This window comes from Homo sapiens, chromosome 4, assembly GCF_000001405.40.
Source record: "Homo sapiens chromosome 4, GRCh38.p14 Primary Assembly".
Classification (NCBI taxonomy): Eukaryota; Metazoa; Chordata; class Mammalia; order Primates; family Hominidae; genus Homo; species Homo sapiens.
In genome coordinates, this window is record NC_000004.12 from 49,520,367 (window position 1) to 49,592,455 (window position 72,089).

General features: G+C 43.4%; 4 pseudogenes, besides 2 other annotated features; 3 read left to right on the forward strand and 1 right to left on the reverse strand.

The window, feature by feature from the left end:
* LOC107986214 (translation initiation factor IF-2-like) overlaps positions 1–4,387 on the forward strand; it is an 8,708-nt pseudogene extending 4,321 nt beyond the window's left edge.
* Positions 3,482–3,998: an enhancer, noted in NCBI's record as "H3K27ac-H3K4me1 hESC enhancer chr4:49525865-49526381 (GRCh37/hg19 assembly coordinates)". NCBI's record gives its function as "activates a minimal SCP1, AML or CMV promoter by ChIP-STARR-seq in naive H9 embryonic stem cells {active_cell/tissue: H9 hESC(naive)}" and the evidence as "EXISTENCE:reporter gene assay evidence [ECO:0000049][PMID:30033119]".
* Positions 28,552–29,069, reverse strand: MTCO3P42 (MT-CO3 pseudogene 42; annotated as a pseudogene).
* Positions 40,284–41,783, forward strand: SNX18P24 (sorting nexin 18 pseudogene 24; annotated as a pseudogene).
* Positions 58,136–58,635: an enhancer, noted in NCBI's record as "H3K4me1 hESC enhancer chr4:49580519-49581018 (GRCh37/hg19 assembly coordinates)". NCBI's record gives its function as "activates a minimal SCP1, AML or CMV promoter by ChIP-STARR-seq in naive H9 embryonic stem cells {active_cell/tissue: H9 hESC(naive)}" and the evidence as "EXISTENCE:reporter gene assay evidence [ECO:0000049][PMID:30033119]".
* On the forward strand, positions 68,408–69,362 carry SNX18P25 (sorting nexin 18 pseudogene 25; annotated as a pseudogene).

The window sequence follows — 72,089 nt, forward strand, 5'->3', positions numbered from 1 at the left end:
TAATGCTAATGCACTGCCTCAATACAAAAATATTAATATAAGATCCGCAATCCCCTTGCTGCCATGCAGTCCTAAGACAGAGATCATAATAATCAACATTGACATAGTACAAACGTAGTAACGAACCTAGGGTTAAGGTTGGTGTTAGGGTTAGGGGTTAGGGGTTAAGTTTAGGGTTGGGGTTGGAGATAGGGGTTGGGGTCAGAGTTAAGAGTTAAGAGTCAACGTTTAGAGTTAGAGGTTAAGAGAGGTTAGGGGTTAGGGATAAGGGGTTAGGGTTGGATTAGTGTGAGGGTGAGGGTTGTGGCTAGGGGTTAGGCTTAGGGGTTACGGTTAAGGGTTAGGGTTAGGGTCAGGGGTTAGGGGTCAGGGTCAGGGGTTAGGGATCAGGGTCATGGGTCAGGGTCAGTTTCAGGGGTCCCACTCTTTGAGTTGTCCATTTACTCTGCTGACTGTTCCCTTTGCCATGCAAAAGCTGTTTAGTTTAATTAAGTCCCAGCTATTTATCTTTGTTTTTATTTCATTTGAATTTGGGTACTTGGTCATGAAATCCTTGCGTACGTCAATGTCTAGAAGGGTTTATCCAGTGTTATCTTCTAGAATTTTTATAGTTCAGGAATTAAAGTTCTTAATCCATCTTGAGTAGATTTTTGTATAAGATGAGAGATGAGAATCCAGTTTTATTCCCCTACATGTGCCTCGCCAATTATCCCGACATCATGTGTTGAAAAGGGGGTCCTTTCCCCACTTTATGTTTTTGTTTACTTTGTCGAAGATCAGTTGGCTGTAAGTATTTGGGTTAATTTCTGGGTTCTCTCTTCTGTTCCATTGGTCTATGTTCCTATTTTTAAACCAGTACGTTGGTGTTTTGGTAACTATGGCCTTACTGTACAGTTTGAAATCAAGTAGTGTGATACCTCCAGGTTCTTTTTGCTTAGGCTTGGTTTGGTTACATGGCTCTCTTTTGGTTCCATATTAATTTTAGAATTGTTTTTGTAATTCTGTGAATAATGATGGTGGCATTCAGATGGGGATTGCATTGAATTTGTAGATTGCCTTTAACAGAATGGTAATTTTCACAATATTGGTTCTACCCATCCATGAGCATGGGGATGCATTTCCATTTGTTTGTGTCATCTATGACTTCTTTTCTTTCTTTTTTTTTTTTTTTTTTCAGAGGGAGTTTCGCTCTTGTCACTGAGGTGGGAGTGCAATGGTGTGATCTCGGCTCACTACAACTTCTGCCTCCCGGGTTCAAGCGATTCTCCTGCCTCAGCTTCCCGAGTAGCTCGGATTATAGGCATGTGCCACCGTGCTTGGCTCCATCTATGATTTCTTTCAGTAGCGTTTTGTAATTTTCATTGTAGCGGTCCTTTGATTCCTTTGCTAGGTATATTCCTAAGTTTTGTTTTTTTGTTGTTGTTGTTTGTCGCAGCTATTGTAAAAGGGGTTGAGTTCTTGATGTGATTCTCTGCTTGGTAGCTGTTGATGTATGGAAGAGCTACTGATTTGTGTCCATTAATCTTGTATCTGGAAACTTTGCTGAATTCTTTTATCAGTTCTAGGAGGTTTCTAGAGGAGTCCGTAGGGTTTTCTAGGCAAAAGATTATATCATCAGCAACAAGTGACAGTTTGACTTCCTCTTTACCGATTTGGATTTCCTCTATTTCCTTCTTTTGTCTGATTGCTCTGGCTAGGATTTCCAGTACTATGTTGAAGAGGAGTGGTGAGAGTAGGCTCCTCGTCTTGTTCCAGTTCTCAAAGGGAATGCTTTCACCGTTTCCCCATTCAGTATTATGTTGGCTGTGGGTTTCTCATAGATGGCTTTTATTACATTAAGGTATGTCCCTTGTATGCTTATTTTGCTGAGAGCTTTAATCATAAAGCAATGCTAGATTTTGTCAAATGTTTTTTCTGCACCTGTTGATATAATCATATTAGATTTTTTTAATTCTGTTTATTTGGTGTATCACACTTATTGACTTGCATATGTGAAACCACTCCTATATCATTGGTATAAAACCCACTTGATCATGGTGGATTATTTTTTGATATGTTGTCGGATTCAGTTAGATAGTATTTTGTTAAGGATTTTGGCATCTGCGTTCATCAAAGATATTGGTCTGTAGTTTTCTTTTTTGGTTATGTCCTTCCATGGTTTTGGTATTAGGGTGATGCTGGCTTCATAGAATGAATAAGGGAGGGTTTCTTCTTTCTCTGTCTTGTGGAATAGTATGAAAAGATTGGTATCATTTCTTCCTTGAATGAAAGAAGACATTCTTTGAATGTCTGGTAGATTTCTGCTGTGAATCTGTCTGGCCCTCAGCTTTTTTTGCTGGTAATTTTAAAATTACCATTTCAATCTTGCTGCTTGCTTTATTGGTCTGCTTAGGGTATCTAATTCTTCCTGATTTAAGCTAGGAGAGTTGTATTTTTCCAGGAATTTATCCAACTCTTCTAGGTTTTGTAGTTTATGTGCCAAAAGGTGTTCACAGTACCCTTGAATAATCTTTAATATTTCAGTGGTGTCAGTTGTAATATCCCCTGTTTCATTTCTTAGTGAGGTTATTTGGATTTTCTCTCTTCTTTTCTTGGTTAATCTTGCTAATGGTCTATCAATTTTATTTATCTTTTCAAATAACCAACTTTTTCTTTTATTTATGTTTTGTATTTGTTGTTGTTGTTGTTGTGTCAATTTCATTTAGTTCTGCTCTGATCTTTGTTATTTCCTGTGTTTGCTGGGATTGGGTTTGGCTTATTCCTGCTTCTCTAGTTCCCTGAGATGTGAACTTAGATTGTCTGTTTGTGCTCTTTCAGACTTTTTGATGTAGGTTTTTAGGACTACAAACTTTGCTCTTAGCAGTGCCTTTGCTGTATCCCAGAGGTCTTGATAGGTTGTGTCATCCAGTTCGAAGAAATTTTTTACATTTCCATCTTGATTTCATTTTTCACCCAATGCTCATTCTGTGAGGAACAACCAAATTGTTTTCCGCAGCAAGGGCATCATTTTCTATTCCTAACAGCCAGATCATGAGGGCTCCAACTTCTCCACCTCCTTAGCAACATTTATTTTCTGTGTCATTGTTATGAAAGCCTTACTTGTGGGTGCAGAGTGGCATGAATGTAGTCAATTAACACGTTTATTACCTCACAGAATCGTCACCTTTTTGTGTGCATGGGTGGGATAAGAAAACTTAACTCTATCCCCTGTGACGGAATAGTGGCCATTCCAACTGCTCCAGGCTCCAGCAGAGGAAGACCGGGGTATGTGGCCCCACCAGGGTGACCCTCAGGCCTGGCGCGCACGCATTCCAGAGGCCACCCAAACCATGCTCCGCCATCTGGGCGCCCAAGCTGCCGTCGCCCTCTGTGTGCAGGCAGCAGCTGCCTGGCAACCCCTGAGCCCGCTCGCACTCCTAGCATCACAGAAGCAGGGCCACGTGTCCCAGTGGCTGCAGCCAAGCCAGGCATTCTGCCCTGCGGCAGCAGCTGCACAGGAGCGAGAACTGAGAACCCACCGCTCAACCCCACACGAGGTGACTGCCGAGTGCCCATACAAACGGCTCCGATCTCCCTCAGGTGGAGGAGTGGTCGGGAGGCACGGCCTGGGGGCCCTCAGGCTGGGCGCGCTGGCAATCCCAAGGCCGACCAGGCCATGCACTTCCAGCCCGCCTGGGCACCCGAGCTTCAGCCGCCTTCTGCGTGCAGGCAGCAGCCTCCAGGCAACTCCCGAGCTCGCCCACACTAACCACATCTCGGAAGCAGGGCCAAATGTCCCTGTGGCTGTGGCCAAGCCAGGCGGTCTGTCCTGCAGCAGCTGCACAGGGGCGGGAACCGGCCCTCAGCCCCATCCCCGGTGGCTGCAGAGGGCCCCTGGATAGAGATCTGGAGCTCTGACAGAGGAGGAGCCAGGCCGGGGCAGGGTCTGGCAGTCTCTCAGGCCAGGGGCACCCGCGATCCAGAGGCGGCCCAGGGCATGCTCCACCACCTGGGCACACAGCTTCAGGCGCCGGGCGACTCCCAAGCTGGCTGGCGCGCCCAGCCTCGCAGAACTGGGGCTAGATGTCGCCGTGGCTGCGACCAAACCAGGCGGTCTGCCCAGGGGCGGCTGCACCGGGACAGGAACCGACCCTCAGCCCCATCCCCGGTGGCTGCAGACGGCCCCTGGGGCGGCCCCGATCTCTCTTCGGAGGAGGAGAGGGGCAGGAGTCACGGCCAGGCGGGCCCTCAGGCGGGAAGGAATGTGCGCCTGCGATTCCGGGACGTCCTGCACCAGCCCAGGAGAACCCGCAAGCCAGCGGCGCCTGTTTCTCTGTGTGATTCTTTGAGGAACCACCAAACTGTTTTCCACAGCAAGTGCATCATTTTCTATTCCTAGCAGCCAGTTCATGAGGGCTCCAGTTTCTCCACCTCCTTAGCAGCATTGATTTTCTGTGTCGTTGTTATGAAAGCCTTACTAGTGGATGCAAAGTGGCATCTCATTTGGGTTTTGCCTTGCATTTTATTAATGAATAATGGTGTTTAGCATCTTTTCTTTTCCTTCTTAGACATTTGTGTATCTTCTTTGGAGAAATGTCTGTTCAAGTCCTTTGTCTATTTTTTTAATTGGGATCTTAGAAATTCTGTTGTTGAGTTGTGGGATATTAAGCTTTTATCAGATACACATTTTGATTTTATCAGATACATATTTTCTCACATATTATGGGTTGTCTTTTCACTCCCTTGATAGTGTCCTTTGATGCATAAAGGGTTTTTTATTTTGATTAAATCTAATTTTCGTGTATTTTCTTTTGTTATCTGTGATTTTCTGTCATATTTCAAAATACACTTAAAACTCAAAGGTCATAAAGGTTTACCGTGTGTTTTCTTCTAAGAGTTACATATTTTTAGTCCTTACATTTAAGTCTTTTATTAATTTAGAATTAATTTTTGTATATACTGCAAGGTAGGGGTCTAACTTCTCTCTTGTGCACTGACATCCAACTGTTGAAGAGACTGTTCTTTCCTCCCTTGACTAGACTTGGCCACCTTGTTGAACAGTCATTGACCATATATGTGAGGACTAACTTGTAGGATCTCAAATCTGTTCTATTGTATTTGTCTGAAAGTCTATTGGTCTTATTCCAGTACCACACTCTCTTGATTACTGTAGATTTGTAGTAGGCTGTGAAACTGAAAAATGTAAGTTTTCCAATGTTCTTTTTCAAGACTCTTTTGTCTGTCAGATCCTTTGAATTTTTGTATGATTTTAGAATGAGTTTCTTTGTTTCTGCAAAAATGCCTTTGGGATTTTGATGGTATTGCATTGAATCTGTAGATTACTTTAGATGGTATTGTCATCTTAACAATATTGTCTTACAACCCGTGAACACAGAATGTCTTTCCACTTATTTCCACTCTCTTTAGTTTTTTGCAGCAATGTTTTGTGTATACCACCATGGTTAGATTTATGCCTGAATAACGTATTCTTTGATGTCATTATAAATAGAATTTTTAAAATGTTTTCATAGTTCTTTACAACTATATAGAAATATAGCTCATTTGCCTATGTTTGTTTGCATCCTGCCTCTTTTATTAGTTATAATCGGTTTTGTGTTTTGTTTGGAGCTTTATACCTATAAGATCATGTGTAGATATAATTTTACACCTATTTTTTATTTCTAATTTAGATGCCTTTTATTTCTTTGTCTTGCCTAATTGCTCTGGCTAGAACTGCCAGTGCTACGTTGAATACAAGTGGCAAATGCACCATCCTTTTCTTCTACATGTTAGGAAAACAGCTTTCAGTGTTTCATCATTCATCATGATATTAACTGTTGGGTTTTTGTACATCCCATTGTCATGTTGCAGAAGATCCCTTCTATGCCTAGTTTATTGAGTATTTTTATTATAGAAGGGTGTTGTATTTCATCAATGTTTTCTCTGCATCAATTGAAATAATCACGTGCTTATTCATTTTACTGTTACAGCATATTACACTGATTGATTTTTTATATGTTGAACCACCCTTGCATTTTGGGGATAAATCTCAAAGGGTGATAGTTTACAATCCTTTGATTATATCCTTTGATATAAGGATAATGCTGTTATCAAAAAATGAATTAGCAAGTATTCCTTCTTCATATATTTTGTCAGAAGAGTTTGAGAAGAAATGGTATTAATTCTTCTTTAAATGTTAGGTTGACTCACCAGTTAATGCAGCTATTTGGTCATAAATGTTTCTTTGTTAATCGCTTTCGATTACTAATTCAATCTCCTAGGTTATAGGTCTATTCAGATGTTCTCTTTCTTCTTGAGCCACTTTGGTAGTTTGTGTCTTTCTAGCGATTCATCCATTTCATCCAGGGCACCTAATTTGTTGCTAGACAGTTGTTCACAGTATACTCCTATAATCCTTTTGTATTTCTGTAAAGTTGGTAGTAATGGCTCTGTTTTCATTTATTATTTTAATAATTAGTCTTCCATCTTTTGCTCAGTCAATATAGTGAAAGGTTTGAGCTTTCAAAGAATCTAAATTTTTTCATTCTACTGCTCTCCAACCTTCTATTTGATTGATTTATGCTCTAATTATGCTCTTTATTATTTCTTTCCTTCTGCTAGCTTTGGATTTAGTCTTCCACCTGGATTGATTTTGGGAGTGATATTGATGTAACTTCATGGAAATAATACTAGATAGAAAGTTAGCGGATAGATTCTCTATCTGATGAGAGTTTGGGGCAAGTCGAGTACCAGGTTACCAAGTTTTATTTTTTTCTCTGACCCAAAAAACAATTTGGCAGCCGGTGAGAAACCCTCACAGCTCTGGATGTGAGTTTAGGACACTGCATTTCTACCATTCAATTTCTTACTACTTTTTTGCACAGGGATCATGGCACAAGTTGCAGTTTCCACCCTGCCCATGGAAGATGAGGAGTCTGTTGAAGATGATTCCGTGGAGAGCAGGATGGTGGTGACATTTCTCATATCAGCTCTCGAGTCCACGGTGAGACCTTCTGTTCTAACATGATATAATTGGGTAGAACTGGGTGGTAGATAAGGTTGATTTGTTTTTGTAGAACTTATAATTTTATGATTTGTAGTTCTAATGAGTAGATCTTTTTCTGGAATAGTAGTTATGGTCAAACACTTCTAACCAAAAGTGCCATGTTGTCCAGTCTGGTCTCAAAATATGGGGCTCAAGAGACCTGCCCACCTTGGCCTCCCAAAATACTGGGATTACAGGTGTAAGCCCCTGAATCTGGCCAGATATTTTTCTTTTTATGGCTGAATAATACTCTGTGTATGTATATATTACATTTTCTTTATCTATTCACCTACTGATGGGCATTAGGTTTGGGCTACCTTTTGGCCACTGTGAATAATGCTGCTGTTAATCGGGTGTACAAATACCTGTTTGAGTCCCTGCTCTCAGTTCTTTTGGGTATATACTCTTAAAGGGTGTTGATGGATCATATAATTCTATGCTTCATATTTTTAAGGAGCTGCTAAACCATTTTCCACAGTGGGCTGTACCATTTTACATTCCAAAAAGCAATGCATACAGCTTCCAATTTCTCTATAGCCTTGCTGACAGTTAATATTTTCTGTTTATGTATTGTATTTTTATAGTGTTTGAAATTAATCTGAGGCTTTTTGCTGATACCAAAATATTAGGAAAGGTTTTCCAAAAATAATACTGCTTATTATAAAGGATTTTACGTGTTACTTGATGCCCTGTGATCTGTTTTCTAAGTAAGAAGAGGAACTTCTTGGCTGGGCACAGCGGCTCATGCCTGTAATCCTAGCACTTTTGGAGGCCGAGGTGGGTAGATTACCTAAAGTCAGGAGTTCAAGACCAGCCTGGCCAACATAGCGAAACCCAGTCTCCACTAAAAAAAAAAAAAAAAAAAAAAAAATTAGCTGGGTGTGGTGGGGGGTGCCTCTAATCCCAGGTATTCGGAAGGCTGAGGCAGAGAATTGATTAAACCCATAAGGCAGAGGTTACAGTGACCGAGATTGCACCACTGCACCCCAGGCTGTGTGACAGAGCGAGAGTCCATCTCAAAAAAAAAAAGGAAAGAAAGAAGAGGAACTTCTCTCCATCCAGCCTCATTCCACTGCACCAACTCTTCTGTGTCAGGTTGTGCACGGGAGAAAGGGAGCTTGGCAACTCTTTGCTGTGTTGAGTTGTGGTAGCCCATCACTGGGTTGTAAAGTGCCTTGCCTCCTTTCCTCCCCTCCTTTTTTTTTGAGACAGAGTCTCACTCTGTCATCCAGGCTGAGGTGCAGTGGTGTGATCTCTGCTCACTGCAACCTCAGCCTCCTGGGTTCAAGTGATTCTCCTGCCTCAGCCTCCCAAGAAGCTGGGACTACAGGCACATGCCACCACACCTGGCTAAATTTTTTTATTTTTAGTAGAGACAGGGTATCACCATGTTGGCCAGGCTGCTCTTGAACTCCTGACTTCAGGTGATCCACCCACCTTGGCCTCCCAAAGTGCTGGGGTTAAAGGCATGAGACACTGCGCCCGTCCACCTCCTCTTTTACTTGGGAGAAATGCACAGATTCTGGGTGCCATGTGCATTTTTTTGGGGAGTGATAATTGATCTAACTTATGGAAATAATACTAGATAGTTAGCGGATGGATTCTGTATCTGATGAGAGTTTTGGGCAAAACGAATTCCTACTTTCTGAGTCGTATTTTTCCCCTGATTCAAGAAAACTGTGAATTATCCAGCCAGTAAAAAACTCTCACAGCTCCGTATGTGAGTTTAGGACACTGGATTTCTACCACTCATTTTCTTACTACTTTTCTTGTGCAAGGATCATGGCACAAGTTGCAGTTTCCACCCTGCCCATTGAAGATGAGGAGTCTGTTGAAGATGAGGAGTCCTTGGAGAGCAGGATGGTGGTGACATTCCTGTCAGCTCTCGACTCCATGGTCAGACCTTCTGTTCTCACATTCTGTAGTTCAGTAGGACTGGGCGGTAGATAAGGTTGATTTGTTTTTGTAGAACTTACAATTTTGTGATTTTTAGTTCTAATGAGTAGACCTTTTTCGTGAATAGTAGTTACGGTCAAACACCTCTGACCAAATGTGCATGTGGAGTTTCTACACTGATTTTCAGACAATCTGGATCCCAACTGGATATCCCACAATTCCATCCTGACACTCCCTGGAGTTAGTGCAGACCCCGCAGGATGGGAGCTCAGTCCCAGGAGTCTACCCTCACTCCACATGCCAATTGCAAGTCTTGGGTTGTTACATGTAGTTTTGACCAACCAGTTAGAAAACAGAGTTTCATGACCCCCATTGGTGGGTGGAATCATTTGCTCGGACAGCTTGCAGAACTCAGAAAAACAGATTGTTTTCCTTTTTTTCTGAGATACAGGGTCTCAGTCTGTTGCCAGGCTGGAATGCAGTGGTGTGATCAAAGCTCACTGTAGCATGGGACTCCTGGGCTCAAGTGATCCTCCCACCTCAGCCTCCCAAATAGCTGAGATTATAGGCCTGTACCAGCATATCTGGCTATGTTCTCTTACTTTTTGTAGAGATGGGGTCTTGTTATGTTGCCCAGGCTGGTCTCAAATTTCTGGGCTCACATGATCCTCCCACCTCAACTTCACAAAATGCTGGGATTATGGGCATGAACCACTGCATCTCACCAATTTATTTTCTTTTACTTCTTCATTTTAAAGGCTAAATCTCAGAAACAGCCAGTGAAAGAGATGTACATGCTGGGCACAGTGGCTCATGCCTGTAATTTCAGCACTTTGGGAGACTGAGGCGGGAGCATCGCTTAAGTGCTCAGGAGATTAAGACCAGCCTGGGTAACAAGGTGAAAATGCATCTCTACAAAAAGATTTTTCTAAAAATTAGCCAGGCACAGTTATCTATAGTTCTAGCTACTCAGTGCCTATAATTCTAGCTACTCAGGAGGCTGAGGTGAGAGGATGAGAGGATGGGGCTTGAGATAGGGAGGCATAGTTCGCAGTGAGCCACGATTGTGCCACAGCACTCTAGGCTGGGAGACAGAGCCAGACTCTGTCTCAAAAAAAAAAAAAAAAACACACAGGGCAAGGTATGTCAAGAGGGTTACAGAACTTCCATGTCCTCTATTGTGAATGTTACCTTCCTGGTATCACCCTTGTGTTCAGCAACCCAGACATTCTCCAACTCCAGTTGTTGAGGGCGCTTATGAACGCTTCATTATGCAGGCATGATTGATGAAGTCATTGACCATTGGTAATTAAGTCAGTCTTCGGCCACTATTTCTTCCTGGAGCCCAGGGGGTGAGGCTGACAGTTCCAAGCCTCTAATCACATGGTTTGTTCTTCTGACAACAACCACCCCTTTTTCTGAAGCTGTCTAGGAGCTTTCAGTCACCCAGTCATCTCAGTAACATCACCAAATGCATTCTTACTATGGTGATCCCAAAGGTCTTAGAGGCTCTTGTGTTAGAAACCTGGGACTAAGACCAAATATTGAAACAGAAGATGCCCCATCACTTTCATCACCAAGGCCTTTATAAGAGCTTGAGAAGCTCTGTGCCAGGATGAGGGGCAGAAACCAAATGTGTATTTCTTCTTTTTCTTTTGAACACAGAGTCTCTGTTTCACCCGATCTGGAGTGCAGTGATGGTGTTGTAGCTAACTGCAGCCTCAACCACCTGTGCTCAAGCAATTCTCCCACCTCAGCCTTCCAGGCCTCTGGGACTACAGGTGCACACCATCCATGCCCAGCTAATTTTTGTATTTTTTTTTTGTAGAGATGGGATCTTGTTATATTGCCGAGGCTGGTCTTGAACTCTGAGGCTAAAGCGATCCTTTCACCACAACCTCTCAAGTAGCTGAAACTACAGATGCATACTACCATGCCCAGCTAATTTTTTCTTATTTCTTTTTGTTGTTTAATTGAGGGGGTCTCGCCGTGTTTCCCAGGCTGGTCCTGAAGTTTTGGCCTCAAGCGTTTCTCCTGCTTTGACCTCCTAAACTGTTGGGATTATGGTTGTGAGCCACGGCCTCTGTGTCCAGCAATCACAAGAGGTCTTTATAAGTGAAAGAGGGAGGTAAGAGAGTCCGAATTGAAGGAGATTTGATGATGGAAGCACAGGTCACAGAGGGAGATTCGAATATGCTTTGCTTCTGGCTTTGAAGATGCAGTTAGGAGCCATGAGCCAAAGAATAGCAGTGGCTTTAGCAACTGGGAAAGACAAGGGAACATATTCTCTCCAGAACCTCCAGAAGGGATGCAGTCCTGCTGGCACCTTGACTTTAGCCTTAATAGACCTATTTTGGACTTCTGGCCCCCAGACCTCTTAGTTAGTAGATTTGTGGTGTATTAAGCCACTCAATGTAGGGTAGTTTGTAACAGCAGCAAGAAGAAATGAACATGAAGCCAGAATTGGTGGCCCACACCTATAATTCCAGCTATTTAGGAGGCTGAGGCAGGATGGTTGCTTTGGCCCAGGAGTTCACGATAAGTCTGGGCAACAAAATGGTACCCTGTCTACATGGAAAAAAAAATTAGCGGGTGTGGTGGCATGCACTTGTAGTCTTAGCTACTAGAGGCCCTGAGGCAGGACAATTTCTTGACCTAGGAGCTCCAGGTCTCAGTGCGTTGTGATCGTGCCATGGCACCCCAGTCTGACTGACACAGCGAGATTATATCTTAGAAAAAAAAAGAAAAAAGAAATGAGTGAGCATGGCAGGAATAGGGACAGATAGCAATATTAAATAGAGTGGTCAGGGTTGGCCTCCTAAGTGAAAATTGAGCAAAGACTTGAAGGAGGGGAAGGAGCTGGCCAAGGTACTGAGGGAAGAGCATTGTAGGCAGAAACAACAGAATAAAGATGCTAAGAGGGAACTCCGTGGTGTGTCTGAAGCTCAGGAAAGAGGTCTGTGGAGTAGAGAGAGGGAGAGAAGTAGGGAAGGAGGCCAGGGAGTTGTTGGACTCAGATCAGTACAGATTGTGTAAGCCCTAGGAGGCTATTGCTGGGGCTTTGGTTTTTATTCTGTCTGAGATGGGAGATGCAGAAGGGTTCTGAGCAGAGAGGTGACGCGAACTGTCTACTGATTTAAAAGCATCCCATGGCAGCTGAGTTGAGAAAGATTGTGGGAAGATTTGGGTAGAAGCAGGGAGGCCATGCTGTGGCAACCTCCAGGTGGGAGATGATAGTGGTTCTGACCAGGGCCCTGGCAATGGTGAGAGATGGTTGATTCTTGTTGAAATACTAAGTAATTAAAAAAAAAACACTACTGCTTTTCCCAATTATATGAAGTATGGGATGCTAGATTACAGAAATCTTAAGTCGGGCCAGGTGCAGTGGCTTATGCCCGTAGCTTCAGCACTTTGGGAAGCAGAGATGGGAGAATGGTTTGAGTCCAGGAGTTTGAGACCACCCTGGGCAACACAGCAAGACCTCCTGTCTATGCAAATAAAAATTAATAAAATATAATTATCCCGGCATAGTGGTATTTTCCTGTAGAACCTGTTACTTAGGTTGTTGAGGTGGGCAGATCTCTTGAGGGCGGGAGTTTGAGGCCAGCTTGGGCAACGTAGCAAGGCTCCTCTTTCTACAAAAAAAAAAAAAAATTAGCTGGGTGTTTTGGTGCTCATCTGTAGCCGTAGCTATGGTGAGGGTGAGGCAGGAGGATCCCCGGAGCCCAGGAGGTCACGGCTGCAGTTAGCTATGAGTGCACCCCTTCATTGCAGCCAGAGTGACAGAGTGAGACCCGGTCTCAGAATACAGATACAAGTAAAGAAATCTCAGCTCAGAGCAGTCTGTTTGTCACTATGCAGCCTTTTCAACCCCATAGCTGCGCGATTGGGTTTGTGTTGCTGGAGGTGAGGAGACCCGTGCCCAGGTGTTGTTGCCTGTCTAATCAGTTTATTTTAAAATATATTAATGAAATTTATTTCATCATACTTTATGGCCTCATACCTGAGTGGTTTTTTGAATTCTCCTTTGAATAGCTTGTAACTATTCAAATCTCTTATTGGTTCTATAATTAATTCTTTTTCTAATTAGCTTTTTAAAAATCAGAATTGATATTAGACTAATCAGTTATTAATGAGGAGATGAAATTGAGTTGTTTGTACACTTTATCTAAGATAGTGTTATATTGGCTAACTCAAATCATAGTTCAGCAAATGCAGAATCAGAGCTTCTTCAGTGCGGAACTCTCTTGTGGTTCTTGAAGATGCCATTTCTTTTTCTTTTCTTTTTTTTTTTTTTTGAGACAGCATCTTCCTCTGTCACCAGGCTCGAGTGCAGTGGCACAATCTCAATTCACAGCAACTTCTGCCTCCCGGGTTCAAGCATTTCTTTTGCCTCAGCCTCTGATGTAGCTGGGACTACAGGCACGTGTCACTATGCCCGGCTAAGCTTTGTATTTTCTGTAGATACGGGGTTTCAGCATGTTGGACAGGCTGGTCTTGAACTCCTGACCTTGTGATCCACTGGCCTTGGACTCCTAAAGTGCTGGGATTACAGGTGTGAGCCACCGTGCCTGGCCTCTTTTTTCAGTCTTTAATAAACTGCTGCCATCATTTCAGACCACTTGCTATTTTAGGCACTTAGAAATTTTTCACTGGAATTCATGTAAAGAAAGACCATGGGTGTTTGTACTGGATTTAGTATTCATCCTTCGACTGCATGACTCACCCCTAGTGCCATAATTTTACTAATGAATTTTTCAGATACTACTCAGCTGGCCACTGAACCTAACCAGCAACCCACCCTCAACCATTCAGTGGTCTTTTGTTCTTCTCTGTTCCTCCTGAATGTTTATTACTCTCAGAAGGTGATAAAAACTTGGATTTCTTTTTTTTTTCTTTCTAGAGACAGGGTTTTGTTCTGTCACCCAGGCTGCAGTGCGGTGGCATGATCATGGTTCACTGCAGCCTGAAACCCCGGACTCAAACAGTCCTCCCACCTCAGCCTCCCAAGTAGCTGGGACTACATACATTTGCCCCTATGCCCAGCTAACTTCTTTATTTTTTATTGTACAGATGGGATCTTGCTGTGTTGCTCAGGATGTGGTCAGACTCCTGGCCTCAAGTGATCATTCTGCCTCAGCTTCCCAAAGTGCTTGGATTATATGTAGGTGGGAGCCACCTGTGTTCAATACCCATTTTCTTTTTCTTTCTTTCTTTTGGAGACAGACTCTCACTCTGTCATCCAGGCTGGAATGCAGTGGTGTGATCTCAGCTGACTGCAACCTCCACCTCCCTGGTTCAAGCAACTCCCCTGCCTCAGCCTCCCGACTAGCTGGAATTACAGGCACATGTCACCACTCTCAGCTAATATTTTTGTATTTTTAGTAGAGACAGGGTTTCAGTATGTTGGCCAGAATGGTCTCGAACTCCTGAAATCAGGCAATCCACCCACCTTGGCCTCCCAGTGTGCTGAGATCAGAGGCGTGAGTCACCACGCCATGCCCAGCCATTTTTAAAATAATAACGTTATTGAAATATGATTAACGTATCATGCAATTCATTTATCAAAGTACGCAATTCAGGCCAGGTGCAGTGGCTAATTCCTATAACGCTAAGACTTTGGGCAGCTGAGGCAGGTGGATCGCTTGTGTTCAGGAGTTTGCGACTAGCCTGGGCAACATGGCAAAACAGCATCTCTAGCAAAATTACAAAAATTAGCTGGGTGTGGTGGCTCATGCCTGTAGTCCCAACTACTTGGGGACATGAGACTGGAAGATCACTTGAGCCAGAAGCCATAGGTTGCAGTGAGACCAGATGGCACCACTGCACTACAGCATGGGTGACAAAAGGAGACCCTGTCTTTAAATAACTAAAGAAAAAAGAAAGTATACAATTGAGTGGTTTTTAGAATATTCAAGGAGCTGTGCATCCATCACCACAGTCTTTCTTAGAAGTGATTACCCACTGGTGAGTTACCCACTTATGAGTGAGAAACCCTCACCTCTTAGCCGCTACCTCCTACGTACCCCATGTTCATAGGCAACCACTGATTTATTTTCTGTCATTGTAGTTTTGCCTAATCTGGACCTTTTATAGAAATAGAATTGTACAATGTGTGATCTTTTGTAATTTGCTTTTTTTTTTCTCTTAGCAGAATGTTTTCAAATTTCTTTCATGTTATAGTGTGTATCAGGATTTCTTTCCTTTTGTAGCTGAGTAATAGTTTATGTTTATCCATTCATTAGTTGATGGACATTTGTGTTGTTTTTGCGTATTCACCATCATGAGTCAGGCTGCTATGAACACTCGTACGTAAGTTTTAGTGTGAACATATATTTTTATTTCTCTTGGATTTACACTCAGGAGTGAAATTGTTGCATTATGTGATTACTATACATTTAGTCTTTGAGGAACGGCCACGTTGTTTTTCAAAGTGATTACACTGGTCAGGCACAGTGGCTCACACCTTTAATCTCAGGTATTTGAGACGCTGAGTTTGGAGGATTTTCTTAGCTCGGGAGTTCAGGACAACCCTGGGCAACATAGGGAAACAATGTCTTGATTTTTTAAAAAAATCAAATGCCAAGAAAACACCCAAATTGATTACACCATTTTATGTTCCCACCAGTAATGTATGTGAGTTCCAATTATTCCAATTGTCACCAACTTTTTTTTTTTTTGAGACAAAATCTTGCTCTGTTGCCCAGGCTGGAGTGCAGTGACATGAACATGGCCAGTGCAGCTGTGACCTTCCAGGCACAAGTGATCCTCTCACCTCAGCCTCCTAAGTAGCTGGGACTTACAGGTGCATGCTATCATGTGCAGCTGATTTTTACAGTTTTTGGTAGAAATGGGGTGTTGTCATGTACCCCAGGTTTGTGTCAAACTCCTGAGCTCAAGTGATCTGCCTGCTTCAGCTTCCGGAAGTGCTGAGATTACAGGTGTGTGCCACCACGCCCGACTGGTGTAACCACTTTGGAAAGCAGCCACTGAGCCCGGCCTTCACCAGTATACCAATATTTGTTAATATCGTTTTATTTTTTACAATTTTTCCATTTTTAAAAACTTATTCTTTTACCTGTATTATTGATTATAATAAACAACGAATAATTTTGCAGTAGAGTTGAGTCCCCCCAGAAAGTATTTATTGTTCAACTGAAGTAGTTTTTTTTTTTAACCTGGATATATATTTTTTCATTTTCACTTTATTTTTAGTGTTTATTTTTAAAAATTATTTATATGTATTTTTATTTTAATAGGTGTTTGAAAAACAGTTGGTGTTTGGTTCCATGAATAAGTTCTTCAGTGTTTATTTCTGAAATGTAGTACCCCTCATTACTTAAATTATATATTAAGTCATTATAAAATAATTAATAAACCAAGGACTTTAGTAAAATGGGAATTTTATTTTAACTTGCAACCTGGGACGTAACTGTCAAAAAAATTAGAGAAATTACCACATTAAGGTTTTAAAATCTTGAACTGAAAAATGAAAACCTTGGTGCACCTAAGAACCACCAGCCCACTGGTCAAAGTGAACAAAACTAAATGAAAAAATAAAACCAAGAAAACCAAACTCAGGATTATTAGGTATTTTGTAATGCTATTTTATCTTTGGACTCACAGAAAAGAGTTATTATTATTATTACTCATTATTATTATTATTATTTTGATATGGAGCCTCACTCTGTCACCCAGGCTGGAGTGCAGTGGCGCAATCTTGGCTCACTGCATCCTCTGCCTCCTGGGTTCAAGTGATTCTCCTGCCTCAGCCTTCAGAGTAGTTGGGATTACAGGCAGGTTCCACCATGCCTGGCTAACTTGTATTTTTGGTAGAGACAGGGTTTCACCATGTTGGCCAGGCTGGTCTGAAACTCCTGATCTCAAGCAATCTGCCTACCTCAGCCTCCCAAAGTGCTGGAATTACAGGCATGAGCCACTCTGCTCAGCTGAAAATAGTTAATTTTATGTATATTCCAAGTCAGAATACATCCTATTTTTGAATATTTGATGACTTTAGGATACTATATTAACTCTTAATTGAATTAATACAAGTTTAGGTGTAAAGATGATGTTTATGTTGACAAAAATGATTAATGTTTTACATATATGAAAGTAACAATATCATATATTTTTCATACTTGTACAATACTTTGAAATCTATTATTAGCTAATATTTTATATTCATTTTGTGTTTTCACATTATTGTTAGATCCAGAGAAAAGTAATATTGTGTGAATACTCAAATCATAAACATTTTGCTGGATGCATTCATAGATACTTTATTTAAAAAGTACACTAATTGAAGTTTTACACCATTTTATGATTCATCAAACACAGCAACTGAATACTGGCGTATAGCAACATTACAGATGATGTTAGTCTAAGATAAAACTCATAACACATTTTAAAAAGGGTAAAAGGAAGGAAAGGAAAAAGGATACAAGGCTGTAGAAAGATTTTAAAAACAAACGTCGTATGTCTGAACCTTTGCCTGGAGTTTCATATTTTGTGAGAAGCAGTTTGTAAGTAGAGGACTCGTAAGTGCACCTAGTACACTGCAATGGCACAGACACGGCAGATAGTCAATAAAATGATCTTTAACTTCTGATCTAGGTTATTTTTGTTGTTGTTCATGTATTAACCTAGTGAATCTCAGCCAATAGATGGGGTGGTATTGACCTGCACAACTTCCAAAATCCCATCCAACCTTAGTGTCCTCTGAAGTTCTCCATAACTTATTGTCTGTTCCAACCAACATTTAGCATAAGCTACAGCTTATATTGTTAATAATTCTTCTATGTTTATGTGCTGATTTGCAAATAAATGGGCCTATATAGTCTTTATCTAGTGTTGGATTGGGATCAAAAGTTTCATGAAATCATTGTTTTTAGTATATGTACAGATGGATAATTGTATAAATAAGTACAGATGTGTATAAATGTGTGAGTATACATACATATATTTTCTAGCTCCTCTAACAAAAGGGCCTAGAAACAACATCATCCCAGTAACAATGAGAACACCATTCTCCAATTAAAGGAACCAAGGCTCCTTGGGGACATATTTGATATCAGGATTGGGCAGGGAAAATACAAGATTAGTTTGAAATATTTTGTCATGTTAGGAAGTAAGGAAATGCTCACAAAATGGGGAAAATGTGAAAGGGAAACAGATCCACTTTGAATAAACTTCCATAGCCAAATTTGAGAAAATTGGGGCAATAAAATAGATAACAATAGTAATATATTACAATCTACAGAAGAAAATTTTCAATTAATCCAGGCCGAGTGCAGTTGCTCATGCCTGTATTCCCAGCCCTTTGGGAGGCAGAGGCGGGCAGATCACTTGAGGTCAGGAGTTCGAGACCAGCCTGACCAATGTGGTGAATCCCTGCCTCTACTAAAAATACAAAAATTATCTGGGCATGGTGGCACATGCCTGTAGTCCCAGCTACTCCGGAGGCTGAGGCAGGAGAATGGCTTGAATCCCGGAAGGTGGAAGTGCAGTGAGCGGAAATCGCACCATTGCACACCAGCCTGGATGACAAAACAAGACTCCAACTCAAAAAAAAAATCCATATTGACATAAATAATAAACCAAAGATTGAGAGTGGGTAGTATTTTATTACAGTAAGATTTCATTAAATGTAGGAGACATAAAATATAAGAATCATCACTTTGCAAATATCATAGTAATAATTGTTGCAAGAAAGAGCCTTGGAGGAATGCTAAGATTAGTGGTGAATATATGTTGGGAAAGAACATATTTGCATAATATGAAAGTATCTTCCCACAAGATAATTATAGAATAGTAACTTCAAAGTGGAGATGTCAACTTAGCCAAGTGATCAAAGTTAACATTACTAATAATAAGATAAATGAACTTCATGTAATTTCTTATATGATGCACTGAGTAGGACAAAACATCAATTCTATGGTATTCTTAGACAAAATGTATAACTTTAGTCCTAACCGTGAGAAAACATCAGACTAACTGAAATTGAGGCGGGACATTCTACAAAATAACTGCCAGTATTCATCAAAAGCATTTTAGAAAGACTGAGGAATTCTCCAGAGACATGGAGGCATGTTATCTAAGTGCAATGGAGAACATGCATTGTATCATGAACCAGAGATGGACAACAGTAGGATATGTACAATAACACCCCAACATTTGAACATTAAACAAAATACTTCAGAAAAACCCATTGGCCAAGAAAAGTTTCACACACAAAAAAAATAGTTTAAACTGAAAGAAAATTTTTTAAAAACTTAATAAAATGTGGGATGCAGATAAATCGTTTCTTAAAGGTACATTTATACATGTAATATATTGAAAATAAAAGGCTTCAATCAATGACCTTTAGGTTCTTTTTTAAGAGGCTAAAAAATAAGCAAAGTATATCCAAATTAAGAAGAAGGAAGATGATAAAGATAAAAATGTAAACCAACAACATAGCAAATAACAAAAGGTGGAGCTAATTAATATACCCACAAATTGGTTCTTTGAAAAAAATTTTTTTAATAAACAATGGCTAGCAAGATTATCTCGAAAAAAATTAGAGAAGCTACATAATGTAGATAATGGGAATTAAATAGAGGATGTAACTACAGAACCTACAGACATCAATATAATTATGAAAACTTTAGGCCAATACATTTGACAATTAAAATAACATGGGAAATTATTTGTAAAACTAATTCTTAAAACTAATGCAAAATGAAATAGAAAAAGTAGTAGCTTCTCTATGTATTGAAGAATATTTTTAATTAAAAAAGATTTCTATAATTACAGGCTACATGCTTTCTCAGGTGAATTCTATCAAACATTTAAGAAAGTACAGAGAGTCCTCAACTTACAGTGGTTTGACTTGTGCTCTTCTTACTTGATAATGGTGCTTTCATCTGTGTACGTTAATGATGAGCATCAATATGACCAGTTTTTCACTATCAGTATAGTTTTCAACAAATTTCATGAGATACTCAATATTTTAAAATGGGCCTTGTGGTAGATGATTTTGCCCAATTGTAGGATAATGTAAGTGTTCTGAGCAAGTTTAAGGTAGGTGAGGCTAAGTCATGATATTCAGTAGGTTAAATATATTAAATGCGTTTTAGACTTACAATATTTTCAATTTAGGATGAGTTCATTCAGACATAAGACAATTGTAAGTTGAGGAGTATCTATAATATCAATCTTGAACGGAATCTTTTTAAGAAATAGAATTTAAGGGATGGACACAGTGGCTCACACCTGTAATCCCAGCACTTTGGGAGGCCAAGACGGGCAGATCACCTGGGGTCAGGAGTTTGAGACCAACCTGACCAGCATGGAGAAACCCCCATCTCTACTAAAAGTACATAATTAGCAGGGCATGGTGGCGCTTACCTGTAATCCCAGCTCCTCGGGAGACAGAGGCAGGAGAATAGCTTGAATCTGGGAGGCAGAGATTGTGGAGAGCCGAAATTGTGCCATTGCACTCCAGCCTGGGCAACAAGAGTGAATCTCCGTCTCAAAAAAAAAAAAAAAAAAGAAAGAAAATTTAAAGGGACATTTCCTATCTTATTTTATGAACCCAGTATTGCCGATTCCAAATCGAGACAAAGGCATTATACAACTTTGATGTTTATCCCTCATAAACATAGACTCAAAAGTCCTTAAAACATAATAACCAATTGAATGTAGCAGTACATAGAATGGATAATAAACTGTGAACAAATTAAATTTCTAGCAAGATTGCAAAGTTAATTTATTATTTGAAAGATCAGTTTAATCAATTTTATTCACCTGGATGGTTACATCTGGCAAAACTCAGCAAACTGTGCACTTTAAAATAGTATTTATTTTATGTAAATTATGTTTCAATACAATTGATTTTTTAAGAAAAAAAACGTTTCCCAGAGTGATCAAAGTGGAGGGCAGGGAATAGTAAACATCAGTGCTTATGTTATAGCTACTAGAAGCCTCCCAATTCCAACGACATGCTTTCAAGCAGGTCTGATCCTTCCCCTGGAGGATACCTCTGACCCAGGTGTGCTACAAATGCATTGCCCCTAGTTGCTTCTGTCACCTTAGTGATGGAAGTGACAAGAGGGTACTGGAGAAAGAAAAGGTGTACAAGGTTCCAAATGTACATTCTATTTCCAAAGGACATTTGTGAAGCCAGTGGAAAGCGAACAAACAAGCTGCTAAATAAGTCACAAGTGTGTTCTCGTACAGTTTTGCGATTAACTAAATAGGACATTCAACAGATAAAATTTGTTTTACATAGTTACTCCTCTAACAGGATGAACTTGTGGATTGTGAGATAGGGCTGATATAACCTGTTTTCTCTCTGCCTCTTTTTTTTTCCCCCAAGTTTTGTGTGCAATACATTAGGAAAAATATAATTGGGCTACAAAGCTACAAAGATGGCTTCCTGGCAGTTCCATGCTTGTTTCCATGTGGTGCCTATGTTTGGCACTGTGTTCTCATTTGCACTTTCCTACTTGATTAGTTAATGTATGAAGGACAAGCCTGATCTCTACTGTGAATTTTTACCAAGGTATTCTAGTAGAAAAATGAGTATGTAATGGTGCTGTGGAATGCTAAAGTGTGTAAAACATTAAGAATCTAAAAATATGCTCATTTCCAAGTTTTGTCCCAGAGCAACTGTGCACTCTGATTATATCGCTACTGCTATTTAAAGTTATCCATTTGCATGTCTAAAAAATAGATTCATACTGATTGTCCCATTTTGATCTCAAAAAACTCCTGAATATGAGAGTCGTGATCAAGGGAAGCTTCATGAAATGTTCCAAAGTTAAAGTGTGCAATGAAACCAGATTTATCATAGCCTTATTTAAAATAATTATTTCTAAAATTGTTATTGTTTAATTATAAACGGTATCCTTTCAGGATACTTGGAAGATCCATAGCAGTGTTTTTATTTTCACAGAACAAGCATAAATTATTTATGAAATAATAACTCAGATACAGAGATTACTTCCTATTGGCCTTACATATGAATATAAATAAATACATATTATGAACATGAGCATACTTATTTTATAATTATGTAAATGTGTGTGTAATGTTATATATAAGTTCAATAAAGTCATGCTTATACATGGTTTCAATTCATGCTTCTAAAAACCACTCAATGTAGTCATTATCATATGTTAATAAATAATCTCTGAAAATATGCTTCTAGTAGTTGCACAATATCCCATCATAAAGATTGTCATGCTGTTTTTAAGTCATACTTTTGGGTATATAAGTTATATCTGATATTTTTCTGCTACATATATACTATTATAAATCTATTAGTAGCTGATTTTTTGTCAACACATATGATTGTTTCCTCACAATAGTACAAGAGTTGGTTGTAACTTTATTTCCTTCCAACATTTATTTTAGGTTCAGCGGGTACATGTGCAGGTTTATTATATGGGTAAAATGTGTGTCAATGGGATTTGGTGTACAGATTACGTAGTCATCCAGGTAGTGAACGTAGTATCTAATAGGGAGTTTTTTGATCCTCACTCTCCCCCCACCCTCCACCCACAGTAGACCTTGTGTCTATTGTTCCCTTCTCTGTGTCCATGTGGACTCAATGTTTAGCCCCCACTTATAAGTGAGAACATGCAGTGTTTGTTTGGTTTTCTGTTCCTGCATTAATTCACTTAGAATAATGGTATCCAGCTCCATTCATGTTGCTGCAAAAGACATTATTTCATCCTATTTTATAGGTGTGTAGTATTCCATGGTGTATGTACGCTGCATTTTTTTAATCCAGTCTTCTGTTAACAGGCATCTAAGTTGATTCCGTGTCTTTGCTATTGTGAATAGTGTTATAATGAAAATATGCGTGCATATGTCTATGACAGAATGATATATATTCATTTGGGTATATACCCAATAATGGGATTGCTGGGTTGAATGGTAGTTCTGTTTTAAGTTATTTCAGAAATCTCCAAACTGCTTTCCACAATGGCTGAACAAATTTACATTCCTGATGAAACTGGAGACTTCCCTGACTCCCCTTGGCAGGATGTGCAACAGGGGTGTGGCTTGTCTGGCCACCGTGTGTGCTGTCAAACCCCTTACTGGGCAGGGAAGCATGCAGACAGGCAGGTGCAATAGGCAGGGCAAGTGGCCATGGTACTGTCTAGGGGTGGGTTCATGCGACTCCCACAGCCCAAGTGGGCATGTGTTACAGTGCACTCTTTTAGCTTTGCCATCCACAGACGGCTTAAGTGTTAACCTGTTCAGTGCCCTCTTGGTACCCAGTTCCTTGTCCAGCATCCAGAAAGAATTAAGTTGCACACAGACTTGAGGATGGTGAATGTGGGGGTTTTATTGAGTGGTGGAGGTGGCACTCAATGGGATGGATGGGAAGCTGGAAAGGGGATGGAATGGGAAGATGATCTTCCCCGGGAGCTTTGCCATCCAGAGGCTGATCTCTCCAACCACTGCCAGCCAGACTCCTCTTGGCATTCAGATGCTCCTTCTCTTCTTTCTGCCACATCATTCTGCAATTCTGCTCTTCTGTCCATCTCCTCATCTGCTTGTCTGTTTCTGGAGCCTGGGGTCTGGGGCATATATGGGTACAGGACAGGGGGTGCATGGTGAGCTGAAAGACAACTTTTGGGTGCAAAAGCAGGAATGCCTGTTCCCATTTAGGGCCATGGGTTTCCAGGCTTGTGGGCAGGGCTTTGCCAGGGAACCACTCTCTTCTACCCAGTATTTCCCTGTCTCCTTTCTATATCACCAGCAGCAGTGTATAAGCATTCCCTTTTTTCCACAAACTCGGCACCGTCTGTTATGTTTTGATTTTTTAATTGTAGCCATTCTGACCGGTGTGATATGGTATCTCATGGTTCTGATTTTCTGATGATTAGTGATGTTGAGTATTTTTTCACATGGTTGTTTGCCATACATACGTTGTCTTTTGAAAAAAGAATCCACAGACGGCTTAAGTGTTAACCCGTTCAGTGCTCTCTTGGTACCCAAGTCCTTGTCCAGCATCCAGAAAGAAGTTGCACATGGACTTGAGGATGGTGAATGTGGGGGTTCATGTTCTTTGCCTATTTGTAGTGGGTTTGTTTTTTGCTTATTGATTCTTTATACATGCTAAGTATTAGACCTTTTTCAGATATGTAATTTGAAAATATTTTCTTCTGTTCTGTAGGGTGTTCTCTGTTGATAGTTTCTTTTGCTGTGCTGAAGCTCTTTAGTTTCATTAGGTCCCACTCGTCAATTCTTCTTGTTGCAATTGCTTTTGGAATCTTCATCATGAAATATTTGCCTGCGCCTATGTCCAGAATGATATTTCCTAAGTTTTCTTCTAGGGTTTATATAGTTTTGGGTCTTACATAAGTCCTTCATCCATCTTGAGTTGATTTTTGTATATGGTGAAAGGAAGGGAGTGTACATGCCCCTGTGATATTGTTCCTAATATCCAGGTTGGGAGAGGATATTATACTCAATATTGCAGGAAGTGTCGACCACCCTGAATGTTGCTTTTAATATCTGGGGAGAGAGGGTGATATTACTCCCAATATCATCCTCTCCCCCCACACCCTGCATAGTACAAGCAATATCAAAGGGGGTCTGTGCAACACGTGCAATATTGGGAGTAATATCCTCCCCCAACATGGATATTAGAAACAGTATCACAAGGGGTTGTACACCACCTGTGATATTGGGGAGTACTATCATTTTCTTTCCCCATGGATATGTAGAACAATATCACAAAGGTGGTGTACAACCCCTGCTATATTGGGAGTAATACTGTACTTTCCCCACCTAGATATTAGGAACAATATCGCGGGGGTTTATACACCACTGCAACATTGGGAGTAATATCATCCTTTCCCTCCCTGGATATTAGGAACAATACCTCTTGGGTGTGTATACCCTGTTCCATATTGGGATTAATATTTTCTCCCTTGCTGGACATAAGGAACAATATAACAGGGGCTATACACTCCTTATGATATTGCCAGTAATATTATAGACTCCCCCCAGGGATATTAGAAAGAGTGTCAGAGAGGGGTGTACATCCCCTGCGATATTGGGAATAATATTCTTTCTTTCCCTGGATATTAGGAATAATATCACAAAGGGGTTGTATACCCCCCGTGACATTTTAATTAATATCATCTTCCCCACTGAATATTAGGAACAAATTCCCAGGGGGTTGTACACCACCTGCAATATGGACAGCTATATCATTGTCTCTCCCCCGAATATAAGGAACAATATCACAAGGGGGTTGTACAACCCCTGTGATATTGGGAGTAACTTTATACCCTTTCCACATGGATATTAGGAACAATATCACAGGGTGGTTGTACACCCACTGCGATATTGGGAGTAATATCATCCTCTACCCCCTGGGTATTATGAACAATATCATGGGGAAGGGGTGTATGCCCTCTGTGATATTGGGAGTAATATCATCCTGTCCCCTCTGGATATTAGGAATGATATCACAGCAGGGCTGTACCTTTTCTGCACTATTGGGAGTGGTATCACCCTCTCCCCCTATGGATATTAGGAACAATATCACAAAGGGGGTGTACACATCCTGCGATATTGAGAGTAATATTGTCCACTCTTCCCCGGAATATTAGGAACAATATCACAGGCGGAGTGTACACCCCCTGCTATTTTACCTGTAATATTATTCTCTCCCAATCTGGATATTAGGAATAATATAACAGGTGGGGTGTACACCACCTGTGATATTGGGAGTAATATCATTCTCTCCCCCCATGGATATTGAGAACAATATCACAGGGGCGGTTTACACCTCCTGCGACATTTAGAGTAATATCATCCTTTTCCCCCATGGATATTAGGAACGATATCGCATGGGAAGTGTACACCCCCGCCATATTGGGAGTAATATTTTCTCCCTTGCTGGACATTAGGAACAATATCACGGGAATGCACACACCCTGCGATATTGCCAGTAATATCGTAGTCTCCTCCCAGGATATTAGGAACAATATCACAAGGGGGGTGTATATGCCCTGTGATATTGGAAGTAATATCATCGACTCCCCCCACGGATATTAGTAACAATATCAGAAGGGGTGTACACCCCTTGCGATATTTATAGTACTATCATCCTATACCCCCTGGATATTAGGAACAATACCACGGGGGGTGTATACCCACTGTGATATTGGGAGTAATTTCATCCTCTACCCCTTGGATGTTAGGAGCAGTATCACAAGGGGGGTGTGCACCCTCTGTGATATTAAAAATAATACCATTCTCTCCTTCTCTGGATACTAGGAATAATATCACAGTGCTGGTGTGCACCCTTTACACTATTTGGAGCAATATCACCCTCTCCCCAACTTGATATTAGAGACAATATCATGGGGGGTGGCGTGTAACACCCTGCACTGTTGGGAGTACTATCATCTAGTCTTCCCCTGGATATAAGAAACAGTATCACAGAAGAGGTCTACACCTCCTGAGATTTTGGGAGTAATATCATCCTCTCCAAATCTGGATATTAAGAACAGTATAATGGGGTGTGGGGAGTAATATGGTGGGAGTAATACAATCCTCCTCCCCACTTGCTATTAGGAACAATATCGCAAAACGTGTGTACACCCACTGTGACATTTGGAGTAATATCAACATTTCCCCACCTGGTATCACGGGGAGAGTGTACACTCCTTACGATATTGGAAGTATCATTGTCTCTCACTCTCGATATTAGGAAAAATAGCACAGGGTGTGTATACACTTCCTGTGATTTTGGGAAGAACATCATACCCTTCTGTCTTTGATATTAGGAACAATATCACAGAGGGGGTGTACAACTTCTGTGATATTATAATATTCTTTCTTCCCATGGATATTAGGAATGATATCCCGGGGGGCTTGTTGTACACCCCCTGTGATACGGACAGTAATATCATTGTCCTTCTCCCTACATATTAGAAACAATATCACAAGGGTGGTATACACCCCCTGGATATTAGAAACTATCACAGGGGGGCTGTACAACCTCTCTGATACTGTGAGTAATACCATTGTCTCCCCTCCTGGGTATTAATAACAATATCATAGGGTGGGTGTACAACCCCTGCAATATTGGGAATAATATCATCCTCTCTTCCCCGGGATATTAGGAACGGTATCACAGGTGGGGTTTACACCCCCCTGCAATTTTGTCAGTAATATTACTTCTGGATGTTATTGAATATATCACAGTGGGGGTGTACACCCCCTGTGATATGGGGAGTAATAGCATCCTCTTTCCCACTGGATACTACAAACAATATCGCAGATTGTGTACAACCTCCTGTGATATAGTTCACAATATTTAGGGAAGGAGAGGATGATATTACTCCACATATCGCAGGGAGTGTTACATCCCCTGTAATATTGTTCATAATATTTAGAAGACGACAGGATGATATTACTCCCAATATAGTAGGAAGTATACACTCCCCTGTGATACTGTTCATAATTTTTAGGGGATTAGAGGATGATATTACTTCCAATATCACAGGGAGTGTACACTGGTGATATTGTTTATAATTTTCAGTGGATTAGAAGATATTATCCCGAATATCACAGGGGTTGTACACCCCAAGTGATATTGTTAATATCCAGTGGGAAAGAGGATGATATTACTCCCCATATCACAGGGGATGTAAACCCGTTTGTGGTATTATCACTTACATCCAGGGGGGAGAGGATGATATTACTCTGCATATCATAGAGGGTGCACACGGCTGTAATGTTGTCCATAATAACATCCAGAGGGGAAGAGAATATTATTCCCATGTTTCAGAAGGTGTACACACCCCTGTGATAGTCTCTGTAACATTTAGGGAAGAAGGGGGATGATACTACTCCAGATATTGCAGGGGGTGTACACCCCCCTGTGATACTGTTCGTAACGTTTAGGGGGAAGAGGATGATATTACTCCCCATATCGAAGGGATTGTATATCTCCCTATATATTGTCCATAACATCCAGGGCAGGAGAGTATATTACTACTCCCCATATCACAGGGGGTGGACACCCCCCTCTAAATATGTCTAACATCCAGGCGGGGACAGGAGGATATTTTTCCCCATAACCCAGAGAAAGTAAACCTCCTGTGATATTGTCCATAACATCCAGTGGGGAGAGGATGATATCACTCCCCATATTGCAGGGGGTGCACACTCCACTCTGATATTGGCCATAATATCCGGCGGGGGGGTGAAGTGTGAAGTTGCTACACATATCGCAGGGATTATTAGTATCAGATTGTTTGAAGGGCTCACAGTAAGGGTAGTAGTAGGGCGAGTTCTAACTCAAATAGGGGAAATGTGATGGCTACTAGAAAGAATTTTATGGAGAAGGGAAAGTGGGCAGAGGATAGAGGGTCAAATCTGCATTCATAAGGGCTAGATTTTTCTATATATATTTATTTTATACATATATATATATTTTTCTCTCTCTCTACATATATATATATTAAGTTGTGGGAGCCAAAATGTAATAATTATTAGTAACAGGGCTAATAGGGTGTTGATTACTAGGGTTAATGTTAGGTGAATTACTGTTTTTCGGATGCTATCAAAACTTTGGAAATCATGGTACTATTTATACTAAAAGAGTAAGATCCTCATCAATAAATAGAAACATACAAGAATAGTCATACTACATCTACAAAGTGTCGATATCAGGCAGCGGCTTCAAAGGCAAAGTGATGACTAGATGTAAAGTGGTATTTTAATTGGCGGAGAAGGCAGACTGAGGAATGTTGATCCAATAATGACGTGAATTCTGTGAAAGCCTGTAGCTATAAAAAAATGTTGAGCCATAAATACCATCAGAAATAACAAAGGGAGCTTTGAAGTATTCTGAGACTTGTAGGAAGGTGAAGTAAATACCTAATATAATTGTAACAAGTAGTGCTTGGATTGTATGTTTTTGATTATTTTTTGTTAGGCTGTGATGGGCTCAAGTAGTTGAAACTCCTGATGCAAGTAATACAGATGGATTCAGAAGAGGTACTTCCAGGGGGTCAAGGGGAGAAATACCTGTTGGGGGTCAATGCCCTCCTAATTCTGGAGTAGGGGCTAGGCTAGAATGGTAGAATGCTCAAAAGAATCCAGCGAAGAGGAATATTTCTGAGCCACCATGCCCGGGTAATTTAAAAAAATTTTTTTTCTAGAGATGGGGGTCTCACTATGTTGCTCTGGCTGATCTCAAATTCCTGACCTCAAGTGATCTTTCTGCCACAGCTTTTTAAAGTGATGGGATTACCGTCATGAGCCACCATGCCTAGTATAGAGTGTAATATTAATTTCAAAGTCTTATTCCTAGAGCCATGTATTGACTTTGGCCTAAATAACTCAATATGATATCTCTGAAACTTTTTTTTACATATTGTGGGGAATGATAATGAGGGAAGGGGATTAGACATTTTTACTAGGAGATAACTTTGTGCCATTTAAGGAGGAACAAAAATAAATTATCAGAAAAATAAAAGTAAGATGAAGTACAAAAGTTCTGTGGCAAAGATGATGATAAGAATATATTTTTATGACTCATGGTAGCTTTAACATTGTTCTTAAAATTCTGAGTAATTTAAGGGTTCACATTTGAAGAATCTGATGCATTACTGATAACATTTGATTGCAAGTAAATGCATTTTAAAATTTGCTATTGGTTTTGTATTAGATTATTCTCAGCCTACTTCATTATCAAGCTATACTATTTTATTTATGCGGTTTGATGATCTTATGGCAGAGGAGGAAGCTGTATCTTCAAAATGTGTCAATTTGGCTAAAGACAATCAAGTTATCCAACAGGAGTTATTATCTATGAAAAAGGTACAACAAGAATGTGAAAAACTTGAGGAGAATCAAAAGATGTTGGAAGAAGAAATATTAAATCTCAAGACACATATGGAAAACAGTATCGTAGAACTTAGTGAACTACAAGATTATAAATCAGAGCTAGATGAAAGGGCAATGCAGGCAGTAGAAAAATTAAAAGAAATCAATTTACATGTTACTTGTTTAAATCAGGTAAGTTTACCTGTAATGTGCTTTCATTTATTTCACTGCAAATTATATTTTGGAGATTTTATATATATATATATATATATATATATATATATATATATATATATATATATAGTGTTTCCTCTGCCTCTCTTGTAGCAATCTGCTTTGTAGAGTTGTAGAAAAAAATGGCATCTGTTTTTTCTTTTAAATATTTAAATTTCCATTATTATTATGAGAAAATCAATCTTTCAGAGTAATGATTCTCATTATGGAGTCATTTGATGATTAAGACCAGTTGGCATAGGAAAAAATTGTGATTTATAAATTATGTGATACTTTTGAATTGGTGTTAAGCTACATTGTTCATTGATCACTTTTTCAAATTATGAATGGATTCTATTACTTTTTATATGACCAGATTACATTAATACTAACATAATTATGATTTCAAATTTTTATAAATCAGTCTTAATTCTGAATTCAGTTATTAGTTTTGATATTGCTGAAGTATTTTAAGCTTCAGCCTCTTTTTTAACATATTCAGAAATGTTCTTTGAATCACTGACTCAAAATGAAAGGCAACAAACATATAATAATTATGTTATTGTTTTAAAAGTGTATTATTTTCCTTTGTTTTAGTTACAAGCACAATATAAAAAACAATTAGAGCAGTTAAACAAGGATAATACGGCTTCACTAAATAAGAAGGAACTCACACTTAAAGATGTAGAATGTAAATTCTACAAAATGTAAACTGCTTATGAAGAGGTTACAACTGAGTTAGAAGAATATAAGGAAGCCTTTGCAGCAGCATTGAAAGCTAACAATTCCATGTCAAAAAAATTAACGAAGTAAGTCAAAACATACACTCAGAGAATGAATTAAGCTCATTAATTTGTTTCAAAAGCATAATTTTTAGTGAGATGGCTTCAGGATATTAGTAGGAAGTGAATGTTAATTTGACAATGTAATTTTGAAAAACAATGTTAGTAAATAATCTTACCTTTTAATGTTAGTCAAAGATAGTTTTTGTCTCTCCTCTCATTTTTTTTTTGTTTGTTTTTGTATGGCTTTTTCCCCTGAAAAGTCTCATGTAATTAAACTGATCTGTTAGTTTTTTTCACTATGTATTTTTGAAGCTTTATAATTAATGAAGTGATCCTGTTATAAAATTACTTGTCAGAATTTCCCTAAATAGAAATATTAATGAGTTTAATTTCTTTTTCAGTGGATCACAACCTAAATGAAAAGTGGTACTGCTACTTTGGCCACAATCGTTTTTGATTGTGATCTTTAGTATTATCATCAGAGGGTGCATCAAGAAAGACTATTTGTGTAACATATTCAAGATGTTACAGAAAGGCATCCTTGTGAAATAAGGAATAATTATCACAGGATTTTAAAGAAGTGTAATTCACAAAGTGGTTAAAAAATAACACCTTGTTCAGCCTGAAGGAGTGTGTGGAAGGCAGAAAGAACATGTCCCACCTCCTGGGCCTTGGTCACAGTGTTGGGGGCTAATTGCCTTCAGAGATGCTTTAGTTCTTTTTGATCACCAACCAGACAATCTAGTTCTCCCCTAGGAGTTGTTGCTCTGAATTATTCTTCAGTGCCAAATGTTTAATTGGTTCTAGATAATGGGTGAAATGTACAAGGGTGAAATCTAAAACTGGTTTACTAAACACAAGTACTCCTAGATTATTTTTATTCATTTTAGTTTTCTTAACCTACATTAAGGAGTACAACATGATGTTTTGATATAATTATTTCTAGTGAAGTGGTTCTTATAATCAAGCAAATCAACATATTCATTTTCCCACATTATTGCCCTTTAAATACAAGTATTTCTAATGGAATCTTCAGAATCTTACAAGTAGAGCCATTTTAGAAGGCAGCAAATTTTGCCTGTTGAGCCATACACCACTGATAGGAATTTCTCTTCCCTGTCTACTTTGTTTGAACTGCTTGTTCAGTGTAAATCACCTTAGAAACAAAGGTGCTTCTTTAGAATGATTTTAAAATTATAATTCCTTACAACAGGTATGCTCTTACACATCTTCGGTGTGAAAACACTATTTAGTGGGTAATTTGGTTTACTCTCAGGACAACACTTTAAATGTAATGACTGCAAGTCATTAAGATTCATTTAAGGAAATATGAAATACTAAGCATTTGTCTTTGTTATCTTTAAAAATCGAATAAGAAAATAGCAATGATCATCACCAAGCTCCTTAGGGAGAAAGAGCAGGTGAAATATTTTCTCAGCACTCTTCCTACAAGGCAAGGTCGAGAGTCACCTTGTGTTGAAAATCTTACTAGTATAGGACTCAACAGAAAATATATTCCCCAAATGCCCATAAGAATTCCTACTTCAAACCGTCAGACTTCAAATAACTGCCAGAACTACTTGACTGAGGTTAGTTATATGACCGTTTCTCTTTAGGGTTTCATTTCTCTAGCGTAATTCTTGTTTATAATTTGGTGAAATACTGAGTTGTTCTGTTGACTTTTGCATGTGAAGTAAAGATCATAATTAGCTGTGTTAACACAGAAAGGAAATGGGAATTTTACATTTTTTAATTCCCTGGAGCCCTCATTTTCAAGAGATATCCATTTGCTAACTTTATTCAATAAATGTGACTAAACTGACACATTTAAAATGTCTTTAAAAGCTGCATTTAAGTTAGGTTTTAGAAATTACATGTTATTGCCTGATAACTGATGATATACTTTGAGATGCTTTGGCTTACTCTCTAATTCATTGTAGTTTAGCTGTGGTTCATACCACTTTTTTTTTCTTTTTTTTGAGGCAGTGTCTCACTCTGTCGCCCAGGCTGGGGTGTCTTGGTGCCATCTCCACTCACTGCAACCTCCACCTCCCGGGTTCAAGTGATTCTCCTGCCTCAGCCTCCTGAGTAGCTGAGACTACAAGCACCCACCATTACACCCAGCTAATGTTTGTATTTTTAGTAGAGACAGGGTTTCACCATATTGACCAGGCTCTTCTTGAACTCCTGACCTTGTGATCTGCCTGCCTCAGCCTCTCAAAGTGTTGGTATTACAGGCATGAGCCACCGCACCCGGCCCATGTCACTTTTAAAGTTTCTTTGCACTGGCCAGGTGCTGTGGCTCATGCCTGTAATCCCAGCACTTTGGGAGGCTGAGGCAGATGTATCACGAGGTCAGGAGTTCAAGATCAGCCTGGCCAAGATGGTGAAACCCCATCTCTACTAAAAGTACAAAAAAATATATTAGCCTGGTGTGGTGGTGGGCACCTGTAATCCCAGCTACTAGGAAGGCTGAGGCAGAGAATTGCTTGAACCTGGGAGATGGAGGTTGCAGGAGCTGAGATTGCACCACTGCACTCCAGCCTGGGTGACAGGGCAAGATTCCGTCCTGAAAATAAAAAATTTTAAAAAAAGTTTATTTGCACCATCTCAATTCTTCCCACCCATAATCACAACTGAATGATTGGCATCCAAACACTTTACCACATATGGATGTTTATTATTTAGTAGAATCCAAAATAATTGCATTTTATTAATTAAACAAAACACTAAAATGTTCAGTTCCATTTTTATGTTAAAAGCTTTGTGCTTGGCCAGGCACGGTGGCTCACACTTGTAATCCCAAAATTTGGGGAGGCCGAGGTAGGTGAATCACTTGAGGTCAGGAGTTTGAGAACAGCCTGGCCAACATGATGAAACCTGTCTCCAGTAAACATACAAAAGTTAGCAAGGGGTGTTGGCAGGCATGTGTAATCTCAGATACTCAGGAGGCTGAGGCAGGAGAATCACTTGAACCCAGGAGACAGAGGTTGCAGTAAGCCAAGATCATACCACTGCACTATAGCCTGGGTGATGGAGACTCCATCTCAAAAAAAATAAAAATAAAAAAAATAAAAATGTTTGTGCTTTTCTTACATAAGAGTACATCTTCTGACTATAAAAATCCTGGAAGAAAACCTAGGAAATTCTCCTCTAGACATCATATTTGTCAATTAATTTATGGCTAAGTCCTCAAAAGCAATTGCAAGAATAACAAAAATTGACAAGTGTGATCTAATTTAGCTAAATAACTTCTGCACAGCATGATAAACTATCACAGGATTAAACAGACAGACTAAAGAATGGAAGAAAATATTCACAAACTATGGATATAGCAAACGCCTATTATCCTATTATCCAGAATCCATAAGAGACCTAAACAAATCAACAAGCAAAAAATAAATAACACCATGAAAAATGGGCAAAGGACATGAACAGATAGTTCTCAAAATAACACTTGTAGTGTCCAAGAAACATTAACAAATGCTTGCCGTTGCTAATTATCATAAAAATGACAAACAAAACATCAGTGAGATACCATTTCACACCAGTCAGAATGACTTTTGTTAAAAAAAATAATAAATAAAAAAATTAAAAAAGATGTTGGGGAGGCTGTGGAGAAAAATGAACACACACTGTTTGTGGCAAAGTTAATTAATTCAGCTATTCTGGAGAGTTTGGAAATTAAGAAGTAAGAAAGACTGTTGGATACAGCAACCCCATTACTACACTAGGGGTATACCAGAAGGATAATAAATCATTGTAACAAAAAGATGCATACACATGTATGTTCACTGCAGCACTATTCACAATAACAAAGACATGGAGTCAATCCAGGTGCATCCAAGGTACGTTGAAAATCCAAGGTAGATTGGAAAATTCCATATATACCATGGAATACTATGCAGCCATAAAAAGAACAAAATCACATCGTTTGCAGCAACAAGGATACAGCTGGAATCCACTCTCCTAAGCAAACCAACACAGAAACAGAAACCAAATATCTCATGTTTTCACTCACGTGGGAGCTACACATTGGGTGCACATTGTCATAAACACGGGAATAATAGACACTGGAAAATAAGAACGGGGAGGGACAGAGTGGGCCAGGGTTGAAAAACTACTTCTTGGGTCCTATGCTCACTACCTGTGTGATGAGTTCTATTGTGCTGCAAACCTCGGCATCCCTAAATATGCCTTTGAAAGAAACCTACAGAGGTACCACGTTAATTTAGAATACAAACTAGAAAAAAAAAGAAAAGTTTACTATAAGTAGAGAACAGAAATTTCTTTTTCAGATAAAATTTATTGAAGTAAAAAATGGGTTAAACTTTTATAAAGGGCAGAGTTTTCTAAGAATTTCAAAGCAATCCATTCATTGCAAAAGATGGCTTTAATTACTTATTTTTTTTTTTTTTGAGACAGGGTCTCACTCTGTCACCAGGCTGGAGTGCAGTGGTGCAGTCTTGGCTCACTGCAACCTCCACCTCCTGGCTTCAAGCAATTCTCCTGCCTTAGTATCCCAAGTAGCTGGGACTACAGGTGCGCATCACCACGCCCAGCTAATTTTTGTATTTTTAGTAGAGATGGGGTTTCCCCATGTTGGCCAGGATGGTCACGATCTCCTGACTTGTGATCTGCCTGCTTTGGCCTCCCCAAGTGCTGGGATTACAGGTATGAGCCACCATGCCTGGCCATTGTTTAACCTTTGTACTAATAAAACACTACCTTTCTAAAATCATGTATATGCAATAGATCAATATTAACTGCATTTTTGTCAGATTACTCTAAACAGCATTACACATATACATCCTCTGTTATCTAATCTTAAAATAAGTAGAAATTTTATTTTATTTATGTGATTATTTTTCTATTTAAGCAAACTTCAAGTTATGTCTAGTCACTAAAAATACTAAAGGTCACATTTTGTAAGTGATGTCTTATTTTTATGATAATGTTTCTTGTTTAAATTAAACATTATTTTTTTTTTTACTTATTTTAGATGGAGCCGGACTGTATAGAACAAATAATTAGAGAAACAAAGAGAAGTACCTTGCCAAAATTTATTAATTAAATTTAGGTTTATTTTAGAAATAAAGTGTAAAAAGCAAATGGCATTCCTTTTCATTCTTGGGTTAGTAGATACTACATCAATATTTTTTTTCTTACACACATCTAATGAAAGATGTGAAAACAGAAACTTTCACAGAGAAGACTGTACTTATACACCATAAATTCATCATGTTCCAAAGCTTAAACAGTTCCCAAGAAGTCTGTGCATCTCTTTTTCACTGACTCTACACTTTCTTAAGTTTTGCCATCCTCATGGAACTGTCAGCCAGCACACTGAAACGATTCTCAGAAAACAAAAGCATCATCAAGTTCTCAGGGTTTCGGTAGAGATTGAAGGCCAACAGACATAAGACTCATTCAGAAATACTTAGCTGAGCAATAACCCTTCATAAGCAGTCACTTGACAGGTGACATTTTAAATCTCCTGTCAATTACTGTGTCATTGGCTTACACTTGTTCTCAGGAAAAGTTCCAAATTTTTCACCATGAAATAAAAACACCCATATCAAAGTAATTCTCGTCAAGTTACTCAGCCTTGTCTCTCGCCACTTACTGCACTCTGCCCTTTGCTCTAGCACCAAACTGGATGGAGTGGAACTCTGCAGGGCTCTTCCTCACCTCTGGCTCTTTGCCTTCCCCTCTTCCCTCTATCTGGGAAGCTTTTTCTTGTCCTTCAGGTATCAACCTATGTTATCTCCTCCACCAGAAAGCCCATGATATTGACATAAAAGTGGGTAGATGTCCCTTCTATGTGTTCCTGTAGTGCCCTGCTGTATACCTGTCATGGTATCTTTGACTCTATATGGACATTGCCTGCCTGTCTGTTTTTTTAGGTTATAGCATATGACTGTTGGGAGGTGGACCATGCCATCTTCATCTTGTAATTCCAGTGCTGGTTCTAGTACCTTAGCATGTGGCTGTTGATTACATGAATGAAGAATGAAAAACTCTGATATTTAAACACAATTAGAATTAATGCCATGTGTAAATTATTAAATAGTAATTTTGTATTGTAAATGCACATACATATGTCTCATTCTTATTAACTCTGATAAAGTTATCAACTCTTTAGTTTTTAAACGCACACTTAGTCAACTGAAGTGTTTTAGGTAAAGAACATAATTCTTTATTTTTCTTTCCAGCTGCTGCTGTGTTGGACACTTGCTCCCATCTACTTTCTTCTCTAGAATCCACGGGTAAGCCACATCTAACGAAGAGAATATTTAACCATAACGTCTTAAAGAAAAATTGTATGATTTAAAAGATTATAAAACTTTATTACTGGGCTATTTACACATTTTAGTTGTTTCTCATAAAATGTATAACATTACAATATTTACTGAAGTAGGATATTTTTGTATGATATATATGATGATAATTTATAGGGTATTTTAAATGATGTTTTTTAGCCTCCTTAAGTTTTAAGTGGATCTTGCAAATGAAAACCAGTATTATTGAGTTTGACATACTCAAATTGCCCAAATGTCAGCTGTTTAAACAACCAAGTCATCATTGATACTTTAGTAAAAGTTAGTAAAGGTCATCGAAGGCTTATTTGCATTTTATAGTTTTTATTACTTAGGAGACTTAAGGAGTACCTGCCAGGTTTGTCCATGCTAATGTTATGATTTTCTTTTTGTAGTTCAACCGTATTTTGTATGGAGATACTTTGAGGCTCTGTAAATATCTTGTTACTCCTCAGAACCCACTAGATTTAGCATTTCATGGATGACTTGTGTTTGAACAATTATTACTTTGATGGTTGCCAGATGATTATTTTCTTATTGTCTTCTTTGTTCTACATGGAGAAATAAAACCAATAAATAAGGGAGAAGGAAAGCTCTTGATTCTGATGCTTCAGTTCCCCAAGATTAGGCCAGTAGTAGACATTCCAAGCTGACTTTATGTCTCTTTGATTTGTCTCCATTACTCTGCCAGCACTTTTTTAATTTCTGGCAGAAGATTTTCTAAGCTCATCTTGTATTTTCTCTGCCCCAGCTTTGGAATGAGTAATTTTTTTTAGAAGCAGAGGTGGAGCCAATGAGGAAGCACAGGTGAGCCCTCCCCAGTGTGTACTCACTGGTCCCCAACAGAAGAACTGCTGCCACATCCACTGAGGTACCAGGAAACTAGCAAAGGGCCTTCTGGCTGTCTGGAGAGAGTCCTCATGTGGTCCCTGGCTGAGCCTCAGAGGTTCTGGATTAGTCTTCCTGTAGCCTCTGTGTTGTGTCTTTAGATCGGGGCTATATGGGAAGGGCCCTGGGAGACCCAACAGCACAGTGTGTCTCATCTGCCAAATGTCCCTCCCTTCCTCACACTCTGACGCTCAGGAATAGGGTAGATGGTGTGTCCAGGCAGTGTCAGGCCACCTCACTTTCTCCTTTGAGACGGGCCCAGAGGGCCTTTGGGGTGAGTGTGGAGCTGGGAACCTGGAGCCTGAGGCCAACTGTCTCTCCCTGTGTCTTGGAGGAAAGGCCATGTCCCAAAAAAAACCCCAGGGCCTGACCTCTGGGCACACATGCAGGGAGGGAGGGTCTATGAGCTGAGGGGGACATTGTAATGAGACTTTGAACCCCTTTGCTCTGGGGCCTGGTCAGTGGACCATGGTCAGAGATGACCTGGTCATCAGGACCTAGTCATGTGGGACCTGATCAGCAGGGGCCTGGTTAGTGGTGGCCTCCTCAGTAAAGGCCTCATCAGTGGGGACCTGGTGACCTAATCATTGGAAGCCTGGTCAGTGGGGGGACCTAGTCAGTGGTGGCCTTATTAGTGGGGCCTGATCAGTTGGAACATAAACAATGAAAAACTGGTTGGTGAGGCATATACAGTATACCAGAGGCCTGGTCAGTGTGGGGCCTTAGTGGCTTGGAGCCTGGTCAATGAGGGCCTGGTCAGAGGGGGCTCGGTCAGCTAGGGACTCATCCATGGAGAATTGTTCAGTGGGGGGTCGGGTCAGCAGCAACCTGGTAAATTGTGGTCTTGTCAGTGGGAACCCGGTCTTGTCAGTGGGGACCAGGTCAGTGGAAAATTGGTCAGTGGGGTCTGGTCCATGAGGCCTATTAAGTGTGGGCCTGGTTAGGAAGACATGGTCAGCGGGGACTTGATCAGTGGGACCTGGTCAATGGAGGAGTGGTCATTAGGGGCCTCATCACTCATCACTGGGAACCTGGTCAGGGATGATTGGTGAGTACGTGGCCTGCTGGCCACTATGTGACCTTAGGCAGGGGGCTTTTCTCTGTCACCTCCTTGCCTCCATCTGCAGGGAAGGTGAGTCTGGGCACCCTAGAGGGTGGCTGGAAAGAGAAGGTGAGAAGATGTGTTGAATCCAATACTGCTTGACAAACCTACAACTTTACAAATGACCTGTGTTCCACCTAGAGAGGGTGCCAGCCCTCTCAGCAGTATGCAGTGCCTCTCCTCTGTCTGCATCCCCAGGACCACCATGGGTGGGGAGGGCAGAGATTGGGGAGCACCTATAGAGGCTCTAATGCTCTAAGGTGACAGTGATGAGGACCTGGGTGCACCCATGAGTGGAGAAGCTAGGCCTGTCCAGAGAAGCAAGACTAACACACACATACGCACACACACACACACACACAGGCACACATGCATATACAAACACATTGTATACACACATGTCAGTTCAGGGGATAAAGGACACTGACTCTGAGCCCTGTTGACCCAAGCAGGCTCCCGTTGTGGTGGGTTGTCAACCCACAATATCACTCTTCCTGAGTCCCCATCGCCTCTGTGTTGTGGAGAAGTTAGAGACACACAGCAGTGTCTGTGAGTAGCTCTGCATGAAGGACCATTTTCTAGATGACAGACACATCTCAACACAGCTCACTGATCAGACTCAGGTGAGTGGGACCTGCTCTCCTCTCTTCCTCCTGGCTTGGGGACAGTCACTATCAGGTGGGTGGTTTTGGCCTCTGGGCAGCTACTGAGGGTAATCCCTGAACACTCACCGGGTGCCTGTTTTGTGCTGACAGTCGTCTCATTCATCCTCACAGCAATTCCATTCTGCATTTTTCTCATCACCCCCCTGACCACCCAGGACAACCCCATCAGGGCCCTGTCACCTGGCCCAGTCCAGCTCCATGATAACCAAGACACAGGTCCAGAGTCAACCGTCCTGCATCGTGCCTGCATCTGATCCCCCTTGGTGGGTAGTGACCAGCACAACATGGAAGAAGCCAGGGCAGCATGCAGCTCTGCAGCCCCAGATGGCTCCTGGGCCTTGGGAAGTCATTCTTAAAAGGGAAGCTGGTCACTTTGAGGTCCCTGAAAGGAAGGGTGAACGTGCATCCCAAAAGCCCTGGCAGCCGGCAGCCAGCAGCCAGCAGCATGGCATACATCTTCTCACCCAACCTGTGTGACAGAGGCCCCCTCCTGGGGCACAAGCCCCATACCTAAAGCATCCTGTCCCAGTCGGACCTCATCCTGAGCCCTGGGAGGGGAGGGGCACCATGGGTTCCCTGCAGCAGCCAGGATTACCACCCAGGGGACTCGGCCTTCTGTGGCCCTGGCCAGACTTAGAATTTGGCCCAAGACAAGCTTACTCGGAGCAACTTCTCAGTACCTGGGGCCTGTGCATGCCAGGCAAGAACAAGCTGGCTCAAAGAGCAACCAGCTACCTCTGCAAGGGTGTGCCAGGAGCAGGTGGAGCTGTCACCAACCTCACCCACTCAAGGAAACAGGGATGGCCAGGTTCCCACAGTCTGAATGACCACCACCTGACAGCTGATGGAGTGGAGGCCTGAGGAAAAGCAGATGGCACTGGGGCTCCACCTCCAGGGCAGAGTAACTGATTTACCCTGGCTGGCAGGGAGTGACGTTGGTGGCTGGTCTATCGGCTCCTGGCACACCCTTGCAGAGGTGGCTGGTTGCTCTTTGAGCCAGCTTGGCTTTGCCTGGGATGCATAGGACTCAGTGCAACAAATGTGCTGCAAATGGAGCCACATAGAGGAAAGGAGCAGCAGGCTCAGGAGCGGGGTGTGTGCCACCTTTGGGGCTCCAGTCCATGCATAGGGGCTTCTACAGCACTGTGGGCTTCTCAGGTGCCAAGAGGCAGACCACAGGCCATCTGGAGGATGACTCTGGTAAGAGCTTCCTTGGGTATGTGGATGATGTCCAGAATGTTGGCCTGGTGTCCCTGAGACAGCACTAACAGGTCCATGACTGGGTCCAGGTCCTGCCTGGGCTGATTGGCAAAGAGCTCACTGACAGTGTGGAATGCATCTATGGTGAAGTGGATCTATGTTCAAGTGCAGAAAGGGCCCAATCTGGTAGATGAACCACACAACCAGCATCTGGGTGCAGGCACAGTGCCACATTTTTTGTCACTTCCTGATGTACCCCCCCAGCACTGAAGAGACAGCCTGGAGACAGGACAAGAGGAAGGCTGAGAAGGATGAGATGGTGAGTGCCAGATTCTTCCTGGCCCTGAGCCCTCCCTCAGAGTGACACTCAACCTTTAGGAGTGGGAGAGCAAGATTGACGGCTTCAAGTGCTTCACCAAGAAGATGGACAACAGGGCTCTCAGGTCAACTTCACAGCCAATGAGTGGTGACAGGCTTTAAGAAAGAGCATCTTCCACATTGTCAGTGAGCTCTTTGCCAATCAGTCCAGGCAGGACCCCGACCCAGCCATGGGCCTGTTAGTGCTGTCTCAGGTACACAAGACCAACATCTTGGACATCATCCAGATACACAAGGAAGCTCTTACCAAAGTCACGGAGAGCAGGCAACATGTGGCAGAAGGGAATACAGAGGTGCAGAGGCTGATGATGTCAGAATCACAGGAACAGGATTTCTTTGGCTACTTTGGCTGAAATTCACCACTTCCATCCAATTCCAGTGAGAGACATGGACTCACAGGTGCAGCATTTCTTGCAACAAGAGATACTACTTTTTCAAAAAGTCACTGAGGAATTGATAGTGTTGAATGACTCAATACTCAATCGTGGACTGTTTCCAGTTCAAGGATACTTTCTACAGCAGAATAATAACACTAGCAAAGAGCTAGTACAAGGATGGTTTTGTGCTCAACTGAAATCCAGCTGAATAGAGAATTGTATAGGAAACAGTTAATATGGTGATAGAATAGAAACAGTAGCAAATGTGAACTAAATCATGCTATGAATGCCTAAACTACTGCTGTAACTTTTGGAAAAATGATAATACCACTTTATTGCTTTTTGAAGAATGAATATTTTAGTGTATATGATCTAGACCTCAAACCCTATAAAGATTCTCAAAGAAGTTGGCTGGATAAAGCCTACTGTGGATGTCTTTATATTCAAAGATTGATGATGCAATTTGAATATGTGTCTCCTCCGAATCTCATGTTGAATTATATTTCCTAATGTGGAAGGTGGATCCTGGCATAAGGTAATTGAATTATGAAGGCAAATTTCTCATGAATGGTTCAGCACCATCCCCTTGTACCGTCCTCACAATAATGAGTGACTTCTCATGAGGTCTGGTCACTGAAAACTCTATGTCACCTCCCTACTCTCCGTGTTTTCCCCTTGCCATGTGAGACAACTAATTCTTTCTTTGCCTTCCATGATTATTGAAAGATTTCTGAGGCCTCCTAGAAGCAGAAGCACTGTGCTTAGAACCATGAGACAATTAAACCTATTTTTCAAAATAAATCATACAGAAAATGGCAAATGAGGACTGGAGCACTGCTATAAAGATACCTGGAAATGTGGAAGCAGCTTTGGAACCCGGTAATGGATGGAGGTTGGAAGAGTTTGGAAGGCTCAAAAGAAGACAGATAGATGAGAAAACTTTTGGACCATCTTAGAGTCTGGCTCAATTGTTGTGACAAAAATCCTGACAGAAACATGGACAATGAAGACCAGACTGAGGAGGTCTCAGAGAGAAATAAGCTTTCTGGAAAATGTCTTTATTTTGGATATGGAAAGCTTACACAATGCCTGTACCATCATTGTACCTTAGAAGCAGTGAACTTGCTTTTTTCAGAGACTCATAGGCAAAAGAGACTGCAGCCTTGACCCAGATGAGATTTGGATTTTGTAACTTTGAGTTAATCCTGAAATGAGTTAAGACTTTGGGAGACTGCTGGCAAGGCATGATTGTATTTTGCAATGTGAGAAGGACATGAGATTCATGGGGTCAGGGACAGAATAATACGGTTTTTCTCTATGTCCCTACCAAAACTCTTATGGAATTATATTTTGTAATGTTAGAGGCGGGGCCTAGGTGGAAAAAGATTTAGTCATAAAATGGTGCAGGTAGATACTTCACGAATGATAAAGGACCATCACCTTGATGCTATCCTCCTGATAGTGAGTGACTTCTCATGAGATCTGGTTGTTTAACAGGCTGTGGAACCTCTTTCCTCACTCTGTCTTCCTCCTACTCCTGCTTTAGGAGACATCTCATTGTCCCTTGGCTTTCTGATATAACGAGGAGTCTTCCTGATTCCTCCCAGAAACAGAAGACACAATGATTCCTTCACAGCTTGCAGAAACATGAGTCAATTACACGTCTTTTATTTACAATAATACAGAAAATTAGAACTGCAGAGAGGAGCTGTGAAATGTCTTCAAGGCCTTTTTCCCTTTGTCTTGGCTATTAGCACAGGGCTTCTTTATATGCAAATTTCTGAAATCTTCTTGAATGTTTCCCCTTAAATGGGATTTTTGTTATTGCTACCTAGCCAACCTGCTATACAGATAGCTAAAAAAGTAGAAGCAGGCTCAATAGTGGGTAGCAAACAAAGATTGGAAGGGCTTGGAGGGATTAGAGTACTAGAGGGAGTGGGAGGGAGTGATTTAATCATGGATGGGTGGGGGTGGATGTGGAAGGGAAAAAGGGGTGGGTAGGGTGGGAGGGAGTAGACTGGCTGTATGGTGGTGGGAAGGTGGTGGGTAGTAGGAAGGGGGAGTAGCCTGCTGCAGAGGCAGAGCCTCATGGAAAATCCCTACTGGGGAATTGCACCTGTGGCTTTGCAGGTCTGAGCCCCCATGGCTGCTCTCATAGACTGGACTAGTGTTGAGTGCCTGTAGCTTTTCCACACGGAGGGTGCAAGCTGTTGGTGGGTCTATGTATCTGGGGTCTGGAGGGTGGTAGCATGGGGGCTCCAAGTCCATATTTTCCTTCTGCACTGCCCTAGTAGAGGTTTCCCAATAACTCTTCGTCTGCAGGAGGCTACTGCGTGGAAACAGTAGGAGGTGGGTGTGGGAGGCAGATCCTTCACCAATGGTTAGGCAACGTCTTCTTGATGCTGTCCTCATGATAGTGTGTTCTCATGAGATCTGGTTATATAACAGGGGGTGGTAACTCTTTCCTCTCGCAGTCTTGCTTCTACTCCTGCCATTTGAAATATCTCATTGCCCCTTGGCCTTCTGGTATGATTGGGAGGCTTCCTGATCTGATCCTCCCAGAAGCAGAAGCCACTATGCTTCCTTTACAGCCTGCTGTATAGTGAGCCAATTAAACCTCTTTTCTTTATGATCATACAGAAAATCAGTGCTATGAAGTGGAGCCATGAAATGCCTTCAAGGCCCTTTCCCCTTTGTCTTGGCAACCAGCACTCAGCTTCTTTTCATGCAAATATCTGAAGCCTTCGTGAATTTTCCCCCGAAAATGGACTTTTCTGTTTTACCACATTGCCAGGCTCTGATAAAGATAGCTGACAATGTAGAACCAGGTTCAGAGTGAGTAAAAAACAGAGGTCAGAAGAATTGGGAAAGCTTAGAAGACAGCAAGATGAGGAAAATATTGGACCACTATAGAGAATTGTTAAATACTTGTGATCAGAAGGCTGACAAAAGTTTAAACACTGAAGTCCAGACTTAAAAGGTCTCAGATGAAAATGAGGAATTTCCTATTAATAGAAGCCAAGATTACATTTGATTGGCCTTAGCAAAGAAGCTGGCTGCACGGGGACCCTGCCCTGGAGATCTGTGAAACTAGGAACTTGGGGGTGATGATTTAGGATGTATTTGGTGAAATGAACATCTAGGCAGCATAACACAAGAGGTGACCTGTCCGCATTGAACAGCCTGTGTTCTTAAGGGTGACCTAAGAAATGACTTCAAGTTGGAACTTCAAGTGGAGATCTAAAGTTTGGAAAATTTGGAGCCTGGCCAAGTGGTCAAAAAGAAAAGCCGATTTTGAGGGGGAAAATTCAAGAAGGCTTAGGGTATTTGCATAAAAAGGAACCCAGTGCAAATAGCCAAGACAGTTTGAAACCGTCCTTGAAGGTATTTTAGAGAAGTCTGCAGCAGCCCTTGCTGTCACAGGCCCCGGGGCCTAGGAGAGAAGAATGGTTTCCTACTCCAGTCCCATGGCCCTGCTGCTGTGTTCAGCCGCAGGACACTGCTGCCTGCATCTGTGCAGCTCCAGCACCAGCCATGGCTGAAAGACATACAGGTACAGCTCGGGTCATTGCTTCAGAGGTGGCTCAAAGTCTTGAAGGTTTCCATATAGGGTTAAGCCAGTAGGTGCACAGAGAAAGAGACTAGAGGCTTGGGAGCTCCCGTCTAGACTCCAGAAGATGTACAGAAAATCCTGGATGTTCAGGAAGAAGCTTTTCCAAGAGGCAGAGCCTTATGGGGAACCTCTACTAGGGGAGCAAAGAAGGGACATATAAGGTTGAAGCCCCCACACAGGGAGGCATCACTCTCTAAACCCCAGATTCATAGACCCACAAACAGCTTGCACCCCTGGTGTGGAAAAGCTATGGGCACTCAACAACAGCCCTGTCCATGAGAGACAGCCACGGAGGCTGAACGCTGCAAAGCCACAGGGGCAGATCTGCCCAAGGCCTTGGGAGCTCAGCCCTCACAGCCCTGTGCCATGGATATGGGACAAGGATTCAAAAATGATGATTTTGGAGATGTAGCATTGAGTGACTGGCCTGCTGCGTTTTGGACATTTATGTATCCTATGAGTCCCTTCTGTGTTTTGTGCTTCTTTCTAGGAATTATTTTTTTCTGTTGGCTGGGAATGCTTACCCATTGCCTATACAATCCTTGTACCTTGGAAGTAGTAAATTTTCTTTATAATTCAGTGACTCATGGGCAGAAGGGACTGTAAACTTGTCTCAGATAAGACTCTGGGCTTTGGGCCTTTGAGTAAATGCTGGAATGAGTTAAGATTTGAGAGACTCTAGGGAAGGCATCATTGCATTTTGCAATGTGAGAAAGACATGAACTTTGGGGGACCAGGGACAGAATAATATGTTTTGGCTCTCTGTCTCTACCAAAGCTCATGTGGAATATTAATGGGAAATGTTAAAAGTGGGGGCTGGTAGAAGGTGATTTCATCATGGTGAAGAGTGGAGGATGGATGGTTGGGGGGCGGGGAGGGTTGGGGGATTGGGGGGCGAGGAGGGTTGGAGGGGATTGGGGGTTGGGAGGGTTGGAGGGGATTGTGGTGGGGTTGGGGGTGAAAGGCATGGGTGGGGGTGGATCCTTCACAAATGGTTAAACACCATCTCCTTAATGCTGTCCTTCTGATAGTGAGTTCTCTTCATGAGTTTGGAGCTGTGAGATTGAATGAACACTGACCTACTGTATTTTGGATGTCCATTGGGCCTGTGGCCCCATTTGTGTTATTTTTCTTGGAAATTTCTTTCCTTTGGATTGAGAAAGCTTACCCAGTACCTGTACCATCATTGTACCTTGAAAGAAACAAACACCCTTTTAGCTTCAGGGAATCATAGGCAGAAGAAACTGTAGCGTTGTCTCAGATGAGACTTTGAACTTTTTACATTTGAGTTAATGCAGGAAGGAGTTAAGGCTTTTGGAAACTTTTGAAAAGGTATGAATGTATTTTATTCTGTGAGAAGGATATGAGGTTTGGGGGGTCAAGGTCAGCATAGTATGATTTGGCTGTGTGCCCCTGGAAAAACTGATGTGGAATTGTAATGCCAAATGTTGGAGGCAGGACCTGGTGGGAGATTATTTAATCATGGATGGGAGGGGTAGGGGTGGAAAAAAATGGGGTGGGTAGGGTGGGGAAGAGTAGGCTGGCTGTAGGGTGGTGGGAGGGTGGTGGGTAGTAGGAAGGGGGAGTAGACTGCTGCAGAGGCAGAGGCTCATGGAAACCTCTAGCAGGGCAGTGTGCCTGTGGCTTTGCAGGCTTTAGCCCCCATGGCTTCTCTCATGGGCTGGGCTGGTGTTGAGTACCTATCACTTTTCCATACTGAGGGTGTGAACTGTTGGTAGGTCTAGGAATCTGGGGTCTAGAGGATGGTGGCCTCCTGCATAGTCACTCAAAGCCCTTATTTTCCTTCCGCACTGCCATAGTACAGGATTCCCAAGAGCCTCTGCCTCTGCAGCAGACTTCTGTCTGGAACACTAGGAGGTGGAGCTGTGTTGGGGGGCGGATCCTTCACCAATGGTTAAGCACCATCTTCTTGATGCTGACCTAGTGATAGTGAGTCCTCGTGAGATCTGGTTATATAACGGTGTGGCACCTCTTTCCTCTCTCAGCCTTGCTCTTACTCCTGCCGTATGAAACATTTCATTGCTGTTTTCCTACTGGTATGATTGGGAGTCTTCCTGAGTCCTCCCAGAAGCAGAAGCCACTATGCTTTCTTTACAGCCTGCAGAACCATGAGCCAATTAAACCCCTTTTCATTATGATCATACAGAAAATAAAGTACTGTGAAGTGGAGCTATGAAATATCTGCAATGACATTTCCCCCTCGTCTTGGCTATTAGCACTGGACTTCTTTTTAATGCAAATATCTGAAGCCTTTTGAAGTTTCCCCCTGAAAATGGACTTCTTTTTCTTCTACATTGCCAGGCTGCAATAAAGATAGCTGAAAATGTAAAGCAGGTTCAGAAGTGGGTAAAAGCCAGAGGTTGGAGAGTTTGGAGAGCTTGAAAGAAGACAGGAAGATGAAAGAAATTTTGGACCATAGTAGGCACTTGTTGAATAGTTGTGATTAAAAGGCTGGCAGAAGGATGGACAGTGAAGGCCAGGCTTACAAGGTCTCAGATGAAAATGAGGAAATTACTGGGAACAGGAGCCAAGGTTACTTTTGTTTTGCTATAGCAAAGAACATGGCTGCAGGGCGACCTTGCCCTCGAGATCTGTGAAACTTTGAACTTGAGGGTGATGATTTAGTACATATCTGGTGGAATGAACTTCTAGGCAGCATAGCACAAGGGGGATCCTGTCTGCATCAAACAGCCTGTGCTCTTGTGTGACCGAGGTTATGTGTGACCGAGGAAATGACCTCAAGTTGGAACTTACATTTAAAAATGACAAGCAGAGCTCAAAAGTTTGGAACATTTGCAGCCTGGCCAAGTGGTCAAAAAGAAAAGCTGATTTTCGGGGGAAAATTCATGAAGGCTCCAGAAATTTGCAGAAAATGGAGGCCAGTGCTAATAGCCAAGACAATGGGGGAAAAAGCCTTGGAGGCATTTCAGAGATGTTTACAGCAGCATTTACTGTCACAGACCCTGGGGCCTAGGAGAGAATAATGGTTTCCGGGGCCAGCCCCATGGCCCTGCTGCTGTGTGCAGCCTCAGGACACTGCTGCCTGCATCCCAGAAGCCCAGCTCCTGCTCCGACCTTGGCTGAAAGATACACAGCTACAGATTGCATCACTGCTTCAGAGGGTACAAGCTATAAGGCTTCATGGCTTCCACATAGTGTTAAGCCAGCGAGTCCATAGAGCACTAGCCCAGAGGCTTCGGAGCCCTCATATAGATTTTGGAAGATGTACGAAAATGCTTGGGTGTCCAGACAGAAGGCTGCCAAAAAGCAGAGCCTCTTGGGAAACCTCTACTAGGGCAGTGCAGAAGGAAAATATGGGGTTGGAGCCCTCACACCGGAGGCCACCATCATGCAGACCCCAGACTCATAGACCCACCAAGAGCTTTGTACCCTCTGTGGGTGAAAACTACAGGCACTCAACACCAGCACAGCCCATGAGGGCAGCTGTGGGGACTGAAAACTGCAAAGCCACAGGTGCAGACCTGCCCAAGGCCTTGGGAGCCCAGCCCTCATGCCCTTGTGCCCTGGATGTGGGGCAAGGATTAAAAAAGGATGACTTTGGAGCTGTAGGTTTTAATAACTGGCCTGCTGGGTTTTGGATTTTCATGGGACCTGTAAGTCCCATTTGTGTTTCATTGCTTCTCTGGCAAAAATCTTCCTTTAGGGTGGGAATTCTTACTCAATGCCTGGACAATCATACCTTGGAAGTAGTTAACTTGCTTTGTATTTCAGAGGCTCAGGAGCAGAAGGGACAGCATCTTTGTCTCAGATGACACTTTGGGCTTCAGACATTTAAGTAAATGCTGGAATGAGTTAAGACGTTGGGGGTTTTAGCCAAGACGATGGGGAAAAGTCATTAAAGGCGTTTCATAGCTTCACTTCACAGTACTAATTTTCTGTATGATCATAACAAAAAGGGGTTTAATTGGCTCATCGTTCTACAGGCTATAAAAAAAAGCATAGTGGCTTGGGGAATGGTAAGTAAGGCATCACTGTATTTTGCAAAGTGAGAAGGACATGAGATTTGGGGAGGCAGGGACAGAAGAATAAGATTCGGCTGTGTGTCCCTATGGAAACTCATGTGGAATTGTAATCAGAAATGTTAAAATTGGGGCCACGTGGAAGGTGATTTAATCATGGAGGGCACTGGGTGTTGGAAGGTGGAGATTGAGGATGATGGGTGGATTATGCTGGGGGTGAGGGGTGAAAAGTGGGGGTGGGGGGATGATCCCTCACAAGTAGTTAAACACCATCTCCTTAATCCTTTCCTCATGATGGTGAGTTCTCGTGACGGTTTTGGAGCTGTGAGATTGAATGGATACTGGCCTCCTGGGTTTTGGACTTGCGTTGGCCCTGTGATCACATTTGTGTTATTTTCCTGGCAAACTTCTACCCTTTGGATTGAGAAAACTTACCCAATGCCTGTACCATCATTGTACCTTGAAAGAAAAGAACTCACTTTTAAATTCAGGGACTTATAGGCAAAAGGGACTGTAGCCTTTTCTCAGGTGAGACGTGGAACTTTTTACATTCGAGTTAATGCTGAAATGACTTAAGACTTTTGGCAACTTTTGAAAAGGCATGATTGTATTTTACTCTGTGAGAAGGATATGATATTTGGGGGATCAGGGTCAGAATAGTGTGATTTAGCTGCGTGTCCCTACCTAAACTCACATGTAATTGTAATCCTGAATGTTGCAGGTGGGGCCTGGTGGGAAGTGACTTATTCATGGATGGGAGAGGGGTGGGGTTGGAAGTAAAAACAGGTGGGTAAGGTGGGGAGGCGTAGGCTGGCTGTAGGGTGGTGTGTAGCAGGAGGGGAGTAGCCTGCCACAGAGGCAGAGGCTCATGGAAAACCTCTACTAAGGCAGTGCACCTGTGGCTTTGCAGGGTTTAGCACCTGCAGCTGCTCTCATGGGCTGGGCTGCTGTTGAGTGCCTGAAGCTTTTCCATACTGGGGGTGTGAGCTGTTGGTAGGTCCATGACTCTTGGGCTGGAGGATGGTGGCGTGGGGGCTCCAAGCCCATATTTTCCTTTTGCACTGCCCTAGTAGAGGTTTTCCAGGCGGATCTGTCTCTGCCTCAGGCTTTTGCTTGGAAACAGTGGGTAGTGGATATGGGGTGGTGGGCGGATCCTTCACCAACAGTTAAGCACCATCTTGATGCTGATCTTCTGATAGTGAGCTCTCATGAGATCTAGTGGTATAACTGGATATTGCACTTCTTTCCTCTCTCTGTCTTGCTTCTACTCCTGCCATATGAAACATTTCATTGCTGCTTGGCCTTCTGGTATAATTGGGAGGCTTCCTGAGTCCCCCTACAAGCAGAAACCACTATGCTTTCTTTACAGCCCGAAGAACTGTGAGTCAATTAGACCTCTTTTCTTTATGTAGATACAGAAAATTAATGCTGTGAAGTGAAGTTATGAAATGACTTCGAGGAATTTCCCCCATTCTCTTGGCTATTAGCACTGAGCTTTTTTCAGTGCAAATATTGGAGGCCATCTTGATGTTTCCGCCTGATAATGGACTTTTCTTCTTTTACCACATTGCCAGGCTGCAGCAAAGATAGCTGACAGTGTAGACGCAGGTTCCAAATTGGGTAGTGGCCAGAGGTTAGAGAGTTTGGAGAACTTGGAAGAAGACAGGAAGATGAGGGAAAGTTTGGACCATTGCAGAGACTTATTAAATAGTTGTGAGTAAAAAGCTGACAGAAGGATGGACAGTGAAGACCAGCCTTGTAAGGTCTCAGATGAAAATGAGGAACTTACTGGGAAAAGGAGCCAAGGTTTTTTTGTTTTGACTTAGCAAAGTAATTGGCTACACAGTGACCCTTCCCGGGAGATCTGTGAAACTGAACTCGAGGGTGATAATTTAGGGTGTATTTGGTGGAATGAACTTCTAAGCAGCAAAGTTCAAGAGTTGTACTGCCTACATCGAACAGCCTGTGCTCCTATGTGTGGTGAAAGAAATGACCATAAGTTGGAACTTATATTTAAATGAGAAACAGAGCTTCAACATTTGGAAAATTTGTAATCTGGACAAGTGGTAAAAAAGAAAAGCTGATTTTCAGGGGGAAAATCAAGAAGGCTTAGGATATTTGCATAAAAAGGAGCCCAATGCTAATAATTCAAGACAATGGGAAAAAGGCCTTGAAGGCATTTCAGAGACCTTTGTAGCAGTCCTTGCTGTCACTGGCCCTGGGGTTTAGGAGAAAAGAATAGTTTCCTGGCTCAGCCCCATGGCTCCACTGCTGTGTGCAGCCTCAGGACACTACTGCCTGCATCCCTGCAGCTCCTTTTCCAGCTTCAGCCATGGATGAAAGATGTACAGGTACAGCTTGCATCACTGCTTCAGAGGATGCAAGCTCCAAGCCTTGGTGGCTTCTACATAGTGTTAAGCCAGCAGGTGCATAAAGCACAGGACTAGAAGCTTCAGAGCCTTCGTCTGGACTCCAAAGAATATATCAGAAAGCCTGAGTGTCTAGCCAGAAGCTTTTCCAAGAGGCAGAGCCTCATGGTAAATCTCTACTCAGGTAGTACACAAGGAAAGTATAGGGTTGGAGTCCCCATAGAGGGAGGCACCATTTTCCAGACCTCAGTTTCATAGACCCACCAGCTGCTTGCACCCTTAGTGTTGAAAAGCTACAGGTACTCAACGCCAGCCTAGCCAATGAAGTCAGCTGTAGGGGGAAGATTCTGCAATGCCACATGTGCAGAGCTGCCCAAGGCCTTGGGATCCCAGCCATCACAAAACGCTGTGCTCTGGATGTGGACATAGATTCCAAAAAGATGATTTGGAGCTGTATGATGGAATGCCTGGCCTGCTGGGTTTTTGACTTGCAGGGGGTTTGTAAGTCCCATCTGTGTTTTGTGCTTCTTTCTGGGAAATTTCTTCTTTTTGGCTTGGAATGCTTACCCAATGCCTGTACAATCATTGTAACTTGGAAGTGGCTAACTTGCTTTGTATTTCAGAGGCTCAGGGCAGAAGATATGGCAGCCTTGTCTCAGAGGAGACTTTGGCCTTTGGACATTTGAGTAAATACTGGGATGAGTTAAGATTTGGGGGACTCTAGGGAAGGCCTCATTGCATTTTGCAATGTGAGAAAGACATGAACTTTGGGGGACCAGGGACAGAATAATATGTTTTGGCTCTGTGTCTCTACCAAAACTCATGTAGAATTTTAATGGGAAATGCTAAAGGTGGGGGCTGGTGGAAGGTGAGTCAATCATGGTGAAGAGTAGAGGTTAGATGGTTGGGGGGTGGGGAGGGTTGGGGGGATTAAGGGGTGGGGAGGGTTGGGGGCGATTGTGGTGGGGTTGGGGGTGAAAGGCAGGGGTAGGGGGTAGGTCCTTCACAAATGGACATTTGAGTAAATGCTGGAATGAGTTCAGACACTGGGGGACTGTAGAGAATGCATCATTGTATTTTGAAGTATGAGAAGGATGTGAGATTGGGGGGCCAAAGGGAGAATAATACGATTTGGCTCTGTGTCCCTACCAAAACTCATGTGGAATTATAATAGGGAATGTTAAGTGTGGGGCTTGGTAGAAGGTGATTTAATCATGGTAGAGAATGGGGGTTGGAAGGGGGATGTGGGAGAATGGAGGTTCATGGTGTGGGTGAGGGTGAAACATGGGGATAGGTGGCAGATCCTTCACAAATGGTTAAATACTATCTCCTTAATGCAGTCTGTGTGATAGTGAGTTCTCGTGATAAATGAATGCTGTCCTGCTGGGTTTTGGAGTCAGATTGGGCCTGTGTCCCATTTGTGTTATTTTTCTGGGAAAACCTTCCCTTTGGTTTAAGAAAGCCTACCCAGTGCCTGTGCCATCATTGTAACTTGAAAGAAAAGAATTGTCTTTTACATTCAGGGACTCATAGGCAGAAGGGATTGCAGCCTTGTCTTGGATGAGACTTGAACTTACTACATTTGAGTTACTGCTGGAATGAGTTAAGACTTTTTGAAACTTTTGAAAAGGCATGTTTGTATTTTTCTGTGTGAGAAGGACATGAGATGTGGGGGTGTCAGGGTCAGGATAGTATGGTTTGGCTGTGTTTCCCTACAAAAACTCATGGGGAATTGTATTCCTGACAGTTGTAGGTTGGGCCTGGTGGGAGGTGATTTAATCACAAACGGGAGGTTGGTAGGGGTGGAAGGGAAAACAAATGGGTAGGATGAGGAGGAGTAGGCTGGCAGTAGGGTAGTGAGAGGTTCGTGGGCAGTAGTAAGGGGGAGTAGCCTGCTGCAGAGGCAAAGCCTCAAGAAAAACCTCCACCAGGGCAGTGCACCTATGGCTTTGCAGGGTGTAGCCCCCATGGCTGCCCTCATAGGCTGGGCTGTTGTTGAGTGCCTGTAGCTTTTCCATACTGAGAGTGCAAGCTGTTGGTGAGTCTATGAATCTGGGGTCTGAGGATGGTAACCTCCTGTGTGGGGCCTCCAAGCCCATATACTTTTTCTGCTCTGCCCTATTAGAGGTTTTCCTAGTGGCTCTGCCTCTTCCTCAGGCTTCTGCCTGGAAACAGTGAGGGGTGTGGGTGGTAGGAGGCAGAACTTTCACCAATGGTTAAGAAACATCTTCTTGATACTCACCTTGTGATAGTGAGTTCTCAGGAAATCTGGTTGTATAACAGGGTTATACAACGTGCGGCACCTTTTTCCTCTCTCTGTTTTGTTTCTACTTCTGCCATATAAAACATCCCATTGCTGCTTGGTCTTCTGGTATGATTGGGATGCTTCCTGAGTCCTTCCAGAAGCAGAAGCCTCTATGATTTATTTAAAGCTTGCAGAACCATGAGCCAGTTCAACCTCTTTTCTTTCTGATTATACAGAAAAATAATGCTATAAAGTGGAACTATGAAATGCCTTCAAGGACTTTTTCCTATTCTCTTGGCAATCAGCACTCAGCTTCTTTTCAGGCAAATGTCTGAAGCCTGCATTAATTTTTCTCCTGAAATGGACTTTTCTTCTTTTACCACATTGCCAGGCTGTGACAAACGTAGCTGAAAATGTAGAAGCAGGTTGAGAAGTGTGTAATGGCAAGAGGTTGGAGAGTTTGGAGGTCTTGGAAGAAGACAAGAAGATGAGGAAAAGTTTGGATCAGTGTAGAGACTTGTTAAATAGTTATAATTAAAAAGGTGACAGAAGGATGGACAGTGATCACCAGGCTTAGAAGGTCTCACATGAAAATGAGGAGCTTGCTGGGAACAGGAGTCAAGGTCACTTTTGTTTTTTCCTTAGCAAAGGATGTTGCTGCACAATGCCCCTAACCTGGAGACCTGTGAAATTTTGAACATCAGGGTGATAATTTAGAGTGTACTTGGTGGAATGAAATTTTAGGCAGCAAAGCTTAAGAGGTTTCCTGTCTGTGTCGAACAGCCTGTGGTCCTATATGTGACCAAAGAAATGACCTCAAGGTGAAACTTGTATTTAAATGAGAAGGAGAGCTTAAAAGTTTGGATAATTTGAAGCCTGGCCAAGTGGCCAAAAAGAAAAGCTGATTATCAGTGGGAAAGTTCAAAAAGTCTTCAGAAATGTGCATAAAAAGGAGTTCAGTGCTAATAGCCAATACAATATTAAAAAGGTCTTGAAGGCATTTCAGAGACTTTTGCAGCAGCGCTTGCTATCACAGGCCCTGAGGTCTGGGAGAAAAGAATGGTTTCCTTCTCCAGCCCCATGGCCCCACTGCTATGTCCAACCTCAGGACACTGCTGGCTGCATTCCTGAGGCTCCAGCTCCAGCCTTGGCTGAAAGATGCACAGGTACAGCTTGGGTCACTGCTTCAGAGGGTGCAAGCTTCAAGGCTTGGTGGCTTCCACATTGTGTTAAGCCAGCAGCTGCACACAGCACAAAACTAGACGCTTGCAAGCCTTTGTCTAGACTCCAGAGTATGTACGGAAAAACCTGGGTGTTCACACAGAATCTTTTCCAAGAGGCAGAGCCTCGTGGGAAACTTTTACTAGGGCAGTACAGAAGGAGAATTTAGGGCTGGAGTCCCTAAATATGGAGGCACCATTCTCCAGACTCCAGATTCATAGACTCACCAACAGCTGGCACCCTTAGTATGGAAATGCTACAGGCACTCAACATCAGCCCAGCCCATGAGGGCAGCTGTGGGGTATAGACCCTGCACAGCCACAGGTGCAGAGCTGCCCAAGGCCTTGGAAGCCCAGGCATCACACACCTGTGCTCTAGATGTGAGATGTAGATTCAGAAAAGATGATTTGGAGCTGTAGGATTCAATGACTGGCCTGCTGGGTTTTTGACTTGCATGGGGTCTGTAAGTCCTTGTACATTTCAGTAAATGCTGGAATGAGTTAAGTCATTGGGGGACAGTAGAGAAGTCATCAGAGTATTTTGCAGTGTAACAAGGATACAAGATTTGGGGAGCAAGAGCCAGAATAATATGATTTGGTTCTGTGTCCCTACCAATGCTCATGTGGAATTGTAGTGGGGAATGTTAAAGGTGGGACCTGGTGGGAGGTGATTTAATCATGGAGAAGAGTGGGTGTTGGAGGTAGGGGTATGGGGAGAATGGGAGAGATTATTTTGTGGGTGGGAGTGAAAGGTGAGGGTGGGGGGCAGATTCTTCACAAATGAGTAAATACTATCTCCTTAATGCTGTCCGCACTACAGTGAGTTCTCTTGATGATTTTGGAGCTGTGAGATTGAGTGAATACTGTCCTGCTGGGTTTTGGACTTGCATTTGTGTTATTTTTCTGGGCAACTTCTTCCCTTTGGATTGAGAAACCTTACCCAATGCCTGTCCTACCTTGAAGGAAAAGAAATCCCTTTTAAATTCAGGGACTCATTGGCAGAAGGGACTGTAACCTTGTCTCAGATGAGATTTTGAAATTTTTACATTCGGAATGAGTTAAGACTTTTGGAAACTTTTGAAAAGGCATGATTGTGTTTTGCTCTGTGAGAAGGACATGAGGTTCTGGGGAATCAGGGTCAGAATAATATGGGTTGGCTGTGTGTCCCTATAAAACTCACGTGTCATCCTTAATGTTGGAGGTGGGCCATGTGAGAGGTGACTTAATCTTGGATGGGAGGGAGTTGGGGTAGAAGGAAAAGGAGGGATAGTGTGGGGAGGAGTAGGTTGTCAGTAGGGTGGTGGGAGGGTGGGAGTAACCTGCTGCAGAGGCAGAGGCTCATGGGAAACCTCTACTAGGAGAGTGCACCTGTGGCTTTGCAGGGTGTAGCCCCCATGGCTGCTCTCATGGGCTGGGTTGGTGTTGAGTGCCTGTAGCTTTTCCATACTGAGAGTGTGAGCTGTTGGTGGGCTTATTAATCTGGAGTCTGGAGGATCGTGGCCTCTTGTGTGGGGGCTCAAAGCCTATATTTTCCTTCTGCACTGCCATAGTGGAAGTTTCATAAGAGGTTCTGCCTCTGCAGGAGGCTTCTGCCTGGAAGCATTGGGCAGTGGTGTGGTTGGAGAATCCTTCACCATTGGTTAGTCTTCTTGATGCTGATCTCCTGATAGTGAGTTCTCATGTGATCTGGTTGTCTAACAGGATGTCACACCTCTTTCCCCTCTCTGTCTTGCTCCTACTCCTGCCATATGAAACATCTCATTGCCTCTTGGTCTTCTGATATGGTTAGGAGGGGCCTGATCAGTGTGGGCCTGCTCAGTGGACCTAGTCAGTTGGGACTTGTCAGTGAGGCCTATTTAGTGGGGGGTGGTCAGCAGGGGTCTGCTTAGAGTGGGTCTCATTAGAGGGATCTAGTAGTGCATGTCTTGGTGAGTGGGTTGATAGTGGTAGACAAATGTTTGGTGTCTGGTCAGTGCCAACCTGGGCTGTGGGACTTGGTCAGTGGAGACCTTGGGACCTAGTCAGCAGAGACGCTTGTCAGTGGGGCCCTGGTCAGGGCAGGCTGGTCCGTGGAACTTAATCAGTGGGGGCCTGGTCAGAGAGGACTTGATCATTGGTGGCTTTTGTAGCACTGGTCTATGGGGTGACCTGGTCAGCAGGGATCTGAGCAGTGTGTGCCTGTTCAGTGGGGTGTAGTCATTAGGGTCCCAGTCAGGGGCATCTTGTCACCTCAGTCCTGGTTAGCAGGGGCCTGGTCACTGGCTGCCTGTTCCCTGCAGGCCTGGTCAGTGGGGCTTCGTCTGTGGGACCAGACAATGGAGTCATGATAGGTGGAACCTGATCAGTGAGGCCTTGTCAGTAAGGACCTCGTCAGTGAGGCCTTGCCAGTGAGGCCTTGTCAGTAAGGTCCTCGTCAGTGGAGTCCTGGTCATTGTGGGCCTGGCAGCGGGAATCTAGTTAGTGAGGCCTGGTGATGGGGCTCTAATCAGTGAGGGTGTGGTCAGGGAGGAAGTGATATGCTGGATCTGGTCACCAGGGACCTGGTCAATGGGGGCTGCTGAGTACTGCTGGGAGATGTCAGGAGAAATGCATGTTATCAAGGAGCCTGTGGACAGCTGGGGTGGCCCAGTGGTGTTCAATGGCCCAGTCAAAAGTGGACAAAGCAGGTGTTTGGATGGACCTGGGAGATCTTGCTCAGAGATTCTGACAGGACAAAGGTAAAGGAAGGGCCAGAGTGGTTGGAGAGATAGTCACAGTCTATGGTCTGCACAGGATGGAGGAGGCCAGGGAACAGGCAGGGTGGGCAGCTTGGTTTCAGTGAGAGGCAGGTGCATGCTGGGAGGTCAGACCCTATGAGGGTTGTGGGGGCGTCAGGTGGTGTGGGCTCCAGGTGCACCCTCAGCGCACTGGGCAGGTCTTGGCCCAGGCTCCTTGGACTTTGGCCGGGTGATGTGGTCACTTGCTGGGAGACTGTTGTCAGGTGCTGGCCACCCACCCTGGGTAGCACTGTCCCATCTCAGGACTGGACTTCCTCAGATACTGTAGAGGGCACAGCCTCCAGCCCAGGAGGGGCAGCCCCTTGGTGCAGCCTGAGCTCCCCATGGGCCTGGAGCATCCCCTGCCAGCCCTGCACTCCCTCTTCTCCCAGGTCCCGCTTTTCCAGGGTCAGCCAGTGGGGAGGCCCCGTCCTCACTTCCCTATGTGTCTCCTGGGCTGAAACTTGCAGTGCACTGGGACAGGGATGAGGCTTCTCTAAGGCCCATTTAGGGAGAGGACTGGCTCCCAGCCTGGCACAGGTCCTCAGCTCTGCCTTGGTTGCCTTAGAATGTGATGTATCAGTCAGTGCCCTGAAGGTAAAAGTAGGAGACTGTCCCTGCTGTTGGGAGGCTGGTCTAGGGATGGAGGACTTCACAGGTCCTCCAAGTCTGTCAGGCCTGGGCATCACTGTCCTGTTTTAGGACTCAGAAAGTCCAGTTCTGGGATGGGACGGTGCTGCCCAGGGAGGGTGGCCAGGGTCTGACAGCAGTCCCCCAGGGAGTGACCATATCACCCAGCCGGGGTCCAGGGAGCCTGGCCTGAAACCTGCCCTGTGCACTGAGGGTGCACCTGGAGCCCACTCCACCTGATGCCTCCACAGCCCTCACAGGTCCTGACCTCCCAGCATGCACCTGCCTCTCCCTGAATTCCAGCTGTCCACCCTGCCTGTTCCCTCACTTCCTCCATCCTGTCCAGCAGGATGGGATGGGCATGGGGACAGCCTGTGTGCACATTTCATGGCAAGCAGGAGTGACACACCATCCCTGGGAGGCGCCTTGGTTCCTCCAAAACCCGGCCCCAGAACTCTGTCCTTGGGGTGGTTTTACCAAACCCCAAACCCAGAACTGTGGTTGTGGCTCAGGGGTCAGCACCCGCTAGTTCTACAATGTCGCCAAGGACTTTGATTGTACAATGTTCTTCTTTTCAATAGTCTTTCCAAATATTGTGAGATGCATTGTTTCAGGAAGCCCCTTGCCCTCCTAAAAGCCACCCTACTTCTCTCTAAGGAGAATGGCGCAGTCCTCTCCCGAGTTCACACATGGTAGGCGATAGCATTGCTTTTGTGTAAATTATGTAATGCAAAATTTTTTAAATCTTTGCCTTAATACTTTTAAATTTTGTTTTATTTTGAATGACTAGCCTTCATGGCCCCACTTTTTTGTACCCCAACTTGGAATGTATGAAGGGTTTTGGTCTCCCTGAGAGTGGCTCGAGGCAGCCAGGGCTTACCTGTACTCTGACTTGAGAAAAGTTGGATAAAAATGTTCACCTTAAAGAAAATTGAATGACGAAGCATTAACAAAAACAGTATTTCAGTACAGTGGACAGCTTAGCATTTTGACAATTGGGAATAAAATGCTCATTTCTGAACTGTACAATGTAAGACACAAAAACAAAACACTGGAAATGGAAATTCAATTATGTCATTATAGACTGGCTACTGCTCTACATGACTGTGACCAAAGTCAGATAGTTGAAAGAGATTTCTTTCCAGAGAACAAGACATGAACAGGTTTATTTACAGAAAACAATGAATTCTCATATATCTAACCTAAAATATAGCAGATTCTTTCCGAAGAAGTCTAATGTAGACAATAAAATTAACAGGCTAAAAATTAAGCTCCATCAAACAAGATGAACTCTGAGAGAATAGATGGGGCAGGCCGCCATCTTTCCTGTTCAGGCAACTTAGTCATTCCAGCCTGAGGGCTTTGGAGAGTATAAACCGACAAGGGGCAGAAGAGATCCCACAGCACAGCATAGCTGCTTTACCAAATCATGGCCAGAATGGTTCTGTAAGCAGGCCCCCGACCCTGTCGCACATCACTGTACAGGACCTCCCAAATGGGGCCTCCAGCTACCGCCACCAGCATTCCTTGGCCAATAGAAATTTGAAGTGTTCACGGGACAGAGCTCCCAGAGAGAGGGGCAGGCCACCACCTTTGCTGTTTGGGTGACTAGCCGTTCTGGTTTGCGGGCTTTGGAAAGCCCAAGGTGACAAGGGGTGGAAGAGGAACCTCAGCTAAGCATGGCCACACTACAAAAACGTGGCCAGACTCTTGTTTAAGTCAGTCCCCGACCACATTTCTAATCAGCAGGTGAAGCCTTTCAACTAGGGTCTCCAGCTGCCTTCACTGCTGTTCTCTGTCCGACAGAGGTTTCAGGCCTCCCTGAGTCAGAGCTCCCAGGGGGAGGACCAGACTGTTGTCTTTGCTGTTGGGGCAACTCAGCCATTTCAGCATTAGGGCTTCAGAGTGTCTGAGGCAACCAGGAGTGGAAGTGAACACCCGGCATAGCACAGCTGCTCTAGAAAAACGTGCCCAGACTTCTTTTTTAAGTCAGTGCCTGTTTTTGTTCTTCCTGACTAGATAAGACTTCTCAACTTGTCTCCAGTCACATCTTATAGGTGTGTTCATACTGGCAACAAGTTCGTACCTCAGTGGCACAGAGCTCCCAGAGGAAGGGGCAGGCTATCATCTTCCCTGGAAAATACAAGGCAAATAGGGACTGGAGGGACCCCCAGCATACCACAGCAGCCTGACAGAAAAGTGGCCGGACAGTCTACTTGATGGACAAGTCCTCCTGGCCTGGGTCTCCAGCCAGTCCACCATTGGAGCTTTCAAGCCAGTAGCAACTCAGCAATTCCCTGGACAGAGCTTCCAGGAGCAAAGGAAATTCCCTCTGCCACTGTCTCTGCAGTGGAACTGCCCTTGCTACCCTCAGAATATCAAGGGAGCAAAGACCCTAAGTGCCATATCGACACCTCCAATAAGCTGCAGTTGACCCAACGAACAAGCCAGTCCATCTCCCACGGGTACCACACACCCCACACTGCTCATCACCAGAGAGGGAACCCTGGCTTGGGCTTACAACACAGACCCTCCATCCTGGGCTGATTACGCTAAGTGATTGCTAACTCACATCTCTCCGGGATGGAGCACCTAGGAGACAAGCAGAGTGGTGGAGCAGCAAGTCAGGTGATGTGGAGCCCAGAGGGCAGGGACAGCTATCTCTCTAGGCTCCACTTGCCCTTGTGAGACACTTTATCCCAGCACTTTAGGAATGCTAAGCTCAGATCAGCCCCATCTCATGTTCAAGATTGCCCAGCAGAGATCAGGTCCCAGAGTTCGCCTCTTAAAAAAGGGGACTTGCTTAAAAAAGAAGACTGGCCATGTTTGTGTAAAGCAGCTATGCTGTGCTGGGGGTTCACTTTTGAGGGAGTTCTCCTCTGAGACCTGATCTCTGCTGGGCAGTCTTGCCCATGAGATGGGGCTGGTCTGATCTCAGCACTCCTTAGTCTGCTTGCCTCTCCCAGGACCCCAGCCTGGCCACACCTGCTTACAGGGCACTCTCGGATGCCCACAGCATAGCTTCCGTGCTAGTGGACCGTAGCTGATCAGTGGAGAGCTGCAGCAAGGTTGCCCCAACAGCCACGCACCAGTCTGCACATTACCTCTCCATACTGCAGCCCTTTATATGGAAACATCCTACATCACTTTGCTGTGTGTGTTTACACATGTGGGTTTTGCTGTACTTGCCCTGAGAGCACACGGGAGTGCAGCACACACACCAACCCACACCAACTGCCATTGAAGACAGAGCCTTGGTGGGCACAGAACCAAGAACCCCACCCCTGCCAGCACCTCACCCTTGAGCTAATGCTGTGCAGAGAAAAAGGGACCTTCTTATACCCTGAGCGACCACTGTTTGTTTGAGGGGCACAGAGAAGGCACCATGGTCTGCACTGGCCAGCAGCTCACCCTGAACCAACACTACCTCCAGTGCAACACACACACAGCAGGGGAGCCCTGGCCCACACCCCAGCTGTCTTGCCTCCACCACTGGGTGAACGCCCGCAGGGAGGAAGGGAATTTTGCATCCACTCGCATTCCGCCACAGTTGCCACACTTCGGTCCCCTCAGTGCAGTGGACTCCAAATCTCGAGGAGCCAGAGAACAAAGTTGGGGCCTAAGACAAGTTCCCTAGAGTTAAAGCACACAGTCCAGGAATTGGGAGCTGCACATTGGCCTCCCCCAAATCCTCCAAAAACAAAGCCAGTTGGTTGAATCCACCTTATACCACAATGAAACCCTCAAGATCATCAAATACAATAAAACGAAAATACCCTGTCCGAAGGTCAGCAACCTCAAAGATGGAAGGTGGATAAGCCCATAAAGATGAGAAAGAATCTGTGTGAGAACACTGAAAACTCAAAAAGTCAGCATGCCTTCTTTCCTCCAAATGACTGCATCAACTCTCCAGCAAGTGTTCAGAACTGGGCTGAGGCTGAGATGTCTGGAATGATACAAGCAGGGTTCAGGATATGCGTAGGAACAAAGTTCACTGAGTGAAAGAAGTATGTTGTCATGCAATACAAGTGAGCTAAAAATCATTGTAAAACATTGCAGGAGCTAACAGACAAAATAGCAAGTATAAAGAAGGCATAACCGACCTAATAGAGCTGAAAAGCACACTACAAGAATTTTCATAATGGAGTCACATGGTGATTATGTGTGATTGCATTATGAAAATTATTGTAGTGTGTGTGGGCACCCGATATTGCCCTGTAAGCAGGTGTGGCCAGGCTGGGGTCCTGGGAGAGGCAAGCAGACTAAGGAGGGCTGAGGTCAGAACAGCTCCATCTCATGTGCAAGACCACCCAGCAGAATAGACCAAACAGAGGAAAGAATCCCAGAGCTTGAAAACTGGCTTTCTGAAATAAAACAGGCAGACAAAAATGGAGGAAAAGGAATGAACAAAACATCTGAGAAATATGGGATTATATAAACGACCAAATCTATGACTGATTAATGTACCTGAAAGAGATGAGGAGAATGGAACCAATTTGGAAAACATACTTCAGAATATCCTTCATGAGAATGTCCGAAACCTAGCCAGACAGGCCAACATTCAAATTCAGGAAATCCAGAGGACTTCAGTAAGATATGCCACGAGTAGATCATCCCCAAGACATATAATCATCAGATTCTCCAAGGTCAAAATGAAAGAAACAATGTTAAAGGCCGCTAGAGAGTTAAAATGGTTAAAATGAGAGCTAGAGAGTTAAATGGTTAAAAAAAAAGAAAAGAAATTTCAACCCAGAATTTCATGTCCAGCAAAATTAAGCATCATAAGTGAAGGAGAAACAAGACCCTTTTCAGACAAGCAAATGCTGGGAGAATTCATTATCACCAGTTCTACCTTACAAGTGCTCCTGAATGAAGCACTAAATATGGAAAGAAAAGACCATCACCAGCCACTACAAAAATGCACCGAAGTACACAGACCAGTGATGCTAAAAACCAACCACATACACAAGTCTGTAAAATAACCAGCTGACAGCATGACGACAGGATCCAATCCACACATACCATTACTAACCTTAAATGGAAATGGGCTAAATGCTCTGATTGAAAGACGCAGGGGGACAAGATGGATAAAGAACCAAGACCCATTTGAGTATGCCGTCTCCAAGAAACCCATCTCACATGCGGTGCCATACATAGGCTCAAAATAAAGGAATGGAGAAAAATCTTTCAAGCAAACGGAAAACAGAAAAAAGCAGGTGTTGCACTCCTAGTTTCGACAAAACGTATATACCAATAAAGATAAAAAAAAGACAGAGAAAGACATACAAAGGTGGTCCTGACCTTTGATAAATCTCATTATTGCTTGATACCAACCTGGGCTATCTTTATTGCCCAAATCAACAGGATAATTTGCTGAAGTTGTGGAGATTCTCCCCTGCAGAGGTTCCCTGATCTCCCAAAATCTGGTTGAGAACTAAGGTTGATTTTGCTGTACAACTCCTTTTCTGAAGTTTTACTCATTTCCAACAAAGAAGGCAAGTTTTCCTGCTTCCATGATGATGGAGAGCAGGCACCTCCTTTCCTGAGTTTCAGCTTGCTTCTGACGGGGAAGGTGAGTGTAAGTTTTTTCCAGCTTCTAAGATGGCAGAGAACGACCACCAGCCTGAGCCTTATTTCCAGGTAAGTAGCTGAATTAGAGTTTTGTCTTAAAATTCTTCCTTAATGAATAAAATTTAAGATTACTCACCAGCTGCTTTTAATTTCTGCTTTTAATTTCTCCTTACCATTAGAACACTCAGTAATCATATGAATTGTGCATTTGTTGTTTTGCTTAACTCTTTGTTTGTTTATGCTTGGGGTTTTATTGTTGTTGTTTCACTTTTCTCCCATCTCTTCCTGACTTGGTCAAATCCAAAGGAATGTTCCAAATTGTGGGGAGCAAGGCATCTGAACTGGCTAAAATTCCTATGGCTGCAAAAAAACAAACAAATAAACAACAACAAAAAGCATTCCAGTTAGCAGAAATTATTTTTTAAACCTTTTTTTTTTTACGTAAGTGGTCTCATCTACATAAAAAGGTCACCCTTTTGCTAGCCAAGGCCAAACTGAAGGAGTAGCTGTGGTGACCCAATGTGAAGATTCTGCCCTGTTCACTACAGAAACCTGAGTTTGGTTCCTAAGTCTAGTTCTTTCTGTTTGATATTTGTGTTACTTTTAAAACGTCAGCAGTTTGTCCCAGCTATGATGTGGTAGTAAAAGATTCAAAAGGGTTTTCTTTACAAGTTCTATGATTAAAAGCTTAATTAAAAACAAATTTCTTTTTTTTTTTAATTATACTTTAAGTTCTGGGGTACATGTGCAGAACATGCAGGTTTGTTACATAGGTATACACATGCCATGGTGGCTTGCTGCATCCATCAACCCATGATCTACATTAGTTATTTCTCCTAATGCCATCCCTCTCCTAGCCCCCCACGCTGACAGGCCCTGGTGTGTGATGTTCCCCTTCCTGTGTCCATGTGTTCCCATTGTTCAACTCCAAGTTATGAGTGAGAACATGTGGTGTTTGGTTTTCTGTTCTTGTGTTAGTTTGCTGAGAATGATGCTTTCCAGCTTCATTCATGTCCCAGCAAAGGACGTGGATTCATCCTTTTTTATGGCTACATAGTATTCCATGGTGTATATATGCCACATTTACTTTATCCAGTCTATCATTGGTGGGCATTTGGGTTGGTTCCAAGTCGTTGGTTTTGTGAAAAGTGCCGCCATAAACAGACAGGTGCATGTGTCTTTATATTAGAATGATTTATAATTTTGGGGGTATATACCCAGTAATGGGATTGCTGGGTCAAATGATATTTCTAGTTGTAGATCCTTGAGGAATTGTCACACTGTCTTCCACAATGGTTGAACTAATTTATATTCACACCAACTGTGTAAGAGCATTCCTATTTCTCCACATCCTGTCCAGCATCTGTTGTTCCCTGATTTTTTAACGATAGACATTCTAAGTGCTGTGAGATTGTATCTCATTGTGGTTTTGATTTCTATTTCTCTAATGACCAGTGATGATGTGCTTTGCTTCACATGTTCGTTGGCTGTATAAATGTCTTCTTTGGTAAGTGTCTGTTCATATCCTTTGTCCACTTTTTGATGGGGTTGTTTGTTTTTTTTCTTGTAAGTTTGTTCTTTGTAGATTCTGCATATTAGCCCTTTGTCAGATGGATAGATTGTAACAATTTTCTCCCATTCTGTGGGTTGCCTGTTCACTCTGATAATAGTTTCTTTTGCACTGCAGATACTGTTTAGTTTAGTTAGATCCCATTTGTCAATTTTGGCTTTTGTTGCCATTGCTTTTTGTGTTCTGGTGATGAAGTCTCTGCCCATGGCTCTGTCCTGAATGGTATTGCTTAACACAAGGACATTTCTGTGCCTGAGTGCTATACCACCCAAAGTAATTTATAGATTCATTGCTATCCTCATTAAGCTACCATTGACTTTCTTCATAGAATTAGAAAAACTACTTTAAATTTCATATGGAACCAAAAAAGAGCCCACATAGCCAAGACAATCCTAAGCAAAAACAACAAAGCTAGAGGCATCACAGTACCTGACTTCAAATTATTCTACAAGGCTACAGTAACCAAAACAGCATGGGGCTGGTACCAAATCAGATCTATAGACCAATGGAACAGAACAGAGGCCTCAGAAATGACACCACACATCTAAAACCATCTGATCTTTGACAAACCTGACAAAAACAAGCAATGGGTAAAGGATACCCTATTTAATAAGTGATCTTGGGAAAACTGGCTAGTCTTATGCAGAAAACTGAAACTGGGCCACACCCATACACCTTAAACAAAAATTAAGTAATATGGATAAAAGAGTTAAATGCAAGACCTACAACAATAAAAAATCTAGAAGAAACCTAGGCCACCAACCTCAGGGGAAATGTACCTGTAGTGAAATGCATGGTACAAACACGCATTCCCTGCTTCCTTGAGTGGGTGACATTGATGGCTAGTCCAATCACTCCAGGCACACCCTTACAAACGTGGCTGGTTCCTTTTTGAGCCAGCTTGGCTTTGCCCAGCATGCACAAGTCAGTGCAACAACTGTGACACAAATGGAGCCATACAGAGAAAATGAGCAGCAGGCTCAGGAGCAGGGTGTGTGCTGCCTTGGGGGCTCCAGTCCATGCCTCAGGGCTCATATGGCACTGCGGGCTTCTTGGCTGCAAAGAGGCTGACCACAGGCCATCTTCAGGAGGACTTTATGTTGAAGTGCAGAAAACAGCCAGGATTACCACCCGTGGGACTCGGCCTTTTGTGACCCTGGCCTGACAGAGTTTGGCCCAAGGCAGGGCAAGCTCACTCAGAGCAACGTGTCAGTACCTGGGGCCTGTGCATGCCAGTCAAGGCCAAGCTGGCTCAAAGAGCAACCAGCCACCTCTGCAAGGGTGTGCCTGGAGCAGGTGGACCAGCCACCAACCTCACCCACTGAAGGAAGCCAGGATGGCCAGGTTTCCACAGCCTGAGTGGCTGCCTCCTGATGGCTGATGGAGCAGAGGCCTGAGGAAAAGCAGGTGGCATGTTTAACTCTTTAATCTATCTTAAGTTAATTTTTGTATAAAGCAGATGGCACCAGTCCATGCCTTGGGGTTCATATGGCACTGTGGGCCACAGAAGGCTGAGTCCCCTGGGTGGTAATCCTGCCTGCTTTCTGCACTTGAACATAAAGTCCTCCTCAAGACGGCCTGTGGTCTACTTCTCTGCCCCACCTTTAGGGTAGAAGAACTGATGTACCACGTCTGACAGTGAGTGAGGTTGACGGCTGATCCACCTGCTCCTGGCACACCTTGCAGAGGTGGCTGCTTGCTCTTTGAGCCAGCTTGGCCTTGCCTGGCATGCACAAGCCTCACTGCAACAAGTGTATAACAAATGGAGCCATAAAGAGGAAATGATCAGCAGGCTCAGGAATGGGGTGTGCACTGCCTTTGTGGCTCCAGTCCATGCCTCAGGGCTTGTATGGCACTGTAGGCTTCTTGGTCGCCAAGAGGCAGACCACAGACGGTCTTGAGGAGGACTTTATGTTCAAGTGCTGAAAGCAGCCAGGATTAGCACCCAGGGAACTCGGCCTTCTGTGGCCCTGGCCAGAGGTAGAATTTGGCCCAACACACTACAAGCTGACTTGGAACAGCATATAGGTAGCTGGGGCCTGTGCATGCCAGGCAAGGCCAAGCTGGATCAAAGAGCAAGGAGCCACCTCTGCAAGGGTGTGCCTGGAGCAGGTGGAGCAACCACCAACCTCACCCACTCAAGGAAGCAGGGATGGCCAGATTCCTACAGCCTGAGGGGCTGCCTCCTGATGGCTGATGGAGCAGAGGCCTGAGGAAAAGCAGATAGCACTGTGGCCCTACCTGTAGGGTAGAAGAACTGATGTACCCTGACCGGCAGCAAGTCAGGTTGGTGGCTGGTCCACCAGCTCCAGGCACACCCTTGCAGAGGTGGCCGGTTGCTTTTTGAGCCAGCTTGGCCTTCCACAGCATGCACTAGTCATTGCAACAACTGTGACACAAATGGAGCCACACAGAGAAAATGAGCAGCACGCTCAGGAGCAGGGTGTGCGCTGCCTTGGGGGCTCCAGTCCATGCCTCAGGGCTCATGTGGCACTGCGGGCTTCTTGGTTGCAAAGAGGCAGACCACAGGCCATCTTCAGGAGGCTTTTATGTTGAAGTGCAGAAAGCAGCCAGGATTACCACCCGTGAGACTCGGCCTTTTGTGGCCCTGGCCTGACAGAATTTGGCCCAAGGCAGGACAAGTTCACTCGGAGCAACGTGTCTGTACCTGGGGCCTGTGCATGCCAGGCAAGGCCAAGCTGGCTCAAAGAACAACCAGAGCATCCATTCTGGTGGATGAGCCAACCACATGGCCAGCTTCTGGGTGTGGGCACAGTGCCACATCTTCCATCACTTTCTGATATATCCCACCACCACTGAAGAGACAGCCTGGAGAGAGTGCAAGAGGAAGGCTGAGAAGGATGAGATAGTGAGTGCTGGCTTCTTTCTGACCCTCAGCACACCCCCACGTGGTGACCATCAACCTTTAGGGGTGGGAGAGCAAGATTGATGGCTTCAAATACTTCCCCAAGAAGATGGACACAGGCCACTCAGCTCAACCTCACAGCCAATGAGTTGACATGCAAGCAGATTACAGTGACAGGCTTTTAGAAAGAGCTTCAGAAGGCGGCCAGTTTTTCTTCAGCCTCAGCCAGGCCTTGGAACTTGACTAGGCCATCCACTTCACCAGAGATGCCTTCAAGAACATCAGTGAGCTCCTTGCCAATCCGTCCAGGAAGGACCTGGACCCAGCCACGGACCTGTTAGTGCTGTCTCAGGGACACCAGACCAACATCCTGGACATCATCCTCATACACAAGGAAGCTCTTACCACAGTCATGGAGAACAGGCAACATGTGGCAGAAGGGAAGACACAGGTACAGAGGCTGATGGCATCATTATCACAGGAACAGGATTTCTTTGGCCACTTTGGCTGAAATTCACCACTTCCATCCAATCCACTCAAGCGAGAGACTTGAAATCACAGATGGAGCATTTCTTGCAACAGGAGATACTATTTTTTCAAAAAGTCACCTAAAATTTGATAGTGTTGGATGACTAGCTATTAGATTGTGGACTTTTTCCAGTTCACGGGTACTTTCTACAGCAGAATGATAACAATATCAAAGAGCTAGTGCCAGCTATCGGTGGTAGTACAAGGATGACTTTGTGCTCAACTGAAACCCAGCTGAATATAGAATTGTGTAGGAAAGTGTTAATATGGTGATAGAATAGAAACAGTAGCAAATGAACTAAATCATACTATGAATGCCTACACTACCATTATAACTTTTTGAAGAATGATAATACCACTTACTTTATTGCCTTTTGAAGTAGGAATATTTTAGTGGATATGCTATAGACCTGAAACCATATAAAGAATCCCAAAGAAGCTGGCTGGATAAAGCCTGCTATGGATGTCTTTATACACAAAGACTGATGAGGCAATTCGAATATGTGTCCCCACCAAATCTCATGTTGAGTTATGCTTCCTAATGTTGGAGGTGGATCCTGGTATAAGGTGATTGAATCATGAAGGCAAATTTCTCATGAGTGGTTCAGCACTATCCCCTTGGTACTGTCCTCACAATCATGAGTGACTTGTCGTGAGATCTGGCCACTGAAAACTCTATATCACTCCCTACTCTCCGTGATTTCCTCTTGCCATGTGAGACAATTCACCCTTTCATTACCTTGCACAATGATTGAAAGATTTCTGAGGCCCCCCAGAAGCAGAAGCACTAAGCTTCCTGTCCACTCTGCAGAACCATGAGCCAATTAAACCTCTTTTTCAAAATAAATCTTACCAAAAATGGCAAATGAGGACTGGAGCATTGCTATAAAGATACCTGAAAATGTGGAAGCAACTTCGGAACTGGGTAATGGGTAGAGGTTGGAAGAGTTTGGAGGGCTCCAAAGAAGACAGACAGATGAGAACATTTTTGGACTATCTTAGAGACTGGTTAAATGGTTGTGACAAGAATTCTGACGAAAACATGGACAGTGAAGGCCAGGCTGAGGGGGCCTCAGATAAAAATAAGAAGCTTTCTGGAAAATGTCTCCCTTTTGGATATGGAAAGCTTACACAATGTCTGTACCATCATTGTACCTTAGACACAGTGAACTTGCTTTTTATTTCAGAGACTCGTAGGCAAAAGAGAATGTAGCCTTGACCCAGATGAGACTTTGGACTTTGTAACTTTGAGTTAATGCTGAAATGAGTTAAGACTTTGGGAAACTGCTGGCAAGGCATGACTGTATTTTGCAATGTGAGAAGGACATGAGATTTGTGGGGTCAGGGACAGAATAATACGGTTTTTCTCTATGCCCCTTCCAAAACTCATGTGAAAGTACACTCCCTAATGTTAGAGTCGGGGCCTAGGTGGAAAAAGCTTTAATCATAAAGGAGTGGGAGTGGATCCTTCACAAATGGCAAAGCACCAAGCCCTTAATGCCATCCTCCTGACAGTGAGTGAGTTCTCATGAGATCTAGTAGTTTAAAAGGCTGTGGAACCTCTTTCCTCTGTCTTGTTCCAACTTCTGCCATATGAAACATGTCATTGCCGCTTGGATTTCCGGTGTGGTTAGGAGGGGCCTGATCAGTGTGGGCCTGGTCAGTGGACCTAGGTCTGTGAGGACTATTTAGTGGGATCGTGGTCAGCAGGGGTCTGCTTAGAGAGGGTCTCATTAGTGGGGTCTAGTAGTGGGGGTTTTGGTGAGTGGGGACCTATTGGCTGCCAGTTGTTTGGTGTCTGGTCAGTGCAAACCTGGGCTGTGGGGCTTGATCAGTGGAGACCTGGTCAGCTGGGGCTTAGTGCTGGCCTGGTCAGCATGGGCTGCGGCACCGGTGACAAGGTCAAGGGGTGCTATTCAGTGGAGGACTGGGCACATGGGACCTAGTCAGCAGACCCTGGTGGGCGTGTCCTCATCAGTGAGGCCCTTGTCAGTGGGGCCCTGGTCAGGGCAGCCTTGTCAGCGGGACCTAATCTGTAGCGTCCTGGTCAGAGAGGACTTGGTCAGTGGTGACTTTTGTAGCACTGTTCTACAGGGTGACCTGGTCAGCGGGGATCTCAGCATTTGGTTCCAGTTCAGTGGGGTCTACTCACTAGGGTCCCAGTCAGGGGCATCTGGTGACCTTAGTCCTGGTTATTAGGGGCCTGATCGGTGGCAACCTGTTCCCTGGAGGCCTGGTCAGTGGGGCCTCATCTTTGGGGCCAGGGAATGAGGTCATGATCAGTGGAACCTGATCAGTGAGGCCTTGTCAATAATGACCTAGTCAGTGAGGACTTGTCAGTAAGGACTTGGTCCGTGAGGCCTTGTCAGTGAGGCCTTGTCAGTAAGGTCCTGGTCAGTGGAGTCCTTGTCATTGTGTGCCTGGCAGTGGGGGCCTTGTTAGTGGGGCCTGGTCATGAGGGTCTAATCAGTGAGGGTGTCATCAGGGAGGACCTGATGTGCGGGGTCTGGTCAGCAGGGACCTGGTCAATGTGGGCTGCTGAGCACTGCTTGGATAAGCCAGGTGCAATGTGCATTATTTAAGGCCCTGTGGACAGCTGCGATAGCCCAGTGATGCCCAAGGGCCTAGTCGAAAGTGGACAAAGCACATGTTTGGATGGACCTGGGAGATCCTGCTCAGAGATTCTGAGAGGACAAAGGTAAAGGAAGGGCCAGAGTGGCTGCAGAGATGGTCACAGTCTATGGGCTGCACAGGATGAAGGAGGCCAGGGAACAGGCAGGGTGGGTAGTTGGGGTTCAGGGAGAGGCAGGTGCATGCTGGGAGGTCAGACCCTGTGAAGGCTTTGGGGGCGTCAGTTTGGGTAGGCTCCAGGCACTCTCACTCACATAGGATTCCAGAACACTGCTACAAGGCTCTGAGTGTTTGTCCCTCACGTAGGATTCCAGAACACTGCTGCCATTGTCTGAATGTTTGTCCCCCACATAGGATTCCAGAAGCCTGCTGCTGGGGTCTGAAT